Raw genomic sequence first — 72,089 nt, 5'->3', positions numbered from 1 at the left:
AATAAGCCTGTAGACGTTAGGCACATTTGAGAATTAGTTACTTTTTCAAGGAGTAAAAATGAATGCACCTTACCCAAAGCCTGGACAATTCTTGCTTTTGTCTTTAGATGAATTGAAATTATCTAAGGACAAAAGCAAGTTCAGGCATCAAGCCAGTTGCCTTCCTACTCCTCTCCTCCCAGCCAAAAAAAAAAAAAAAAAAACATAGCAGTTAGTAGAAATTTTGCTGCCTCTATACTACTCACAAAAGGAAACAAATGTTCCAGTACAAAGTCAGTAGGATGCATTTGATACCAGATTCATTCTCTTTTCTTTCATTGCACTTGGATTTATTCATAAACACACCCACACTTTTCAAGAAATGGTCCTTTAGGTTCTAAGTAAGGCCTTGTTAATAGGTAACCTAATAAGATGTTTTAAGCAAAATACAGAAAGATTCGTGTACTGTTCCTGAGCATCTTAAGAAGTAAAATGCTTAGAGGTTTGCTCTGTTTTATAAACTTGATATATGTGCTTTTAAGAGCTAGGTAAAAATGGGGCACATTTGTTTTAAAAAAAGACTTTTTTCTGCTTAACTTTTTTAATATCTCCTGATTTAATCTAGAGATGGCTATCAGCTAAACAAATACAATCCTGATTTATAGTACAAGTTCAGTATTTTTAAATGAATAAGTGATTGAACAAATGGAAGAATGAATGACTGTTCTAGCCTGCGATTGGGAATCTCTTCTTCATCCAAATGCTGTCCTGTACAATCTGGCTTAAAAAATGGGAACTGTTCACGCTTCAGGCCTGCCATGAGAAGTGGTTATGGGAATTCTTTCACCTGTGCAAGAAATTCTGCTCGTGCTTTTAGGGGAAGACTTCTAAGATGTCTCGAAGTGGCCTTTCAATGGGATATGTATAAATATAAATTCATGAAATTGTATTTCATTGTGGTTTGTGTCTATGTGTTTGCGTGTGTAGGTATATAATACATATTTATGCATATATGAGCATATTTATGTGTTTATATGATGTATAAGTGAAATTTATGTACACGTATATGAATTCATATATACTTATGTGAATTTGGTGGTAGCATCCTAAAACCCTCATCTGCATAGTCTTATCGGCCCCTACTTTGCCATGTAGTTAGAATCTTTGGGCTTATCCTAGGATGAGAGAGCAATAGACCCTTACACAGACATACTACCCACCCAACATTAAGTGCTGTGAAATGGCCATATTTGGGTAATAAGGTTTTGTCTCTAAAATGCTGCGCCATGCTTTGCTACCAGAGATTTGTGCCCTGACCTTCTAAAGAAGCTTCTGTTTTCAAACCAGCTTTCATTTTTTCTGAGGTTGTCACTTTTGCCATCTGGTGGATGTATCTTCTGGGAGAGAAGGAGCTGCATGCACAAAAACTTTCAAGGAAGCATTATTGCATAATTTGCTTGAGGTCCGAGCCAATATTCTGGAAGCTGGTTCATCATTTATTGTGATGTGGCAGATATTAGAGGACTTTATAAACACATTGTGCTTTTGAAGTGTATTCCCAAAAGATTGAAAGTGGCAGAATGTGGCAATTCATGTTTATGCCTCAAGGAGAATTATTAACCTGCCTAAAGTACAATGATAGACCAACGCTTTTTTGTCAGCTCTACTTACCCTTGGACTTCAGTGTCTGAAAGATATTTTAGGGAATCACAGAAGTAAACAGAAAATATCTTTTTGTTACCTGAATCATAAAAATAAAATTGATTTCCATTGAAAAATAGAAGAAAGTAAATACCCCATATTTCTGCTTCTACTTCTAAAAGGCTAAGTACAGAACCAAAGAGATTTTTTATATTCTACTTAAGTACCTTCTAAAAGAAATATATACCTCTCTGTTGCACTCCAATTTAGTTTATTTACTTTACCTTCAGATGTAGAAATAGTCTAGAGTTGATGCTGAGAATTAAATGCTTTATATTGTATTCTTAAATCCTTTGTCAAATATGTGCTCTTTAAAGAAAAATGATATAGGCAGAATTTCACTCCAGTAGATGAGAGAAGACTCTAAGAGGAATATAAAGTAGATTTCAAGCCTCATTTTCTTTTAAAGTCTGATTGGATTCTGCCTGTGATTAGGGAATTAAGGGGAAACCATAGAGGTGAATTAGTTCCTTCAGGCTTCTATTGGGCAAACTATTATTCTGTTGTACCTCTTGATACAGCAGGAGACTGAACGCGTTTCTTTTTTTTTTTTTTCTTCTTCAAAAGGTAAACTGCTTAGTTTTTGGTAACTGGTAGAAGCAAAAATAAATAGAAAGAAACAGATATTTAAATATAGTATTTTAAAGAATAACTAAGATAAAGCCCATAAAGTGCTTAACATAGTAATAATCAATAAAAGTAAAGTTCTCATTCATTCATTTATTCAACAGATACTTATTACAGATTTATGATGTGCCCAAAAGTAAAATTAACATGGTTTCTTCCCTATGAATACAACTTTTATAATGTAATCTGATAACTGTTGGCAGCAGAAGCAAGATCAGTGTACACTGGGAGCACAAAAGAAAGCCTATTTAAGCCCAACTAGTGAGTCACATAAGATTCGCAGGACAGATGATGCTTGAGCTGCGTTTAGATAAATGGGAGCGGGGGGAGTTGGCATGGAAATGGAAATGTCATGATTGTATTCAAGAGACTATAAGTAGGAGTGGAGAGGAGGAATGGAGGGAGATGGGATGGGACAGAATATGAAGGGCTTTTGTGGGCTGAGCAAAGGTTGAACAGTATCCAAAAGCTAAGAAGAGATGTGTTTAGCACACTGTGAGACAGGATCATGAAAGAAGAGTTAATTAAACATGGTCTTGATTCTCAAAAAGCTCTGATAGATTCCGTATATATGTGTTAGCATATGGGATTTGTTTTTCTCTTTCTGACTTACTTCACTCTGTATGACAGAGTATAGGTGCATCCACCTCACTACAAATAATTCAATTTCGTTTCTTTTTATGGCTGAGTAATATTCCATTGTATATACATGCCACATCTTCTTTATCCATTCATCTGTCAATGGATACTTGGGTTGATTCCATGTCCTGGTTATTGTAAATAGTGCTGCAATGAACATTGTGGTACATGACACTTTTTGAATTATGGTTTTCTTAGGGTATATGCCCAGTAGTGGGATTGCTGGGTCGTATGGTAGCCCTATTTGTAGTTTTTTAAGGAACCTCCATACTGTTCTCCATAGTGGCTGTATCAATTTACATTCCCACCAGCAGTTCAAGAGGGTTCCCTTTTCTCCACACCCTCTCCAGCATTTAATGTTTGTAGATTTTTTGATGATGGCCATTCTGACTGGTGTGAGGTGATACCTCATTGCAGTTTTGATTTACATTTGTGTAATGATTAGTGATGTTGAGCATCCTTTCATGTGTTTGTTGGCAATCTGTATATCTTCTTTGGAGAAATGTCTATCTAGGTCTTCTGCCCATTTTTGGATTACTCCACGTTAAGTGCTTTGTAAGAATTATCTCATAGACTGTTTATGACTGCATTTCTTAAACATTTTGGCCTCAGGACCCCTTTTCACTCAAAATTATTGAGAACTCCTATATTGTTTATATGTGTTTTATCTGTCAGTATATATTGTATTAAAGATTAAAACTGAGCACTTAAAAGTATTTATTCATTAATTTATAAGTAACAATAATAAATTCATTACATGCTAACATAAGTAACTTTTTATTAAAAATAACAATATTTTTCAAAGCAAAAAAAGATTAGCAAGAAGACTGGCATTATTTTATATTTTTCAAATCTCTTAACTCTGGCTTAATATAATCTGAATTCTCTTATCTTCATCTATATTTAATCTGTTGTGCAAGTTGTTTTAGTCAAAGTTAATGAGGAAAATGTGGTTACTTCACCAATATGAATGCAGAAAGGTGAAATGTTTCTATAATCTTTTCAGGTAACTGTGGGTGTTCTTTGATACTACATCAAAACTTGACAAATCATATTTTTTAAAGATTAGTTTCAAGGTAGAATCTGAAACCATATCAATGAACTTTTTGTACTATGTTATAAAAAATTATCTATCTTAAGCTTTAAATGGACCTTTTACTCGTGTGTGTGGGCTTGTAAAATCATGTATTAGTTAAATGGAAAATAATGGTTCACTGAATTATAGAGATCACTCAAATGTTGACTTATTTCATTATACAATACCAAAAAATCCTATTTGTCAGTATTATGACCCATCCCATCAGAAAAGTCTTCTGTGTCTTGGGAAGCTGTCATGCTCATGGTGGTGGATACGTGAAAACTCAAACTTTACAATTGACAAATACTATCAGCTGTTTCCTTGAAAAAACAAACTCACTTCATCAATTTTCCGGAAAGTTTTTGCCAAATACCCAAGACTGAATAATTGAAGTTTGTATTTCAGTCATTTTTTCTCAAGTAAAAATGACGATCAATGAAAATGTGGTTAGTTTAGCTTGCAACTCAAATGATTGCACTTTTCTTCCCTTGGGAAAACCATATGCAATATACAAAAGTACTTTAGGCATACCTCTCATTTCATCAAACAGAATACTATAATGTTATGGACTCGAAAGTAATGATTTTATAAAATTAATAATCTTCACTGCTTCATCAAAGATAATTCTTAAATAAAACTGACATTTCTTTGTTTTTGTTGTGAATATATGTTTAGTAAAGAATCCAATGATTACCAGTCCACTTTGGTACCACTGCCTTGTTTTATTCTAAGGCACCAACAGTTTTACCCACCATTGCTTTTGCACCATCAGTGCAAAGGTAAACATGGTAAGAAAGACAAATAATATCTTGTTATTATGAAAACACTTTTGATCTTGAAGACATTTTGAGTACTGCTAGTTTATAACCAACACAAAAGCTGTTATTATTCCTTTTTTTCAGATGAGGAAGCTATACTTCAGGGAACTTAAAAGAACTGTTGAGGATCACAAGCCAAGAAGTGGTAGAGCTAGGATCTGAACACAGCAGGAATGACTCTGGAGCTTGGTTTCTTAATCTGTTCCAAGAGAGTGGTGCCTAATAGGTTATAGCAAGTGCCCATCTCCATCCCTCTTGGCCTAGTCAAGATTGATAGAGATGGGGGTATGGGTTGAAGGCTTGTTAAATCAGAGCCACAGTTAGTTATTCCCAAGTTACCACTTCAAAGGAAAGTTACTTTTAAGGGACATAAGTTTTTAGTTGTAGGTTGTAACAAATAAGCACCTAGGGTACTGCCAAGGAGTAGTAAAAAGAAAGAACAAGTGTACACTGCCAGAAAAAGAAAAAAAAAAAACTCTAGGAATCAGCCTTTTTAAAAAATCCTCATGGTTCAGCAGAGAGTGAAAAGATTGTTTTGTTCAAAGGTTGGTGGTTTTCAAAGATTTGGGATAGAATACAGAAGAAGATCTAAATTGTTGATATGAGAGAAATTGGGAAAAATTATACTTTTGAAATACAGTAAATCAAAAGAAATGGTGTATAAAGTGACCATTCCCAGACACTGGGATTTTGCAGTATCCTGGGCAATAGGAAATGAGGAAATTAGCTAGGCTAGAGGAAGTGGGAATAGAAATAAGAGGATGAAAACAAGAGGTACTCAATAGATAGAATGAACAAAACTTAGCAAATGATGGAGGAGAAGGCCTAGGGAGAGGAAGAGCCAAAGATAAATTTGAACTGTCGTGCCACCCCCCACCCTGTTGCCATGTATATTGGCACATCTCCCCAACTAGATTTAAGCTCCTTCAGAAATAGAACGACGTCTTTTATTTTCTTTTGTTCACAGAATTTGATACAATGTTGAGCACATAGTAGGTACTCAAATACATAAATAGAGAATTAATTAGGTGATTTAACCTTTAGCCCTCTTATACTAAAATCAAGTAACCCCCCTTTAACTCCTTCACCTGACCTTTCCTTATTAGCTCATTCATACAAATTATTTAGAGTATTCTTCAGGGTTTTTAAAAACTTTTTATTGAAATACAGTTGATTTACAATGTTGTTTCAGGTGTACAGCAAAGTGATTCAGTTTTATATATATATATATATATATATATATTCTTTTTTCACATTCTCTTCCATTATAGGTTATTACAAGATATTTAGTATAGTTCCCTGTGCTATACAGTAGGTCCTTGTTGGTTATCTATTTTATATATAGTACCTTCAGTTTATTTTAACTCAGCAAACATTTACTGAACATTTGCTCTTACCAGGAATTGGATGGCAAATATAGTGTATCCCCTGTCCTCCAGATGCTAAGAATCTAGAGGAAGAGGGACACATATACAAATAACTTTGTGGTCTTAATCACATTATGAATGAAATTGTGTGGAATCACAGAAGAAAGGGCAATCATGTATGCCTGAGCAGTTGGAGAAAACATTGCAGATAGCATTTGAGGTAAATTTTGGTGTCTGAACAGGAATTCAACAAGAGAAGAAGTATTTCAGGCAGAAGAAGCCCTTCAATTTAGTTCATGCAAGAATGCATTCAGTTCTTTTCATGCATAGGTACTACATGATTCGGGCACAGAAAATGTATAACTCAGTTTTGATGCTTTGGATTGATGCTCACAATAGAATAGGGAAGATAAGCAAGTAAACAATACAATACAATGTGCTGCGTGTAATAGTAAAGTTGTGAACCAAGCGCAAAATAATATAGAGAAGAAAATGAAGGAGAAAGTGAGGATCTACTCTGGGTCAGGCATTTTTTCTTTACATGCTACCAAGGGGCATATAAAGCTACACAGAAGAAAATACAACTTAGTCAAATAGTGAGCAAGTTACAAAATACTGATGCTTAGATCATATCTCTGGCTTGGGGACATATTTTCTTTGGTCTTCACAATGTTGCACAATGTTGCAGTCATGGAATGTGCCTCTCATACTGCCAGTTTCAGGGAGCATAGTTGACTAAGAACATATATATATTTCAATTTAATAATTTTATAACATTTAAAATTGGTATTTTACTTAAGAAAATTTGATTCCTAACTTCCCTCAGCAGAGAAAAACAATCTCCCAACATTAGGCCCGCATTCTAGAGTGCCCACCATCCATAAGAGCTGAATGGTACCTCTTCCCTTTAGATGAGATATGTGCTCGATCCCCCCTCTTCCCTATTTTATTCCCAACATGAAGACCAGTTGCCATTTAACCACACTCTTGCTGTGTTGTTTTACCTCTCCTGGGTCCATTTTGCCATCCTATATGTCTTGTCTGCCTTCATTGTCATTTGAGTTTGATATCCGTTATTTTGATCACATTCTGCCATGAGAAGGATAGAGTGAAGTGACACAGGCCCGGAAGCCACAGGATCAATGAGGAGAACTAATGAAGTTCTAAGCCGAGCAGTGATAATTGAAATTGAGAGGAGCTGGTTGGATTTGAGGGATCTTTCAAAGAGAGAATTGACAAGTCATGATGTTTAATAAAATGCGGGGACTGGTAGGCAGGTAGGAGTCAAGGATGGCTATCAGATTCCTTGATGTGGTAACTGAGTATTTCATATGCTTCCCCATTTCTTTCTTATTTTCTATATATAAACTGTCCTAAACAGATATATGCTTTAATCCTTCATATGCCAGGAAGTTTTCAGAAAACACAAGAAGAGATGTCATTGGAAATAGAAGGCTTAATGGGCATGCAAGAGAGGGACTCCGTTGTTAACAGCTTACATTGAAAAAATGATCAAGACGTTAAGAGACTATGGAGGTAGCTGTTGAGAAGTATATATTAGCTTCTAGTGGCATTCAGTTAAATACTATGGCAGGGTACAAGATAGATGTTCCTTAAACGTTTTGCAGTTGGAGTGTCATTGACAATGTCCTAAATCAGATCTTAAGAACTCACAGCTCAAACACTACATTGGATCCCAAATTACTCTCCTTGCTTTCTGACTCAATCCATCAAGCCTATTCTTAATTCATCCTATACAAAGTCTTTGAATTAATTGTAGTAAAATGCCACATTTATCATGTCATGCCTTATGAAGAAAATCTAGTTTCTCCAGGAACCTATACTCCTAGGTCTGGTATTAGAAAACTTTCACGTACACCCTCAAGGAGATGTTATGGGGGCTTGGCACATCTTGTTTCTCTGCTTGGAACCCTTTCAACTGCCACACTGCCTCACATCCTAGTCGTTTTCTCATCTTTACCTTGGGTCTTTCCTCACTCTCACCAAACAATTTTGGCCCTTTTTTTTTCTTTTGTCTATTTTGTCTCTTTCTTTCTTCCAAGGAAACTTCAGTGTCGGCTACAACTGTGACTTGCCCATCACTTTAACACATTCACATGATTTGACATTTATGCACTCCCATGACTGTCAATGAGTGTTGCTCCGTCTCTGAAATCTTGAACCCTAAAATCCCATCGTGTCCACAGCTTGCCACCCTCTCTTCTGTTCCCAGTTCCCCATAAATCCATCATTTGACCTTGCTATGACCTCAGTCTATCTATCCAGTCTCTGAGCATCCTCCTTGCTTCTCTTCCTTTCCTATCCTTTGTGATTTATATACTCATTCCTTTGAGAGTCAACCACATTTGCTTTTCAAACCTCAGCCCTAAGGCAATCAAACCTTCCCTTTTTGCTGTTCAAGATTACTAAACTCTGGGAGAAAATCTCATAATCACGCTGACGATGTCCCACCTCAGTGCTGCTCACCAGACCCCTACCGATCCCAACATGTCTCTCTTGCCTCACAGCTGCAATTCCAACCCTTTACTGCTTTACTTAAGTCTCCACATTCATTCTAGACTTTTCCCTCTAATGTCCTGACATCTAAATATATAGAGCAAAGACATGTCATCAGTTAAGAACTCCTTCAGTTTCCTTCTCCTCTATGTTAAAAGGACCCTATCACTTCTTCCCCCTTAAAATAACACTATAATTTTATCTAAAGGGTGAGACAAAATGGACTTGGTAAAGAAGAAAAGGTATCCCCCTCCCAAGCCTAGGCTGAGTTATGCTGTCTTAAAGCAAAGTTTCCTTTGTTCTTTTGCTAGACAAGTTTTACAAATATAATGTGTGTGTGTTTATAATTTATAAGGAAAAATTAATGATGGACTTGTTCAAAATGACAAAAGAAAAAAAGGTCTATAATTCTGATGATATCTATGAGCAATATTAACATGTCAGTGAACATACTTCCAAATTTTTTCTATGCATATATATTACAAAGCGAGAGCAAAGTTTAAATCCTATACTGTTTTCTGTTTTCTTTATCTGAAGGTGTACTGTAAAGATCTTTTCATCTCATGATACCATTGTATTCCTTGGTATGGCTATAGCACATGTATTTAACCAGTGCCTATGGTAGGACTCAGAGAATCTGTACTCTAGACCCTCTTCTCACTCCTCCTTTGTCAGGATTTGTTTCCCACGCGCTCTCCTTGTCGCCTGTACCTTCAGTCTCCCTTTCCATGTGCTTCTTCCCCTTATGCCACAGACATGCTGAGTCCCCTCCCTGCCATCCTCTAAAATCTTTCTACTACCCTGCCCCCTTCTCATCAGATACTACCATGTATCCCCCCTAAGAACAGAACTCTTTCACAGAAGCAGGAATCTGCCTTCACTATGTCACCCATTTCCTTCTCATAAATTTTTTGGTCTACTGTAATCTGGCATTCTCTGTCCACCTGTTTTTGAAACTGCTTCCTCTCCGCCATCCCCTTAAAACACTTTCCCCTAAGCAGTTACCAGTCCCCGAATGCAGATCTCCTGATGGCTCCTCTACTCAGCAGCTTCCAGAAAAACACAGTTTAATAAAGCAAACTTTGGGACATCCTAAATGCAACTCCTAGAAGTTGTAACTGAGTGAAAACAGGCATCTCTTATTCCTGGGCTAAGACCTTTAGTCAAAGATACATGGATTGTTAGCATGTTAAGAAGAAAAAAAAAAAAAGGAAAATTTGAGGGGGAAAATTTTTTGTTGTTGTTTAATCGTAAGCAACAGTAGTTAGGAATGTCTGTGTTACATTCATATGTTTATACCCTAATAGGGGGCCTGGGGCCATTCATCTTTTAATATTGCAGTATGTTGTAGAAAATGGATGAGAGAAAGACTTTGAATGATTTTCAACAGGTAATAACTATGAAAAAGATATCTTTTTATTCTCTGTGACATTCTAGATTTACTGTCTAAAATAAAATTACTTTCAGGAAAATTTAGAAGATTATTTGCCAACTAATAGACCTTTCTATCCAGTGATGTTTTTATCCTGGCCTGTAGCCTACAGAATTCTTTAATTGCTATTATCTGTTTTAACTTTTTAAAAAATATCTTTATTCTACCTACTTATATTGGTCACCTTTCTATAGTATTTGTTGATCAATTGTCAAGTTGTGCACTAATAATGTTCAATCTCAGTGCATGTCAGAAATTTACAGATGGGAGGCTAAGGTATAATTATATACTTGAAAATAACATATATATTATTTTGTAGTATAAATTATAGTAAATAAAAATAAATGTCTTGCTGGAGCAGATATGCAGACAATAGGCTTGTTTGACAGTCTTGGCAGGGAGTGAAAAGAAAATATAGATCCTGCTGAAATGAGGGGAATGCACCAGAATCTTGGGGTTGGTAACAGGATATACAAAAATTCAGTGTATCAAAACAGGCCATAGGTGTTGAAAGTTTAAAAAATAGTGTTTGAGTCTTCCCTTATCTAGCTTTTATTTACCTAACAATTCTCAATACTACCTACCTAACCATCCCTTCTCCCATATTTAGAATGTGTAATTAAATTATCTTTACCAAGTGAAATAACATATATTAAAATTGTAGGTTAAAATTCATCAACAAATACTTGTTGAAGGTATGAATGAAAGAATACATTGTCTAACTTCTATTTGCCTTTATTGTCCTCATATTTGTAAGGACCCTTTTAACAGTGCTGTGTCAAACCAAAGGAAGTGAACTAACATTGACTGATCATCACCCATGTGCCAGGATCTATGCTCTGCTAGCACATATGTCATTTAATCTTTCTAACAATTCTGTGAAGTAGTTACTTACGTACATTTTACAGACAAGGAAACTAGACTCAAAGTTAAGAAAGGTACCTAGGGCTTCCCTGGTGGTGCAGTGGTTGAGAGTCCGCCTGCCGATGCAGGGGACACAGGTTCGTGCCCCGGTCCGGGAAGATCCCACGTGCCGCAGAGCGGCTGAGCCCGTGAGCCATGGCCGCTGAGCCTGCGTGTCCGAAGCCTGTGCTCCGCAACAGGAGAGGCCACAACAGTGAGACGCCCGTGTACCACCAAAAAAAAAAAAAAAGAAAAAGAAAGAAAGGTACCTAATGTCAAACATCTAGCAAGGGCAAAGCTGGCACTCAAACCCAGGTCTGAATGGTCCCAGTACCTGCTTTTCCATTACAAATTTTTTGAATATTTTTATGATACTGATAGGAGCGGTTTAGACTCTTTTCAAAAACAAAGTTTAATGGTTTATTATTGCTATTGTTTTTATTATTTCCTTACCATCAAATTATTTGTTTAATCCAGAAGAGGCAGTATGATGTAACAGGGAAAAAATTAGTATTTGGAGCCTAAAAAATCCTGTTTGAATCTGAATTCCACTATTTACTTACTTTCTGTCTTTATGTAAGTTACTTCACTCTTCTCAGCCTCAGGGTTTTTCTTTTCTTTTTATTTGTTTTTGTGTTTTGTTTTTTAATATATAAAAAGGGCAAAATACTGTCTACCAGATAGAGAATTGTAAGAAGCCTAGCTCAGTGTTCAGCATAAAAAGAAAAATGCAGTAAACGTTAGTTCCCTTGAGGACATTTTTAGTATTTTACTAAGAACTTTATAACTTAAAAAAAGTCTCCCTTTTAGGTAGTTTGAATTATTACTTAATATTATAATAATAGTAATTATTATAGTTTTACTATTACTAATTAGTAAGTAATAATGTTCTTACTAAAAACAAGTCATTTTTAATATTTTAGTGGTGATCATACTTTAATTAAAATTTCATACACTTTTTATTCCTCTCACATTTGTATAATGAACATTTTCTATTGTCATTAAATATCACTACAGTTTTAATGGCTCCAAAATGTTCCCACATTCAAATAGACATACCACAGTATTTTTAACCATTTCTCCATTGTTTGGATATTTCCGTTTACGAGTTGTTTTCTGTTTTGTTTTGTTTTTAGAAGAAGCATGATACTGCCACAAAGCTTTGAACATAAATCATTGTACACATCTTTGGTTATTTCTTTAGGATAAATTCCTAGAATTGAATTACCAGATTAAATAGTATTTTAAAGTAGGAATTTCTGACAGTCAAAGAAATTCTTTGTCAGTAGGACATTCTATAAATATATATGATTATGATATCACTTTATTTTCCTCTTCTTTTCTACAACCCCATTTTGGGGGTAATTTTCTGTTAGAGAATAATTTTTTAATGAAAGAGGAGTTTCTGAGGATATTGTATATATATTTGCAACCATCAGTTAAATGGTAAATTGTCTTTTCTTTTTGCTAATTATTTTTTTCTTTCTGAGAGGAGATAGAGTGTAGTACATGAAGGAGAAAGTACAACTTGGCTGGACAATAGGCTTGTGCTCCTGGGGGAGAGTCAGCCAATGTGGAGGACTGGGAACCAGGAGAAAGAATGGTCCCTGCCAGCCACATTCTCAGGCATGGAATCTGCCCAACAACGAAACAGCATCCTACCTGGAACTCTATACAGAGGCTGCCCTCACCAGCATGGCACCTTGCAGTTTCCATTGACTGTGTCAGGTACCAACACTCAGTTAATTAGTCACAATTTTCAGGATCTAAGGGTGTCAGCCAGGGGTCTGCCTGTTCACATGGAAAGATGGGTGCTCAGAGAGAGAGGTTCTGGGGTCTGCCCTTGCGGCTGGCTGGCTCTGGGATAGTTGTCAGGGGACTGGAGAGATTCAACCATGGAGAACAGCAGGCAGTAATTTCACTGCTGCTTTTTATCTCTCCCTCTCCGCTGAATGCTGCTGCTGGTAGCAAAGGCCTGAAAGGGACGGCTGGGAGAGAATAATAAGGGGAAGAAGGGAAAGCACTTTAAATAATTTCCTTAGCTGAATTCAGATGAGCCTCTTCTAAGGAACCATGGCGACTGGATAGGCCCAACTTGCAGACTGGTTTTAACTGAAATACAAAAGCTTTTGGGAATCTATGGGACTGGAAACACAGGTCCAGTTATACTCTGTCTCTACCTACCTCTTTTTTCTTTTTTTTTTTTTTTTGGCCGTGCTGCCTGGCTTGCAGGATCTTAGTTCCGCAACCAGGGTTTGAACCTTGGCCCCTGGCAGTGAAAGCACCAAGTCCTAACCACTGGGCTGCCAGAGAATTCTACCTACCTCTTTTTATTGTGGATTCTCTGATTTATCCATTCCTTTTTCATTCATTCCTTTCCTCAGAGTGGATTTGAGGGCAGGGGCATGTATGTTAGTAAATACCAGAGCCACCATATTCTCCATATGAGAGTCAATTCTAAAAACAATGGTTACATACTGCTAGGTTGTCATCAAAGCTGTTCAGAGGTCTGTGAATTCATACAATAAGTTTTAAAAAATACAGCAGTGACTTACATCCCCCTCTAAAGTTTCCTCTAGCATTCCCTTTTTTTCCTGCTGGCAAGAACCGTTTTCCTGCAAATCTAGCCAGAGATCCAGAAGAATCCTTTGAAGTCATCCAGTATAACCTCTCAGTAGATGTTTGGATCCCTCACGTTCAGTGTCTAGCCAGCTGCCCACTGAGTAAAGGATCCTCCCTCCCTTGCAAAGCAGCCTATTCCCAACTTGAACAGCTCTTGTCTCATCATTCATCCTTCAGCTAAGCCACAATTTGAATTTCTGAGCTTTCCATTTTTATTCTTGGAGCCACAAAGAACAAAATGGCTTCTACTTCTGTATTATATTCCTTAACACATTGTGGACTTTTGTTGGGCCCTTTCTGAGTCTTCCCTTTATAACTTGAATATTCTCAATAAATTGGTCTGTTCATTCATTCATCAAATATTTAATGAACAATACTATGTGCCACACAGGGCACCAAGAAACAAAGATGAATATTGTATAGTTCCTGCCTACTATAAGGTCAGTTTGAAGGAAAGATAGACTCATAAATATATAATGTCAAAATACCACAGTATATGACATAGCTAGGCAGAGAAATTTACAAAAACTCAAAAGAGGAGCGACTTATCCAATGAAGAGGAATTGTGGTGGTCATTTACTATTTCCTGGAGCAGATGCCATCTAAACCATCAAGGGGGAGGTGGGAGATTTCTTGTAGAGAATGCAGAATGAGTAAAGGCCAAGAGAGGAGCTATCATGTGTACTGTGCAGGAAAGAGACAGCAGTTCAGTTCAGTGTTCCTGGGGGCTAAAGTATGAAGCTAGAAATAAAGGAGACAGGGTTAAGAGCTAGATCATGAATATTTTCCTCAAATGACAAAGTATTCAGTGCCCTCTCCAAAATTTTTGATATTATCAGGAGAAATCATTGGGATATCTCCCAATCTCTGCTTGCCTCCTTCCCTACCCATATGAATAAAGAAATTGTTATCCCTGAGGTGTCAGCTCTGGTAAGACCAATATACTCTTGTTGATGTTTTTGGAGCTAACCCAAATTACATTGAAAATACTCACCTTCCCCTCATTTCCTTCTAAAACCCAAGATCTTATTCTATAATTTTCTACTGCCTCATAAGTCACCTAAATACTGTCTTGTTGGCTATAGACCTGACACTGTGGTTGAGGTTATACAGTGAAAATGTACTGATCACCAAACACCAAACTATCACTGTCTTTTCTGCTCTGCCTTGAATTCCATGGAGGCAGAGATCACCTGGTCTTAATCCCTAAAGCCTTAGCTTCAAGGCAGTCATGTAGAAGATATTCATATAACACCAATGCAGTCATCTGGTGTCAATAGGTAATTAAAACCAAAAATGGATTCACATACATTCTGCTCTGAAGAACCTAATGATCAAGGCACATCTCATCCAATTTTCCTTCTTGCTTTCTTCATTCTAGCCTCATCGTCTGTTTCTTGGACCTGGCATACCCGTTCTTACTTCAAGGGATTTTACATATGTTCTTCCCTCTGCCTGGAACATTCTGTTCTCCTCTCCAACTCCCACCTTGACCCACTTAAAAGTAACTAAGTGCTCATCACCTTCAGGAAGAGTCCCTATGTGTGGCTTTCCTGTTAGCCACTCTTACACTCTGCACTTGCCTTTCGTATGACTCATACGCTGTAGCTGTAGCTCCAGGGCTTAGTCCAGTGCCAGGCACAAAGCTGGTGTTTAATAAATATTAAATAAATTCATTATTTGACTACTGCTAAGTAATATCTCTGTTCAAAGAACACTGGAATTGTTCAAAGAAAACAGAATTAGAGAGAAGTCAGAAGTACAAAGACGAGATTTTAGTGGCTGTGGTTGAATTATTAACTTCAATCTTTCAACATATAATTGTGAAACCAACCCTCTGAAATTCAGTTTTATTAATTCAGTCAATAAAAATTGCTAAGCATTACCTTGACATTTGCAGTGGTGGTATAACTGTCAAGTTATACTTGATCTTATCTTAACATTGAACTTTTCTGACTGAGTGCCCTAATTAATTTTTCTGGATTAACTACTAAATTCTTATTCCTCATCTCTTTTTACCCAAGAGCAAAATTTAATCAAATGATCATAAATTTAGTAAGCTATATTTGTTGTAAGAGTATATAGAGAAATTAGATATCCAGTGACAAGGGACTGGTTAAACAAATGACCTGAGTGAAATATTATTTAGTCATTTAAATGGATAATTATAAAGACTATCTAGCTGTATGGAAATGGCTTAAAATATACTGTGAATTAGAAAAAAAATAGAATATAGTATGGAAACATAATGTAGCCATGGAGATGGAGATTTTAAAAGCATATGAAAATAAAAAATAAGACGGTTTGTGAATTTGGGAGAGATGTTTAATTATGTATTGCATACAAATTTTAGAGGGCTGTATGTACATTGGATGTCAATTACTATAGTCTACAGGAGTAAGTATGAAAGCTATATTAGAGTATAAACTATTCAAATTTACATGCTGCAACAATAATGCATTCCTTGTCTGTATCTACAGCAAATTAAAACCTGTTTATTACTGAAAAGTGTCTCACATTTGCTATGACTCTAGAAGAGGTCCCTGCCTTCTGAAGTCAAAGTTCCTTATTAATAGGAAAACACGTTTCTTTGCTGGATAAATAGTATTAGAGCAACAATACCAGAAATAGCAGAATGAAAACACCTAAATTTCACTACTCTATCAAATCAAATGTTTTTCACGTGACTCATTTCCTTCCATTCTTTTTCGTATGTGTGTATAATTTTTACAATGGACACTAATGATTTTTTACATTTTCTCATATTACACAGTTTGTAAGCATTTATTTCCTACTTCATAATGATCATTTTAATTGCTAATAAAGGAAGCGTTTCTTAGAAGCAAAAATATAAGGCCCTTGAATTGTTGCAATGCAGGGACAAACCTGAGTATTGTTCCTGACCTTCCTTTGTCTGCTGACAGTGCACTTTATAGCTTTGCATACAAGGCTGTTATCACCTGATTTCCATTTGAGTAGTAAGATGATAACGCAGAGTACAAGGGGAACTAGGTTTAGGTGACAGCCACATCATTTAATGTCTGCTTATTGTTTCTACAGGGGAATTCTGGCCTGGGATTCAGTATTGCTGGAGGGACAGATAATCCCCACATTGGAGATGACCCTGGCATATTTATTACGAAGATTATACCTGGAGGTGCTGCAGCAGAGGATGGCAGACTCAGGTAAAGATCTGAAATGTTAGAATTATTTGGAAAGTAAATCTGCCACATCAATGAGACGTACTTGTGCCTTTGCAGAGTAATAATTCTCCAAAAGTTCTGTACTTGAAAGAGAAGACTGTCAAAGCAAGCTTTCTGTAATGACTTTCCCGATCTCTTATTACTTATTGAATTTCAGCTAGTATTTAATTTGTGTTTGTTGATGGCTACCACATTCAACATTGAGCCAGGCAGTGTGAGGAAGGGATACAGATGTATCTTCTGTTCCATGAGGCCTTCAGTCTGATTGGAAAGAAGAATGCCGTGAGCTGATGAGCAAATAATAAAATGTGTAGAGAACAATATATTGTAACTATTGTAGTGTTAGCAGAGATATTCCATGTCATGCACCGTGTGTGTGTTCATGGATTTGGCAACCATTTCTAAGGGCTTTCTGTAGGAGTTTGGATGGAAAGAGTCTGAAAAGCTATTCTGTAAGAAGATTCCAGTCTGAGTCTGAAAAAAATAATTTATTAACCCCACAAACCTGAATGAGAGCACAGAGGGAGAAGAAGCAAGTGGTCCCAGGAAAGAAGGAAATCACGTGTCTTGGATGAAAAACACCAGGTGAGGTTCTGTAGCTGGAGTGGAGCCAGATCTTGCTCAGGATAGAATAGTGGTGGCTTGAGCCAGGGACCCTCTCTTTAAAGAACTAAAGATTATTTGACAAAATAAAAGAGTCACCCACATGGGGCTCTCGGTAAATAATATAAAATTCTATCAGAGATCAAAACAGTAGCTAGGGGCTTCCCTGGTGGCACAGTGGTTGAGAATCTGCCTGCCAACGCAGGGGACACAGAGTTGAGCCCTCGACCGGGAAGATCCCACATGCCGAGGCGCAACTAAGCCCATGCGCCACAACTACTGAGCCTGTGCTCTAGAACCTGCAAGCCACAACTACTGAGCCCACGTGCCACAACTACTGAAGCCCGCGCACCTAGAGTCCGTGCTCCACAACAAGAGAAGCCACCACATAAGTCCATGCACCGCAATGGAGAGTAGCCCCCCGCTCGCCGCAACTAGAGAAAGCCCGCGTGCAGCAACAAAGACCCAACACAGCCAAAAATAAATAAATAAAACACTAGCTAAAGGAATTGTAGATTGAACAATTAGGAGAGATTTCCTTGGGGAGAAAAGCATGTCCCAATGTTATTTTAGCACCTCTACTAGATTGTAAATCTCCTCAGGCCAAGCAGTTATATTATAGATGTGAATCCATAAATTCTTGCTGAATGAATGAGAGAGTTTTTGAATGAATGAATGAGTGAATAAAATGAGAAGAGAAAGGAAGGTAAATTAATGAGTGGGGAGAGAGGGTAGCACAGGCCAAGGCCTGTAGGTAAGAATGGTTTTAGCTTGCATGGAGCCGCACTGAAAACTGTGACCTAAGTGGCAGAAATGTAAGCTTTGTAGCCCTTCCTCAGTCTGCTTTTTTAAGCATAAAGAAGCTAGCTTACTGGTTTTGTATAAAGCAGCCAAGGACACTTTTTCCCTATCCAACTGTTCCGATGCAGTGATTACTTTGGACAGCTGCATCATTGCAGCTTGTGGAGGAAAATCACGCTTTTTTTTCAGGTACATCGGCATCCCCTATCAACAAGAAAAGAAATAAGTGACGTTCCCGCAGGAAACACATGCTTTTTGAATAGAATTTTCAGGCTGAATTGACTAAATTAATTTCTGGGTGAGGGAATGTCCATGCTGCAGAGTGAGAGATTAGAACTAGATGCTGTGTAATTCTAGGACTCACGGTGGGGATAGTGATTGCTAATACTGGACCCTGGAGAAGCTCCATTTTAAAAGTTTAGAAATAAAGTTGTTAAAGGAAACTTCAGAAAAGTGGGCCACAATCATTATTTCATAATGATTTCGCCTCAGCCAAACTTTGGCCCTAAGCTTCAGATAAAATAAACTTCATGTTATGTGCTTATTCTACAATTAAGAATGGAAAATGGCATCTCTTAGAGTACCACCACTCTTTGCTCATGCCTACGGAGATAAAAGGAGGTTCTGCTGTGTTGGGAGCATCATTCAATAGTTGTAAAGAGAATAATCATGATGACAGCTAACATTTTTTGAGCTTTCATCATGTGTGGAGCATTGGGCTAAGATAGATAGGTAGGTAGGTAGGTTGGTAGGTGGGTGGATGGTTGGATGGATGGATACATAGATTGATTGACAGATAGGTTGATAATATAAATAGAGATGTAGGTACACACAGACACACAATCTTCTATACACTTACCACAGCCATATGAGGCAGGTACAGTTATTATGGCCATAATAATACGGACTCAGGAAATTAAGAATTAAACATTTTAAGAAGATCGCCCATCTAACTTTGAATACATTCCAAAATCGAGTCCTGTATATCGCTTAAGTACTCTCTAAACTCTAATTCAATGGGAGAATCCCCTACCTCATGTGGTCCTGGCCTGAAAAGTCCCAAAGATAAAGTTTTTCACAATGGTAATGCGCAACTCTGAACAATTACAAAGTTTGCTATTTTTCTACTGAGCCACAGTTGCTTTTATTATGAACTCTACCCACTGGTCTTCGTTCTGGCTTCCTGGAGCCAGGGCCGTGGCCTATGACTGTATATGTGAATTTTGCCTGGTGAGGTTGTGCAGTGAATGACCTGAAAAGCTCTGAACAGTGGTCCTAACAGGAGCAACCCTATACCAACTCCCCAATCCACATCACAGCCTTGTGCCTCTGTGAAGACAGCTCTGGTGGGGGTCTCCAGTTCTTTGTGATAGATCCTTGCTACTACCACTGAGACTGTTTCCCACCTTACTCCTTCCTGCCATGAACTTGAATGGTTTGGGGACATCTAAGAGTTCAAGAATAATGCTCAGTTGAAAATCTGGCAGCGTGACATTAAGATAGATTTCAGAATTTAGCAATTTATCTGGTTCAAAGCCTACTTTTTACAGATGGGAAAGCTGAGGCTCAGACGAGTGATTTATCCTGAGGCATAAGTCATTTGGGAGGTCTGTTTTAACTAGACTCCAAATGTCTTTTTTTTTAACTTTTTATTTTATATTGGAGTATAGTTGATTAGCAATGCTGTGATAGTTTCACGTGGACCTCAAAGTGATTCAGTTATACATGTACATGTATTTTTCTTTTTCAAATTCTTTCCCATTTAGGTTGTTACAAAATATTGAGCAGAGTTCCCTATGCCATACAGTAGGTCCTTGTTGGTTATCCATTTTAAACATAGCAGTGTATACCTGTCAATCCCAAACTCCCTAAATATCCGTTCTCCTGACCCTTCCCACCTGGTAACCATAAGTTCGTTCTCTAAGTCTGTGAGTCTGTTTCTGTTTTGTAAATAAGTTCATTTGTATCATTTCTTTTTCGATTCCACATATAAGCGATACCATACAATACCAAATGATAGTTCTCTTTCTCTGTCTGACTTGCATCACTCAGTATGACAATCTCTAGGTCCGTCCATGTTGCTGCAAGCATTATTTCATTCTTTTTAGTGTCTGAGTAATATTGCACTGTATATATGTGCCACATCTTCTTTATCCATTCCTCTGTCGATGGACATTTAGGTTGCTTCCATGTCTTGGCTATTGTAAACAGTGCTGCAATGAACATTGGTGTGCATGTATCCTTTCGGACCCTTAGACTCCAAATGTCTTGACTCAAGTAATTAATGATCTAAGGTAGTGTTAAGTGGCAGTAACACCTAAGCCCACCTAAGTCTTTTCTCAGTGTAATGGGAACACTCTTTGAAGCTGGACTAACAATGTGTGAGGAGTGCTTTCTATTTCACCATTAGTCCTTGTGAACATGGAATCAGCAAATAACAATGAACTCTGGAAAGATGTAGGTTCTGATGCCTGTATACTAACATAGTTGATTTTGGAAAGATTAAACTCTTTTGGTTGCTGTTTTCTTATCTATAAAGTGATGACAATTATACCTTTTCTGAGGGTTCAGTGAGATAACCTAAGTCCCTAGCTATGCCAAGAATATAGTACATGCTCAGTAAATTTTAGTAATGTTTCCCCCTTTTCTTTACCAGCCCTCTCTACCTCTCAGTGGTCTTTCCTCTTCTATTGCTTCCATTCCTTCTTCTTTTTCTCTCCTCTCATCCCTTCCACCTTTCTTTCCGTTCACGTTCATCCTCTAGGGCCTTCCCTAAGATTCCTGTTCCTATCTTTTCACATGCCCTATTCTCTTGATCATAACATGAAATTAAAACCCATTTAGAAACAGGTATGGTACTAAAAAAGGTTCTGTGTTTCTATTCTCAAGTTTATAATACAGTCAACTGAATCTGCTATGTTTCCCTTACTTAAAAACTAAGCCCACAAACTAAACATAGTTTTGTTTTGTTTTGTTTTAACTTGACAAATTCTTTGGTGCTGTGAGTTAGGAAATTGTAAAAATTTTTCTGATGTATCCGTCACATTATAAATTATACTTTTGACAGTTAAATAATACTAAAATTGAAAGAGAAGCTGAGGCCCAGAAAAGTGAGGTGTTGGGTCTGCTCCAAGGAAAGTAGTAATCTGGACTTTTCAGTGGATATATAATAATCAGGTCAATAATAATAATAGCAAGGACAACATAGTACTTCAGTGTGCCAAGTACTTTTCTGACACATTAACTCATTTAAAGTGTATAACAACTTGACGAGACCTATACTTTTATTACTCCCTCTTTTCAGGTAAGAAAATCAAGGAACTGAGATAAGAGGTTAAGTAACTTAGCAAGATTGTACGGCTAGTAAATGTTAGAGCAGACTTTGAACATAGGCAGTCTGCGTCTAATGTCCATGTATTTATGTTCTAAGTTACACTGCAGGGGGAAAAAGAATGACATTTAAAAGACACATTGTGGTAAGCAGTATTCTAAAAATGCCACACCTCATGATTCCACACCCTAATCCATAGAACCTGTGACTTTAATGAGCTATCACTGATTTTGTTACAGTGCGTGGCATAGTTGACCTAAGATAGGGAGAATATTCAGGTGAGCCTGATCTAATCACATGAGCCCTAAAAGTAGAGAGCTTTCTCTGGCTGGTGGCGGAAGAGGAAGTCAAAGAGATTCCAAATCTGTGAAGTACTCGGCACCGTTCCTGGTTTGAAGATGGAGGAGGCCATGTGAAAAAGTACAAGGTTGGACTCTAGGAGCACACAGAGGCCTCTGGCTGATAGCTAACAAGGAAGCAGGGACCTCCATCTCACAACTGCAAGGACCTGTGTCTTACCACAACCTTATAAGCTGGGAAGAAGACCCACAGCTCCAGATGAGAATGTAGTTGGTTGACACTTGGATTTCAGCCTTGTGAGAACCTGAGCAGAGATTCCAGCCACACTGTGTCAGACTTCTGACTTATACAGCTAGTGAGCTAATAAATAGGTCTTGTTTTTGGTTTGGGTTTTTTTTTTTTAATTTATTTATTTTATTTATTTTTGGCTGTTTTTTAATTAATTTATTTTATTTATTATTTATTTTTGGCTGCATTGGGTCTTCATTGCTGCGCGCGAGCTCTCTCTAGTTGCGGTGAGCAGGGGCCACTCTTCGTTGCGGTGCGTGGGCTTCAGTAGTTGTGGCTCGCAGGCTCCAGAGCACAGGCTCGGTAGTTGTGGTGCACGGGCTTAGTTGCTCCGCGGCATGTGGGATCCTCCCGGACCAGGGCTCGAACCCGTGTCCGCTGCATTGGCAGGCGGACTCTCAACTACTGCACCACGAGGGGAGTCCCTAGGTCTTGTTTTAAGCTGCTAAATTTGTGGTAATTTTGTAAGGAGCAACAAAACATTAATATCTACATTATTCGAGGAGTTCTGAGTTCATTATGAAAAGTCTTCCTGTATGTGCTCCATCACACCCAATATAAAGCAAGTGTGTAGGTTTAAGACACAGATAAGGTGAGAGGTGACTTTCTCCTTAATTAGATCAGACTCCAAACTGAACTCAAGTCCCAGTGTTTGCCCCAGAAGAGAGATACAGGAGAAAGAACATACTATTTGGAGTAGAGGACCTGGGTTTCAAATTCTCCTTTCTAGCTAAGTGACCTTGGACCTCTTTTTTTTTTTTCCCCTTGGACCTCTTTTTAAGCTCTCTGTGCTCCAGTTCCCTTACTGGTAAATTGTAAGTAGGAGCATATATATCAGGAAGCTGTAATGCGTTGCTTTAAACTGCAACTGCTGTGGTAACTTGTCAGGGAGCAATAAAAAGCTAATATGGACTCTATGGCATTTTGGACCCTAATATTCACTTAGGCTGAGGTGCAGACTGGCTTGTCTCTGCCAGCACTACCACACTCTGATCTTCAGAAACACTGATCAGGCCTCATGGCTGGACTCAGGCCCTTCACACACCTGGAGGCAAGATGTGAAAAGCAATCAGAAACAAGGGGTGGATCAAGGTCGGAAATAGGGAAGAAACCAGTCCCTCAAGGTGAGGGACAGCAGATACAGAGATTAGCTGAAATACACTGTTTACATCTGACGGCTGGGGATGTTAGTCTGGGCTGGAGGGAGGGTGAGAGCCCGAAGCTATAAGGAAAATGTGAGATGAAGGCTAAGTTAAAAGGCAAGGCAAGGGCTTCCCTGGTGGCGCAGCGGTTGAGGGTCCACCTGCCGACGCGGGGGACACGGGTCCGTGCCCCGGTCTGGGAAGATCCCACATGCCGTGGAGCGGCTAGGCCCGTCATCCATGACCGCTGAGCCTGTGCGTCTGGAGCCTGTGCTCCGCAACGGGAGAGGCCACAACAGTGAGAGGCCCGCGTACCGCAAAAAAAAAAAAAAAAAAAAGGCAAGAGAACATATGAGGGTTTAAATGAATTCCTTTGGGTAGTGATCCTTTTCCTGTGCAACTTCTTTTTCCTGTGTATATATTTTTATAGATACGATCATTGTCCTTTGTGGAATATATATAAAATTCAGAAAAGTAGATAAAAATTAAACAAAACACAACACATTCATGTTTACACTAAATAGAGTCAATAAGTATTAACATTTTTGTACACTTATTTCTGGAAATTTTTTTGCTATTTTACTTATTTTCATTTAGTTTAGATCACACTGTATATAATATTTAGCATTTGTTTAATTTCACATAACTTTATTTCATAAACCTTTCCCCATATCATTTTTTTAAAAGCCTTATACATATTTTAATTGCTGTTTAATAATACATTTACTGTTTACATTGTTAAGAGTTTAGGTTGTTTTCAGTTTTCCCACATTTTAAATAACTGGCAGTCTATTGGAAGACATTGCTGACTCTCTCATAAATTCCTTAGGATATATTTGTAGCAGTAGAACTTCTGCACCAAAAGGTATGAACATTCTAAACAATTTGGATACATATTGCTAAATTTCCTTCCAGAAGGACTGTACCAAATTTTACTTCTACCACTGATGTTAGGGAGGGACTATTTTACAATATGTCATCAGCATTTCATGTGCCTGAATGCATATGATTTTAGGCTGTTTACCAAGGCAAACAATGGTATATTTCCTTGCTTTGCTTTGCATTTATTTGATTAACAGAAAGATTGAACGTTTAAAAAACTGTAACAAGTCATTTGTATTATTTCTTCTAGAAGTTGTCATTAAAATTTGATAACATTACCTATCTTTAAAGTTAGAACATTTTTGAAAGAACATTAGGTTTTCTTCCAGAACAAAATAGGTATATGTCCATGCTTTGAAGAATGGTTTCGATTTCGACTTTTGTATCTGAACCATAAAAATGCCCTCTGTGTGGCTTCAAGTCTCAGGATTGCTGAGGACCAATATTGATCTGTCATCCTGGGGAAGAGCTATCCCATGACAGCCTCCGCTTGGCAAAGCAGCAATGACATTTTACACAACAGTGCATTTATTAAACCCATCCACAGCACAAAAGCAGCATGTAGTGGCAGGCAGAAGAGATGGCTACTTGCCAATTTCCTGACAAGTGACACAATTTAATCTCTTAGCCCTCAGCACAATCATTTCTACTCCCAGACAAGATGGAAAAAAACCCCATAAAACAAGTTTTCTTTAAGTTCATTACTTCATTTGTTCCTTCTGTGTCTGTTTACAAGTAAGGTTGGCTTCGTCCTTATAAAAGCCATATATGTTGATTTCAAATAAGAATGCTATTGTTCATACTGAGGCTTGACTGTACTGACTGAAGTCGAGAGGTAAAGGACCAATGTTTCAAGAACACAACCTCTGTGTATAAATTACAACATCATCCTTTGGCTGTCATATGGCAATTCATCCTTTTGATTTTTCATTAATTCATACCCATTAACTCACTAGTAATTTTTAAATAATAACATGAGGAAAAGAGAGGCAAAGGGGAAGAACAGAGGGAGAAAAAGGAAAAGGAAGAAGAAGAAGAAACACTGGTGATCATCAGAAGGTGAAGACATCATATAACTTAGAAATGGAGAAGGCAAACCTAAATTAAAATTTTTTCTGTGCCAATGAGAAGCACTGAGCAGTGGAAGGGGAGCAACTTTCAAGCATCACAGTCTGAAACTTACTCCCAAGACTCACTTTCAGACTGTTTAAGGAAATAGAAGATTTCCAGTAAGTGAAACAGCATAAGAGATTGCTAATTCCATAGAATACCCCTCCACATTGAACTTGCATTAGTTTGGATGGTGGGAAACAAAAACCTTGAGTTACCAAGTCCAACACGTCAACTTCCCCCAAATGTGTGACTCTTGCACCAAATGACTACAATAATGCTAAATTTTTCATTCAAAGGCAAAGACTCTCAATGTCTTCAAAGCCGTGTGAACTTTTCTCTCATTATCGTTTTGAGGCAAAAGCAGCACAAAAGCCCAACCATTGCCCTGAACAAGAACATTTTCATGAGAAGGGAGATTTCATTATGCAGTGCAAATTATACCAGCACTCTCCTTAGAAAAAAAGTATGATTGGGATCTCAGTGGACTCATAGATTATTTCCTTCCATCTCTGCCCACAGAATGAAAAGGGGTACGAAGGAACAGTCCTCTGTCCTTTGATTTCCTCTATCAATATTATCAGCCCAAAAGAAAAAAAAAGAAAAAAAATTATCAGCCCTAAATATGCTGACAACCTGTTTAGACAAGAAAAAAATCAATTAGCAAGTAGTTCCATAGTGACTGGTAATAACAAGTCCTCGACAATTTAGAACTACACAGGAAAATTTCTAAACAATAATAATTTCAGCTACATATCTGGTAGTATGCCAAGTATACAGGTGCAGTCTTTCACAGCTAGAAAGGCATATCCAACAGTTTTCTGATTTTCGTCAACTGTTACATAATCTAATAAAATAAATCTCTCTATGGGTTAAATGAAATAGCTTTTTAGCAAACATGCCCCCTCTTTTTTAACAAATTGTGCCAAGACTCCTGAATATCCACACTCAAAAGAATTAAGTTGGGCTTTACCTCATACCATACACAAAAATTAACTAAATATGAATCATAGACCTAAATGTAAGAGCTAAACTTACAAACTCTTAGAAGAAAATATAGGAGTAATTCTTCATGACCTTGGATTAAGCAGTGCTTTCTTATCATAACATTAAAAGCAACAACAGGGGGCTTCCCTGGTGGCGCAGTGGTTGAGAGTCCGCCTGCCGATGCAGGGGACACGGGTTCGTGCCCCGGTCTGGGAAGGTCCCACATGCCGTGGAGCGGCTGGGCCCGTGAGCCATGGCCGCTGAGCCTGCGCGTCTGGAGCCCGTGCTCCACAACGGGAGAGGCCACAACAGTGAGAGGCCCGCGTACTGCAAAAAAAAAAAGATAAATTAGACTTCATCAAAATTAAAAGCTTTTCTGCTTCAAAGGCCACCATTAAGGAAGTTATAAAACAACCCACAGAATGGGAGAAAATATTTGCAATAATATATCTGATAAAGGACTTGTATTCAGAATATGTAAAGAACTTTTACAGCTCAACAATAAAAAGACAACCTAATTAAAAAATTGGCAAAGGACTTGCAGTCATTTCCTATTGATACTGTAACACATTGTAAAAAGCTTGGTGGCTTAAAATAACACAAATTTATTATCTTGTAGTTCTGGACGTCAGGAATCCAAAATCAGACTCATTGAAATAAACTCAAGATGTTCATAGGGCAGCTCCAGAGAATCTATGGGACAATCTATTTCCTTGCCTTTTCCCAGCTTCTTGAGGCCACCTGAATTCCTTGACTCATAACCTTCTTTTCCATCTTCAAAGAGCATCAGTTCAACCTTTGCTTCTGTCAAATCTCTCCTCTGACTATAACTCGACTGCCTCCTTCTTTAAACTCCTGTGATTATATTTAACTCATCCACATAATTTAGGATAATCTCCCTATCTCAAAATTCTTAATTTAACCACATCTGTGAAGTCTCTTTGGCTTATAACATATTCACAGGTCAGAAATGAGGACTTGGACTTTTTAAAAGGACATTATTCAGCCTACCACATATTTGAATAAATATTTCTTTAAAGAAGATATAGAAATGGCCAGTAGCGCATAAAAAGATGTTCAACATTATTTATTAGGGAACTGTAAATCGAAACTACAAAATGATACTACTTCACACCCAGTAGGATGGCTATAATCAAAAAGATAGATAATAAATGTTAGCCAGGATGTGGAGAAATCATCACCTGCCATGCACTGCTGGTGAGAAGGTAAAATGGTGCAGCCACTTTGGAAAACAGTCTGGCAATTTCTCAAAAGTTAAAAGAGTTATTGCATGAACAATTCTGCTCCTAAGTATATACCCAAAGAGAATTGAAAACATGTATTCGTATAAAAAACTTGTACATGAACTTCATAGTAACATTATTTATAATAGCCATAAAGTAGAACCAATCCAAATGTCCATCAACAGATGAATGGTTAAATTGTGATGTATTCATACAATGGAATATTATTCTGCCATGAAAAGGAATGAACTTCTTATGCATGCTACATCATCGGTAAACCTTGAAACAATATTCTAAATGAAAGAAGCCAGATACAAAAGCCTACATATTGTACAATTTTTTTTCTATGAGATTCCAGAATAGGGAAAACCGTAGAGATAAAAAAGTAAATTCATGGTTGAAAGGGGCTGGTAATGAGTATGGAATTTCTTTTGGACACAGTGAAAGTGTTCTAAAATTAGATAGAGCTAATCATTGCACAAGCCTGTGAATACACTAAAAATCACTAAATTGTACACTTTGAAAGGGCACATTTTAAAGTACATGAATTGTATCTCAATACATCCGCTATAAAAAATATCCAGTTGGGCTTCCCTGGTGGTGCAGTGGTTGAGAGTCCGCCTGCCGATGCAGGGGACGTGGGTTCGTGCCCCGGTCCGGGAAGATCCCACATGCCGCGGAGCAGCTAGGCCCGTGAGCCATGGCCAATGAGCCTGTGTGTCCGGAGCCTGTGCTCCGCAACGGGAGAGGCCATAACAGCGAGAGGCCCACGTACCGAAAAAAAAAAAAAAAAAAAAAATCCAGTCATTCTTTTCTTGCGTAAAATATTCACTCTTATTTACAAATCTTTCTAGTTTCAGAAAGCTCATGACTTCTTCATATTGCTGTCAAGTTATAGATTTAATTCATCTGAAGTTCCATCATTTAGGAAAGTTCTTGAATCTGTTCACCAAGTAGAGAGTACCTTTGGTTTGGGCTCCATGCCTGTATGGTCTAAGTAATCTTTAAAGTAGGCAAATATCATACAGTGCTCCTATTTCCTAGATAAACTAGCAGAGATTTGACCTTGTGTGCTAGCTGCTAAAGTATCAATAATTAACAAAAATGATCTGATAAGTAAAGTTTATATTTTCAAAAGCCAAAAACAAATCAGTGAAGTGCATTAAAATTTAGGAGAATTGATTCAGAGTTTTTCAAGGTCCAGTTATCCAAATATACTTAAGGAAGAAAAGAACATATCGATTTTTCACAAAGGAACCATAGGATTATTGAAACATAGATGTGGTGATTCATACCCCTTAAGATTGATTCCATGAGGCTCTAAATATTCTGATTTAACTCTAGTCCCTGCTTTGTGTATAGGGAGCAATTTCTGACATTATTTGTAGGTCTAGACCCAAACTTCTAGTTCACACTGAAAGTTAACAAGATGCACTGCTCTAGTGAAGGTAAGAGAGATACCTGAGCACCTCTGCCGCTAACTAGCTCTGAGACCTTGAGAAGGTTCCACAGCCTTCTTAACCTTAGCATCTTTCTCCATAAAATGAGTATAATAGAGGAGCTTTGGGAATTTTTAGTTTCAAAATCAAATTTTGATCACTTATTTGACTTTCATTGACAGTCTGAGACATTCAGAATACTATTATCATGGCCAGGAGATCAATCCTTTGTTTTGATTAAATCTGTAACTCTGAGAAGATGTAATCTTCATCACATTCCTATAGCAAAGAGCTGATCACAACTTTAAGTGCTGAGAAGGCATTTGTTATTATTTATTTCTAATAGTTTCCCAGAAGGAATGTTGTTATTCTAATATTCTAAAACTGTATTTGATATTGATGTTAGCAAATAGCTCCTCGGGATCTTTACCAAAAACGAAATGGTTTGGGGGAAGGAGGGAAAGACACGCAAATTATCTCCTGGTTTCTAGTTCAATGGTAATCCCAATTATTTTCAAGAATGGTTTTTCTGAACAGTTATAAATTATGTCATTATTTAGAAAGGCCCAATAATGTGGTAAGCTCTGTGCAAGCATCGTGTCGTTGCAAATTGGCTTAACAGATGCCAAAATCATAAATGTATTATATATATATTAGAGCTACTTTCTATTCATTCAGTTTCTACACAGTGGGTGTGGCCACAGCAAAATGGAGACTTACATACCATCTTCCACCTCCCAAGTGAGGTTTCTCTTTACACTGCCCAGTCCAAGCCAGGCAACCTTTGCTCACAAGATACCCCTCCACCCTCCCACATCCCCTTCCCACCCACCTCTGTACATTGCACTTTAGTTTCCTAGAGGAAGCTGAGACTGGAAAACCTGGTTAGAACTTAGAATTGTTAGAGTCGTGCACTGGAAATTTCAGCACAGGGAGAGCAGGCCTCAGTCCCCAGCTTGCAGTCCCTCCCCGCACTTCCCTTCCTAGTTCCAGCTCCTCCCAGCACTGTGAGGGCCCTGGGGGCATGCCTGTGACTCTCAAGGTTGCACACCCAAGCTTCATCCACATCCTCCATGAATAGCTGTTCTTTGACCTCTTTGAGCCTCTGGCTGTGCCTAAAGCCTGCACCATCAACCCTTAGGAACTTGAACTTGGGAAAGAGGTCCATACAGCCACTAAAGTGGGCTGCAGTCAGGGAATTCCAGAATATGTCTGTAGTGGGAGAGGGGAGGTAGACCCCATATATTTGCCTCCCCTGGGCTTTGTAGATTCCTATGAAGTGATCATTAGTGAACATTAATCCCTTAAAGGTTAATTGGCAGGTACAATCAGGGATATTACATTCACTGAGTTTTAGGGCCTAGTAAAAATAAAATGAACAGGGTATGTATGTTATTGGTAGAGTTCTTGGCTTTTAGGATTTCTCATATTAAGTTTTGTTGCCTTCATCCCAATTTATAGAGAATAAGTCTTCCTTTGCCTTCGTGATAACTTATTTATTTGCTTTAGATGACTTATTTTCTTGACTACTATATCTGAAGAGAGGGAACATGGGAATCTCTAAGCCCTCTTAATATGCCACCATTCTGTGGGTCTGAAATCTCATGTTATTTATTCTTTATTCTATTTCCTATGACATCCCTGTCCCTTACTAGCACTGTCCCTTACAATAGACACTTGGAAAATACGAGCTGCCACCTATTAAGCTTACTTCCATAAGCTTATGGAGGCTCAAAGAGGTTAAGCTATAAGCGGCTGAGCCAAAATTCTAATCGAGTCTGTTTGATTCCAAAATGCATGTTCTTCCCACCACAGCACATGGCTGCAATTAACTGCAGATGAATAACTGAACATATACTTAAGAATCTATAAACACAGATCCCTGCCAACCTCCCATGTCATAGTGTTAAAAATTGAAAACACAGACACACCTAAGTGACACCCAAATTTTTGGTTCTTCAGGAAATGACTGATTGGCATGATCTGGAGGTCTAGGCAACTTTATATGAAAGGAAGATAATAAAGATCAAATAATATTGGTTTTGAAGATGATGTAGTTCTCTGATGAGAAAGTAATGAATGTTCGTTATATAAAATATGGGAAATATAGATATTTATAAAGTAAATTAGAATTGCTCACAATCCCATCACCAAAATGATCTGTTTATTATGTTCCTTCATATTCAGTGCATGGTTTTATATAGTTGAACTCTTCATTCTATCTTTTTCATTTAATATCACAACATAGACATTTTCTTACCCTAAAAAAGTACGGGGCTTCCCTGGTGGCACAGTGGTTGAGAGTCCACCTGCCGATGCAGGTGACATGGGTTCGTGCCCCGGTCCGGGAAGATCCCACATGCCGCGGAGTGGTTAGGGCCGTGAGCCATGGCCACTGAGCCTGTGTGTCCGGAGCCTGTGCTCCGCAATGGGAGAGGCCACAATAGTGAGAGGCCCGCGTACCGCCAAAAAAAAAAGTACGTTTTTCTTACATTAAACTGTAAACAGTTTAAATAGCTGCATAATTTCATGTTATATGAGTATAACATTATTTAAATTTTACCCTACTTTGTTTATTACATTACAATGAATATCTTTGTGGAAGGGATTTAAAAATTTGATAGCTATTAGAGAAAGCCAGGTTAACTTATCCCTAGATCAGTTGTTACACATTTCTTGGTTTAAAATGCTTGAAAATGGGCTCCAGTGCTCCTTATTACAAACTTTTTTCTTTTTTTTAAATTATAAATCAGAAGTTTTCTTTTACATTCCAGTGGACTGAATTAAGAACAACAGTTTTTACCAAGCACCTGGAGAGGTGTTAACATTCAGTATCACTGTTACTCCACACCCTGAGTTAAGATAATTTACAAGTCAGCCTCAGGCAAGTGACCTAGAATTTGTCTGTAAAGACCCAGGTGTTATCTGAATTCAGCCCAAATCATTTTTAGTTATGCAGGTTAGTCCTGTATTTCAGGACCACAATTTAAATTACCATCCCCTGCTACTAATTAAAATGTTGGTCTAATTTCCCTTCTACTCCTACCCTCCATTAACTCCTTTGAATATTACACTCTAATTTTCTAGTAAATTACTAAAGAGAAAAGCAGAAGATTAAGGGGAAAGAAAGCAATGCTTCCTTGCAGAAAACAATGAATTAAAGAATGAATTAGTAGCTGCTTTCTTTGTTCATGTCTGTATTAAAGCATGAATGAACTCTTTAATATTCATTATCCCAGATATATATTATTGTAAAAATACTTTTATTTTAGAGCTTCATTTAAAGGCATTCTACTGCCTAACAATTGTGCTGGGTGTGAGAGCGCCAGAGCTGCCTTATGTACCATGAACTCATCTCCCCTGTATTTCCCCTTCTCTGACATTCAGACTGGGGCATCAAACATGCAAATCTGAGTTAGAAAAAGGAATGGGCAGAGCCACTTTTGTATGAGTGTGGGGAGTGAGAGGAGGAGTTTCAGAGTTTTCAATGTAGTGGGGTAAAAAATCTCGAGTGGGCTGAGGTCACTGTCATATCTGCTCCTGTGGCAAGTCACTGAAGTTGAGAAATCTAGTGAAGTGACAAGCAAGAAGTAATGCAAGTATTTATTAAACTGACACTGAGTCTTCCATTTTACTCCCAGACTTTTGTTACCCATTAGTCCTATAAATATTTACTGAGTGTTCTGCTATTGATCAGACAGTTGGAGCTGGGAACAGAGCAGGAAACAAGCAAACAAAAAAAACAGAATCTGTGCTCTGGTGAAGCGTTCAGTCCAGTGTAGTAATAAACAAATTTAGAGTTGAAATGAAAGGAAAGTACATAAGCTGTGAAAAGCTGTAATAGCATGACCTGATCTCATCTGGGGATCCAAGGGAAGCCTTGTAGGGAGGCGGTATTTAAGCTGAAACATAAAGGGTAAGCATTAGCCAAGTGTCAAGGGCTGGAGGAATCTTCAGACAGAGAAAACATGTCCAAAGGCCAGAGGAGAAATAAGGAAGAGGTCCCCAGGACTAGAATTAGTGAGAAAGGGATAACAGGGACAAGATGAGAATGCAGAGGTGGACGTGAGAAATCATGCAGAGCCTTAGATGTCACAGTGAGTTATTTGTTCTTTATCCTTCTAAAAGCAACACGAAACTTTGGATTTTCAATGAAAAAATGGCTGAACCAAATTGTTATCTATAAAGATCACTCTGATGGCTGTGGGAGTCTGGCTTGGCTGACAAGAATACATGCGGGGAGAGCAGCTTAAGAAGCTGTTGCGGTAATTCAGGTGATAAATGATGGAAGCTGGGACTAAGATGCTGATGAAAAGACTGAGAGAAGTGGATACATTTTGAAATATACTTAAGGGGTAAACTTGAGGAGGCTTAATGACTGATGGGAGTGGGGTGTGAGAAGTAGTATTCCTTCAAATAAAGCATCAGTGCCTTCTCTGCCCTGGGCCCCATGGCAGGTGCTAAGTATACAATATCCTTGACTTCATAGAGTTTGCCATCTAGTAGAATTATCAGAGGATGACTTTGAGCTATGGATCAGAACAATTGACAAAGACTGGTGGAGAGGCAGTTGGAAGATAAGTTCCAATTTGGACAATGTTAAGTTTAAGGTCCTGATGAGGAATTCAAGTGGAGATATCAAATAGGCAAGTGAACATACAGATTCGGAACGCTGAGAGATCTGTCTAGGGACAAAATTGTGAATGTTTAAAGCCAAGAAAGTTAAGAGATTGCTTTGAAAATGTATACAATAAAAAGAGAAAAGGACCTAGGACTGTCCTGAATTATTCTAAACTTTTTGATGTAAATTAGACCAGAGATTTTTAATCTGAAAAATGCATACCCCTAGGAGTATCTTTATGTGACTCAATTTCCGGATCTTTAATTTGATCTGCCCACCAAGTAGGCTGCAGCTTCATACTGGTTCTTTTTTCTCACTTTTCCATTTATCATTGCTCTTCTCGCATTTTACAAATGAAAGCTATATGACCTACCCATCCCAAATCCTGCTGTGGCTCTGTTTACCACTTACTATTATTTACTATTTAGGACTATTTTACTACTTACTTAACAGTACAATTTTACCACTAGGTGAAAATAACAATCTGAAACATTGTTGCCCAGGATGAGCTAGTCAGTGTCTCTAGTGATTGAGTAGTTAATCCTTTTCTAAAGTCATGTGGTTTCCCATTCTTTGCTTTAGCAAAATTAGAAAGCAATTGTCATCTGATAGATAATTAAAATAATTTTTTATGATAGGTCACAGGATTTGGGGCATTTAACTTGGAAGGAATTCAAAGTTCTCTTCCCATTCCCATCTCCTTGTTTATGTGAACAAAGTTATCTTAGCACTTAAACATTTGTAGAAATGAAAAATAGGAATTCTGAATCTTGTCTTACTCTACCCTTAATTCATATTCATCCATGGAAACGTGAGCTAATTTTAAAAAGCTCTACTTTCCCCATTGAGAAACAAATCCCCAATACAATTACATTTTCATTGTTTTAGATTTATACATTGAAATTCATAGTTTATTTAGGTTATTTTGATCAATGTATAATATTAATAATCATCATGATAACTCAGTCCAGAATAACTTTTTTTTTTAACATTGGAGTCTTATATTGCAGGAAATTTTTTTTTTAATTCGTAGGATTTATATGTGTACATACATTTCTGATTCAAATAAGTATATTACAGTGATCCATATAAGATGTTCTACAATAAAATATATTAGGATAAAACTCTGTGGAAGTAAAATGAAAACATAAATTCAAGGAGAAAAAAAATGTAAAATGTCCAACTGCTCAAAAAATGTTAATTTATATCTTAAATTGGTGATCATGGATTTCAAATTGGTATATACTTGCATTGCGCTATATACATTTGAAATAATGATGTGACAGTTAAAGAATAAAAGTTTACAATTCACAACAGGCCAGAAATTATATCCTTTGTTACTATTTAAACCTATGAGGAAAACATTAGATGTCAACTTGAAGCATACAAAACAAAGGGTAGTTTTGTTTTGCTTTGTTTTTTCTTGCTTCTGTTTTGTAAGCATGAAGATCAATAAATTGGAGAACAACTAAAATGAGAATTTCAAAAGGAGTGACCAGAGTGGTAGGAAGAAAAGCAGAAGGGTCACAGAAGCCAAGAGAAAAGTGCTTCACGGAGGAAGTGAGCAATTGGCCTTAACATTATCGTGAGATCAACTAAGATGAGGACTAAATAGATGGCATTAGATTTGGCCAAACCTAGATTTGTGGTGAATTTATTTATTTATTATTTTTTTTAAGTCTTTATTGAATTTGTTACAATATCGCTCCTGTTTTATGTTTTGTTTTTTTGGCCACAAGGCATGTGGGATCATAGCTCCCTGACCAGGGATGGAACCTGCACTCCCTGCATTGGAAGGTGAAGTCTTAACCACTGGACTGCCAGGGAAGTCCCTAGTGGTGAATTTAGTAGGAACATTTTCTGTGTTTTTCTTGGTAGGGGCATTGTGAGGGGAACTCTGATTACAATGGGATAAAGAGAGATTAGGGAGGAAGAAATGAAAGTTATGTGTAAACAGCTCTTTATAACTTGGTCTGTAAAAAGGAAAAAGATAGGACAAGGGGAGATACCAGGTCAATGGAAGGCTTTTCAAGTGATGGGAGATACCAGAGTATGTTTGAATGTTCAGAGAATGAGTTAACTAGAGAGACTGAGTTTGAGGATGCAGGATGTTAAGAGATTAAATGATTAAGTGAGGTCTTTAAGAAAATGTGAATGGACGGACCTTGGTGTCAGAAGAGACACTTCCTCCACTGTAATAGGAAGAGAGAGAACAGCGTGGCTTTGCACATAGTCAGGTAGGTATGTGCTGGAAGTGATGTAGGAAAGGGGTTTGGAGACTGTCATTGCAGAAGAAAGGATAGCAAACTGACCAGGGTGTTTGGAGATCATGAATTTACAGGGACACCCACTATTCGTGGGTTTTCTCCAGCCCTTCAGTGTTCAGCTGCTCTGGAAGAAGCAATGAGAAAGATGGAGAGCTGGGTTCAATCAGGATTGAAGTTTTGCAGACAATTGTAACAGAAGGACTAAGTGACAACAGCATAAACAGGAGTGATAAATGGCAAGGAGACAGGACCAGGAGCTGTTAAGACTCATGTATAATTTTTATTTCTCTCTCTTCCCTGCTGTGTGAATTTGAGTAAGTTATTTAACTTGTCTAATCCTCAGTTTTTCCATTTAAAAAGGTAGAGTATCTGCCCAGCATATTTTTAGGCTTTAAGAACGAAACAAAATATTGTTGGGGTGTTATATAAACACTTACTGTTCCCAAAGGTTACTACCTTTGCTGTGACAGGAGTCCTAGGAAATGTGTGGTTTTACTTTGGGGTCTCTTTCTGATCTCCTTTATCTTCTGAAAGCTGCTTTCCTCTCTCCCCTGGTGCCTATGGCTTCTTCTAATAAGTTCTTCAATGAAATTGCCCCTCGAAGAGTCCCCTGATCTACCCACGCTGTAAAATGAAGTCCCATAGCCCATATGGACAATTATGTATAATATGGGGATGGTTGACACCAATGGGTTTCTCTGTATTTTGAAAGAGAAATTTATTAATTCAGATAAAACCGATTTATTGAAAGCAAGAAGGTATTTTTGAGCAAAGGTGCCCTTCATGGTGCCTAATCCTCCTGGCTACCATCCCCAGGCCTCTGAAATTTATCTCCACAGCTGAGAACAACTGTAAGGGACTGAGCCTACCACCGCAAACACCAGTTCAACCACTAAATCAGGGAGCTCCAGTTCTGGTTTTATGAAATCACAAAATATCCCCAGTAATTTCAAAATATGTCATGAGTTTTCAACACAAAATTTATTTGAATTTATTTTATGAAATGTGATTTAACTTAGGAAAAAATAAGGAGTGTAGATATTATGAAATCACATAAACAATAACAGCTGATTATGGTAGCTCAGAAAAAGGTCAGGAAACAGCATCACTAATCATCTACCCTCGAAAATTAGTATCTCCAGGCAATTTAGCATTTTCTGCTATATAGAGAATTGTTCACAGTTTTTGTCAATGCTAAGTAATTCCAATAATTATGGGTTTGGATTTAAGAAGGTCTTCAAGCTAGAGCTATCAGAATTCAAATTTGGGCAGCAAGACTGTATATACTTTGTAGTTGACAAACCCACTTCAAATTAGGTAGAACTACAATTCATTCATCCCTTCATTCATTCATTAATTTGATATTCAACTATTTATTGAGTTTCTGCTATGGACTTGGCACTGTCCGAGGCACTAAGCATAAAATGGTCAACAAGACAGGCAAGTTTCCTGCTCTAAGGAAATTACATTTTTGTCTACTGGGCAGAAGATAAACAAGCATACAAAATATCATCAGTAATAAAAGCTATGGAGAAAATGAAGCAGAGAGATGTAGATGAGTGGCTGGTTCTACTCTTATACTGAGTGATCAAGGAAGGCTTCTCTAATGAAGTGGCAGTTAAGGCAAGATCTCAATGACTAAAAGAAGCTGGCCAAACAGAGGTAAGGGAAAAGACTTACAAAGCTGAGGGAACAGTAAGTACAAGTGCCCTAAAGCAGGAGTGAGCTAGGCACATACTAGAATTAAAAGTAGGGCCAATGCAGCTGGCATGAAGGGGACAAAGGGAAGAGTGGTAGAAGATGACAGCATGGGAAGAAGTGGGAGCCAGGGCTTTGTGAGGTGGGCGGAGGGGCTTGGGTTTTATTTTACATAATGTAGGAAGAGCTTGGACGGCTTAAGCAAGGGGTAAGTGTCGGCATCTGATTTAAATTTTAAAATTATGTACTCTGGCTTAGAGTAGAGAATATAGAGAATGTATTGTAGAGAACAGGAGAAGAACCAGTGAGCCAATGTGTCCAGGTAGAAGTGGTGGTGACTTGGACTGCATGGTGGTACCAGAAATGGAATGAAATTGATGGATTGGGATACATTATGGAGTTAGAAGTAATTGATGTGGCTAATGGCATGGATATGGAGGGTGAGGAACGTAAAGGAATATGGAAAATTGGGTGGATGGTGGTACTTTATTGCATGAAGAGCTATGCTAACCACTGGTGATAAAACAGAGAAAATTAGAGGTAAGATTTCTTCGTTCGCAGAGCTCCATTCTAGTGGGGAGAGATGTAATAAATAAGAAAACAAATAAATCGAGTTATACTGGTATCTTATTTGTTATTGAACTGTACAAATGTTGAAAATTGTTTCCCTGTAACAACCAATGAATTTACTCACCATGAGATTAAACATTTATAATTTTAAGAATTTTAAAGGTGTTGAAAATTTTCTCTTAAATATTTTATACATCTCATAAACTGTTGAAATCACTTACCATCAAATAATCTGTATTTGCTCTGCGTAAGTAAAAGCACACAGAATATCAGTTGGCTCATAAGATAGTGCACACTTCCCATGGTGGGGGGCACTGAGGCAAACCTCTTATATCAATACGTGGTAAGTGAAGAGCAATTCAAAATAAGGGAAAAGATTACAAGCATCTTGCCACATGGTATACTTGAATTCTTGCTTATGGTTCAGTTCTCTCTTTCTATGAAAATTGAGCTCCAAGAATTAAAATAATCATATGACTAATAAAAACTTGAAATTAATACCTAAACTCTTAAGGTTAAAAGGTGTGCTAAAACTAGAATTAGTCTTGTATGTAAGTAATAAAGGCTGCTGTCCTTATGATGTGATTTGGGATCTTCTTGTAAATCTCTTCCTCCCCACGTCTCGCATCTGGGGCCATCAGTATCTTTCTCATTCACCACTGTGTCCTCGGTGCCTACACAATACCTGGCACTATATAGTACATGCTCAATAAATATTGGTTGAATATGTGTGTGTGTAATTATATCTTTCAACTAATATTTGATATCTTATCATTGGTGATCAATTTTGTTTAGACCTTGCCTTCTTACTGGTGTTCTGTTTTTTTTTTTTTTAATACAAATATGCCTGTGAATGACAGGCTGTTTCTTAGGTTGATTAAATTTGAATTGATTATATTTATTGCAGGAGAAATGAGAGGACATGGGAAGACACAGAATTCTCATGGGACAAGATCACTGGAAAGGATGAGGGAAAAGTATGGATACTGACAGCAGAGGTGTCATTATCAACTTCCCCACTTCTAAAATTCACTGGTTTATTTATCAAACATATATTAAGTGCCAACTCTTCCTGGCACCATAGTAGGCAGTAAAGATACAAAAATGAGTAAGATAGGATTTCTCCCCTCAAGTGATTCATGATTTGTAGATAGAAATAAACATGTAAACAAAATATTTCCTCCTTTTCCTCACTTTCCACAACCAATCCATCGGTATATCTAGTAGATTCTAATTAGCCCTTTCATCTGTCCCTTTCTCTTTATCCTGATTGCCACTGCCACTAGTCTAATCCAGGCCACCATGCCTTTTATCAAGATTATGTAATAGCCTCTAACAATAATCCTTGCTTGCTTTTTTCCAGACTCCCCTGCACCCCAAATCTATCCATGTCTGCACATCTCTACACTGTACCTTGAGAACTCTTTCTAAAACATTATTCTAGTTTTGAATACTACAATGGCTTTCCGTTGTCTTTAGGTTCAAGTCCAATTCCTTAACATGCCTTGCAAGGGCCTTCAATCAAGGCTTGATCTCCACTCCTCGCCTCACCAGCAGTTAAACTGTTCCTGGAACACTTCTCCCTCTCTTTATTCACCTGGCTACCTTCTATTTGACCTTCAGATCTCAGCTACCTCAGTTGCTCCAAGTTTTCCTCAGCCTCCCTAGTCCCAACATGATTCTCCCATTATATACTGCTGCAACACCCTATATTTCACTTGCCATAGGACTTACTATACTGAATTTTACTAGTTTGTTTTACTATCTCCCCCCGTTAAACTGTAAAGCTACCTCAGAATGGACATTAGTCTTAAAAAATGGGTAAGGCACTCAGACAAATGTGACATCTGGAGGTGGCTATTGCAGGCAGGGAGAGAGGCCTGAGTCATGAACTTGCATGGGGTTTGAAGAAACTATAATGTTATAGCAAGAGAAACGGCTGGGGAGGTGAATAACAACCAGTTGTGGAAAGACTTATATGTTATGTGAAAGTCTTTGAGCTTTATCATAAAAGGCAAGTGGACTCAATCTGTGTTCCATAGAACCCTGTGAATAGTGCTACCACTAGACCACAGAAGCCTTTATGTGATTTTAATGTGATTTAGAAAAAGATACTTCAGCAGACACTGGTCAATGCCAGGGCACTTGGCCTGGAGAAAGGGCATGCCCTGGATTTCTTTCAGTAATCACTGGCCCCTGCTCAGTTATATACGATGCCCTGACTCTGGATTCCTCAGAGCCCTCTGTGGAGTCACAAACAAGGGCCTTCCAACAGGCTCTGCTGTGATTCCCTTCCCTCCCCACTGCAGAAATCACAGAAAGTCTGCCTTTGTTATATACAGACAATTATAAATGTACATTATGTAGCTTCTGAGTAAGATTTCATTTGAAGAAAGGGTTTCTTCACTTATACTTTTTTTTTATTTTTTAACATCTTTATTAGAGTATAATTGCTTTACAATGGTGTGTCAGTTTCTGCTTCATAACAAAGTGAATCAGTTATACATATACATATGTCCCCATATCTCTTCCCTCTTGCATCTCCCTCCCACCTTCCCTATCCCACCCCTCTAGGTGGTCACAAAGCACCAAGCTGATCTCCCTGTGCTATGTGGCTGCTTCCCACTAGCTATCTATTCTACGTTTAGTAGTGTATATATGTCCATGCCACTCTCTCACTTTGTCCCAGCTTACCCTTCCCCCTCCCCCAATGTCCTCAAGTCCATTTTCTACATCTGCATCTTTATTCCTGTCCTGCCCCTAGGTTCTTTAGAACCTTTTTTTTTTAGATTCCATATATATGTGTTAGCATATGGTATTTGTTTTCCTCTTTCTGACTTACTTCACTCTGTATGACAGTCTCCAGGTCCATCCACCTCACTACAAATAACTCAATTTTGTTTCTTTTTGTGGCTGAGTAATATTCCATTGTATATATGTGCCACATCTTCTTTATCCAATCATCTGTTGATGGACACTTAGGTCGCTTCCATGTCCTGGCTATTGTAAATAGAGCTGCAATGAACATTTTGGTGCATGACTCTTTGAATTATGGTTTTCTCAGGGTATATGCCCAGTAGTGGGATTGCTGGGTCATATGGTAGCCCTATTTGTAGTTTTTTAAGGAACCTCCATACTGTTCTCCACAGTGGCTGTATCAATTTACATTCCCACCAACAGGGCAGGAGGGTTCCCTTTTCTCCACACCCTCTCCAGCACTTATTGTTTCTAGATTTTTTGATGATGGCCATTCTGACTGGTGTGAGGTGATACCTCATTGTGGTTTTGATTTGCATTTCTCTAATGATTAGTGATGTTGATCATCCTTTCATGTGTTTGTTGGCAACCTGTATATCTTCTTTGGAGAAATGTCTATTTAGGACTTCTGCCCATTTTTGGATTGGGTTGTTTGGTTTTCTTGATATTGAGCTGCATGAGTTGCTTGTATGTTTTGGAGATTATTCCTTTGTCAGTTGCTTCATTGGCAAATATTTTCTCCCATTCTGAGGGTTGTCTTTTCATCTTGTTTATGGTTTCCTTTGCTGTGCAAAACCTTTTAAGTTTCATTAGGTCCCATTTGTTTATTTTTGTTTTTATTTCCATTTCTCTAGGAGGTGGGTCAAAAAGGATCTTGCTATGATTTATGTCATAGAGTGTTCTGCCTATGTTTTCCTCTAAGAGTTTGATGGTGTCTGGCCTTACATTTAGGTCTTTAGTCCATTTTGAGTTTATTTTTGCGTATGGTGTTAGGGAGTGTTCTAATTTCATTATTTTACATGTAGCTGTCCAGTTTTCCCAGCACCACTTATTGAAGAGGCTGTCTTTTCTCCACTGTACATTCTTGCCTCCTTTATCAAAGATAAGGTGACCATATGTGCGTAGGTTTATCTCTGGGCTTTCTATCCTGTTCCATTGATCTATGTTTGTTTTTGTGCCAGTACCATACTGTCTTGATTACTGTAGCTTTGTAGTATAGTCTGAAGTCAGGGAGCCTGATTCCTCCAGCTCCGTTTTTCTTTCTCAAGATTGCTTTGGCTATTCGGGGTCTTTTGCGTTTCCATACAAATTGTGAGATTTTTTGTTCTAGTTCTGTGAAAAATGCCATTGGTGGTTTGATAGGGATTGCACTGAATCTGTCGATTGCTTTGGGTAGTAGAGTCATTTTCACAATGTTGATTATTCCAATCCAAGAACATGGTATATCTCTCCCTCTATTTGTATCATCTTTAATTTCTTTCATCAGTGTCTTATAATTTTCTACATACAGATCTTTTTTCTCCTTAGGTAGCTTTATTCCTAGATATTTTATTCTTTTTGTTACAATGATAAATGGGAGTGTTTTCTTAATTTCACTTTCAGATTTTTCATCAGTAGTGTATGGGAATGCAGGAGATTTCTGTGCATTAATTTTGTATCCTGCTACTTTACCAAATTCATTGATTAGCTCTAGTAGTTTTCTGGTAGCATCTTTAGGATTCTCTATGTAGAGTATCATGTCATCTGCAAGCAGTGACTGCTTTACTTCTTCTTTTCCAGTTTGGGTTCTTTTTATTTCTTTTTCTTCTCTGATTGCTGTGGCTAAAACTTCCAAAACTATATTGAATAAGAGTGGTGAGAGTGGGCAACCTTGTCTTGTTCCTGATCTTAGTGGAAATGGTTTCAGTTTTTCACTGTTGAGGACGATGTTGGCTGTGGATTTGTCATATATGGACTTTATTATGTTGAGGTAGTTTCCCTCTATGCCCACTTTCTGGAGAAATTTTATCATAAATGTGTGTTGAATTTTGTCAAAAGCTTTCTCTGCATCTATTGAGATGACCATATGGTTCTTCTCCTTCAATTTGTTAATATGGTGTATCACATTGATTGATTTGCATATATTGAAGGATCCTTGCATTCCTGGGATAAACCCCACTTGATCATACTGTATGATCCTTTTAATGTACTGTTGGATTTGCTAGTATTTTGTTGAGGATTTTTGCATCTATGTTCATCAGTGATATTGGCCTGTAGTTTTCTTTCTTTGTGACATATTTGTCTGGTTTTGGTATCAGAGTGATGGCTTATGTTTTTTAAATGTTTGAAAATCTGCTGTAGGCAGTGAAAAGCAGTCAAAGACTATTAAATAGGGGAATAAAGCAATCAGGTGTATTTTCAATAACCCCATTCTGGCAATAAATTGGAAGATGGATTGTAAAGGACAAAACTAGAAACAAGGAGACTGGTTACAAATTTTTTTCCAGAATCTGGGTGATTGACAATAAGAGCCACAGTAGGATAAATGAGCATAAAGAAAAGTTTAAATCTAAAAAACTGTGTGACAGATTGAACGTGTGTCTGAGAGAGAAGGAGAACTCCCCATTTTTGGAGATGGAATGATTTACTTTGATAGAGAATAAAAAGTAAAGTACATAGTTGTCCATGGAGAGAGAATAAGCATAATTTGGCATTCTGCTGCATTTGAAGTACATTCCAGACTTCCAGGTGGAGCTAGGTGGCAGGCTGAGTTAGCCTTGAATTTAGATTTATAGAACACCAGAGTTAGAAAAGAATTGTAAAATCATTGAACTCAATTTAAACAGAGACAAGAAAAAAAATGCCTTACTTAAATGGAAAGTGTGAGGATTAGAATTCCAATCTGGTTTATAACTCACTGTTCTTCCCACCATACCATGCTCCTTGTGCTTCTCAACTTTTCACTAAAATGTTCATGGATATCACATAGTCAAATCAAATTAGAATCAGAAAATGTAAAATTATCGATTTCACATATGCTGATCCATATCAATTTCTGGGATTGGAGTAAATCTTAGTAGAGGAAAATAGAAAATCAAATCCAACATTTGAAAATGCATTTCTTAATGTATAGTACTTAATTATAGGTTCTGCAGGGGTACCAGATCAATCTGTAGCTTTTTCATGAGAATCTACCATGCATTTGCATTTCAGGCATCATAGGCAATGAGGACTTGTGTGATTAGGAAACATTTCATGAGGCTGGAGAGTGTGAGCTTGCCTTTAAATGAGGCTGGTTTGAACTAGGCATTTGGGAGGCAGAAAGCACCATGAAATAAAATGTAGAAACAGGAATGAGCTTGTTATATTTTCAGGACAATGAGGATGTGGATTGACTGAAGCAGGAGTTTGAGAGGTATAAGAAGAGGCTAGAGTTAGAGACCCTTCAATGACACTCATTCATTCTTAAGTGACAACTGTATAGCAGACACTAGGAATACCAGGATAAATTAACCCCAGCTTTGATTTTATATAGGTTAAGTGACTCGACGAATTTTGAGGGAGAGGAAATTATGATAGGGTTGCTTTAGGAAATTGTAGCTGAGCTGGGCTTGCCTGTGGGATGACGTAAAGAGGGACTAGGTAACCTGGCATCAGGAAAACTAGCTAGAAAGCTACTTCATTAATCCAGATGGGAGGTACCGGGACCTCGTTTCTTGAAAGTTGGTATGTAGTCCTGTCTGTGGACAGAGTATTGGACTGAGTGGACTAAGTAATCTCCAGTCCTATGATCCTTTCCCTTTGAAGTCCCTAGTTAGTGCCTCTTTTCCGTGTTGCATTCACCGAGTTACCTGGCCTGAGATTTGTTACTGGAGTCTCTCCTTTTCCGGGAAAGTGCCGAAAGACCAATCACTGACTCTAAAATAGCAATTTCTTCCCCCATCGTGGGAAAGCTGTGATTTTTCCCAGATGACAGCTGCAGAGAATCCTGGAAGGGTTTTATATATGGGAAATGAAGTGGCAAATGGAGAGAGAAAAACAGTATATTCACTGTAGGAGACGGCTTCTACGGACCATAAACTCCAGTTACTCTCACCCAGAGTCAGAGACGAGAGCAGGAGCCCTATTTTTAAAATGTAGAATGGAGTGGCTATCTGTTGGCCTTTGCTGTAGGAAAACAGTAGGGAAAAGAGTCTCATATAAAATGAGTGCTGGAAAATGGCTCTCACACACAATTTCACGTGGTATGGCAGCTGTGGTCTCCTGGTCCATATTCCCTTAGAGACTTCATTCCAAATAATGAAGAGCTGCAACATTGAAGGGATTGGGTTCAGAGTCAGAGCTCAGAAATTCCAGCACAGTCACCTGGGTCTACATAAGACTGAGTAGTCCTGTTCATTTTAGAATGAACCACACACTAGCCAAGTAGAGTGACCCTTCAGAACCTTGAGCAGTGGTTTTCAGAGGATGTCCCAGACCAACACCACCAGCATTATCTAGAAACTTGTTAGAGAAGTGAATCCTCTTTCCTGCTCCAGACGTACTGAATCAGAAACTCTATGGCAGTGGAGCCCAGCAATCTATGACTTAAATCCTTCAAGTAACTCTAATGCACGCTAAAGTTTGAGAACCCTTTCTAAATCTAGTTTTAAAGTATAGAAATCTGATTCTAAAGTTGAGAACTAGATTTTCTTTAAGAAAAAAATTTAGGTTTTGCTATTTGGCTCGACTTTACCACTTTCTAGTATGATCCTTAATCCTACTGATGGTTAGCAGTTGAGATTGGTCCTTAATTATGTCCCCAAATTATTTTTAACAAACTAGAGATATGGATGGTGCAGTGCATAAGCTTTGAGATTACCTAGACAACACTTACTGTCATTATAGACTTCTTTTAGCTTCAGTTTTTGTTGTAAAATGAAAGAAGCAATATCTACCTTTCAAGGTTTCTGTTTAGGTTAAACAGATTAAAGAATATATACGTAGTACATAGTGTAAATATCTCCCGTTATGTACCAAGGATTATACCGTTTGAATAAACCAGAGACCACAGTTCAGTATAATAAGCACAGTTTAGTGCTTTTATAAATACTGTACTTTTATAAACACAGTATGTACGCCTAATTAAATTTGAATAGCAGATAAACACAAGAAATTTTTGAGTATGTCCCAAACATGGTACAGAACATACTTACACTAAAAAGTGTTTATCTGAATAATAATTAGTATTGTTTTTATCTGAAATCCAAATTTAACTGAATGTCCTATACTTTGATTTGCTAGGTCTGGTAACTTCATTAATATTTTGTACTGGCTACCTAGTAGAGGGACACTGGACCAGCCAGTTGAGCCAAGGATGACTTCCCAGAAGACAAGATAAACTTGAATTAAGAATTAAAAGGAAAATAGGAATGAGGTAAGGGATATAGGGCATGCAAAGTGCCGGTCACAAAGTCTGACTGTATTAGTTAGAAATTTTTGTTGATGAGTAACAAAGATCCACCTGAGCTTACTTAATCAAAAAGGGGAATGAATTAGAAGGACACTTGGAATATCTTCTGAAATTCAGGGCTGGATTGGACAACCATGGACTGAAGCCCATACTTCTTTCCAAAAATTTGCTTTATTCCCATCTTCTTGCAAATAAGCTTTTGCTACTTTTCAGTCAGTGTGGAAGAAAAAGGCCCCGATATGAAGCTTTCAAACTTCTATTTCTTCTGTTTAGATAGAACCTCTGAATCTCATCGTTTCGATTCCAGATTCCCCAAAACAGGGACTGTCAAACTTGGCAAGTGATCCATGATAAGCTGTATGAACTGTCACTCTTCCTGCAACCCTGTGAATGTTTGGTAGAGAAAAAGTCCTAGTAGATATTACTACATCAACTCATATCTGATGCTTCCAAAACATCAGTCCTTTACCTTTCCTAGAAAACTGTTAAATTGTGCTGATTTTTATTATTTTATTCTCAATTTTAATGGACTAATAGCACCTAGTGAGGTCAACGAAATAAATGGTTTTTTAAGGTGAGAAGTTTCGATAAGGAGGAACCTTAGCTGGTGGAACTTTAAATATACCCGGTGAACCCACATGTGCTTCATGAGAGGATACTGGAAGACAGCAGACAGACACAATTAAGTAGATTTAGAAAAGGTCATAATGATTTGAAGCCATTTGGATCAATCTGTGTGTGTGTGTGTGTGTGTGTGTGTGTGTGTGTGTGTGTGTTGTGTTTTTTCCTTTTCTCTGGTAACGTAAAGCATCTGTCTTTTCTTAAATAAACTTTTGAGTGTCTATTATTTGTTCTTAACCTACCTTTAGTGACTCTAAGAATAAAAGAAAAGTAAGGCATTTTTGCAACCTTAACCTTGAGAGCCTTTCTGGTATCCTTATAGTTCACATAAAATCCATGCAATTATTCTTTTTAAACAGATTCTGATTGTGATAAATCATTGATCTCTTTAAGCACAGACAGTGTAATTCCCAGCCAGTGTTTTCCATTTGATAATGTAGTATTGCATTTCATCCAGCACATTAAACATTGATCAGCTTTCTCCGTGATGTGGCCCTTTGGTCTGTAATTAATTCATCTATTTGACCAAAGAGAGTAGGACTGAGTGGAGACAATAAAGAACAAGCCAATCAAGACACCAACCCACCCCATCTTAATAACCATTAAGTTTCAAAATTAAGCTTCAGACCTGTGACCTAAAGCCTCCTTTTGAATCAAGCCTTGAGCAGTCTGAGTGACTGGATGTGTTTACAGGTGTGGAGTGGGGCAAGGACAGAGTAGTCACGAGCTGGTGGGAATTCTGCCAAGTGAGCTGATCTTTAGAAGCTTTCTCTATGGCTACCATAAAGCTATAGTTTATATTAGAACTGACTATTTTCTTGATGGTAGGGGAGAGGGAAGATGAAAGGGGAATAAAGCTATACTCCACAAAACAAGACTTACTTAAAAGCCTTATTTTTACATTTTTCTTCCCCCAAGTCCCATTCATTGCATCTCTTTCTCTCTTCTCCATATAAAATTTCAAAAATACTTTCAGTACCTGATGGTAGCCCTCTCTTCCTTTCTGTCCCTTTAGAATTTTTTTCCCCTCCACTATAGTCTTTTCACATCCTTTCTCATGCAAAATTGTTCTTGTTTTTTTTATGACTATAATAGCTTACCATTTTTCAGGCACTGTGCTAAATATTTCACATATATTATTTAATCCGTACAGCAATCTTATTATCCCTATTTTCACATGCAAAAGCTGAAGCTTTGAGATGTCAAAGGACTTGCCCAAAGTCACACAGCTCCTGAGTTCTAGAGCTGGGACAAGATCCCAGTCGTGTCTCGGTGTGGCCAAGGCTCCCAGGCCCATGTTCTTAGGTTCTCTGCGATGATGTATGTCCATTATAGAACTTTTGGAAGAAACAAATATCGAAATATGCTTTTTAAAACATCCGAATAGGCACATTGCGCTTGTGCATGGAGGGCCGGAAGTCAAGTCGGAGGCGGAGGTGACTCTGCTTCCGTTTCTGGTTTTGCTCAAACGTTTTGGTTTTCTTCGTGGCCACCCAAGATGAACCGATTCTTCGGGAAAGCGAAACCCAAGGCTCCGCCGCCCAGCTTGACTGACTGACTGCATTGGCACGGAGGACAGCAGGGCAGAATCCATTGACAAGAAGATTTCTCGTCTGGATGCTGAACTAGTGAAGTATAAGGATCAGATCAAGACGATGAGAGAGGGTCCTGGAAAGGTATGAGCAGCATGGGACAGTCTTGCCCAACAGTCATTTAACATGGAACAAGCCAATTACATCATCCAGTCATTGAAGGACACCAAGACCACGGTTGATGCTATGAAACTGGGTGTAAAGGAAATGAAGAACGCATACAGGCAAGTAAAAATTGACCAGGCTGAGGATGTACAAGACCAGCTAGAGGATATGATGGAAGATGCAAATGAAATCCAAGAAACACTGAGTCGTAGTTACGGCACCCCAGAATTAGATGAAGATGACCTAGAAGCAGAGTTGGATGCACTGGGCGATGAGCTTCTGGCTGATAAAGACAGTTATTTGGATGAAGCAGCAGCTGCCCTGCAATTCCAGAAGGTGTTCCCACTGACACAAAGAATAAGGATGGAGTCCTGGTGGGTGAATTTGGATTGCCACAGATCCCTGCTTCATAGACTTGCATCATTCAAGTACATCATGTAAAATAAACACATATTCTGGGACTAGGAAATATTTATCTTTCCAAGTTTGCCATAACAGATTTAGGTTTCTTTCCTTTCTGTGGAGGAAAAGTTAATTACATTGCTTTCATTTTTTTTTTCCATTAAGAGATTCATTGCTTGAAGGAAGCTTTCTTCATACTAAATTTTTATTCCTTTTCTTTTATCAAAGACTATCTTACTTAAAATTATCATTGGGTATGTATAACTTCATTCCTTAATAGTAATTTTGAAATAAAACCAAGGAAATGGGAATCTTTAAGTTCTATGACAGCATATCTCCACAATCTCAAATTGACCTGATAAATTGATGACAAAGATGAGATTAGTGGGACTGTCCATATTATGATTCAAAACCATTTTCTCTTGTGGTATTATAGGTTGGTTAAAGTGATGGCATTGTTTGGTGAGTTTTGTTGTGTCTTGTGAGTAAATCATTACTGTGTCCAATACTGGAATGGAATTATCACTACTGTATCATGGGTGGCTATTTTGATTCTGTGGTTCCTTCAGTGTTACAGCAGACTTGTAATCAATAATGAATATTTCTTGATATTTAATGTATAGGACATTTATTTATACTCAATAAATATTTTTCAAAAGGAAAAAAAGGAAATCCATAATCTCCACATCCACAAAGAACCAGAGCTGAAACTTTATCTTTCCTCCCACTATTTTTTAATACATAATAAACAGGTTTTTTTAAAAAAATTAATACAGGCATTTAGTGATTATTTTTAATGAATTAACATCCTTACAAATGTATAAAATCACAAACCTTGTTTTACAATAGAACATACTTTAATACCTATGAATGAGAGTAGACATTACACGTTATTTTAGCTATCTTCAGAGTAGAACAAATAATTTTTAAGTATTAGTTGACTTTTCAGTGATATTATATCATATTCCAGAATATTTGTTTAGTGCAAATTTTTTCTTTTGGCCGCATCACACGGCTTGCAGAATCTTAATTCCCTGACCAGGTGTTGAACCCGTGCCTTCAGCAGTGAACACGCTGAGTCCTAACCACTGGACAGCCAGGGAATTCCCTGCTTAGTGCAAATTTTAGATGTGATTCTGTGGACATGTTAGTGATGAAATGTACTTTTTGTTTCAAAGATATTTTCTGCAAGGAAATGTACCAAAATGTCCAAAGGAACTGAGACTAGGAAGATTAAAATTAACCTTTTAATTTCATGGACAATACTGGTCCACAAAAAGGATATTGTAGACTTATATCCAAAACAGCAAGCCCTGAAAGAGTGAAACCATCAACTTAATTATGTGGGTACAGTAGGGAGAAAGTTTGTATGTAAATGGCTTTCTAATGCAATGTCTCAGAAATACGATAAAGACTTCACTTTTCACTGAAACAGTGTTATTTGAGTTTGAAGCTAGTGGTATATTTATATGTTTCAGAATGAATTCCAGTGCTGCCTTTACTCATGGAGATTATTTACTGGTAGAGAAAGCAAATTAATTCTAAATAGCCATGACCCTCTCGCCAAATGCTATTTCAAGTGATTGGGAGGAAGGAAAGTTGAGTTCCCTAGTTTGGCTTGATATCCTTTCTTTTCTGTTTTAAGAATTTGAATATAAACTTCTCCCCTCACATTCCCTTTTTTTTTTTTTAAACAATCAACTCTGAGTAACTTTGTATCGGCATAGGCTCCACGAAAGGACAAAACTAGATTGGAATCGTGTTGCTGCCCTCACCAACACGGTGACCTTGTCAGTAAAATTTCGTTGTCTGTAAAATAAGAATCTGTGTTTTATAAATGGTTTGATTTAAACACGAGCAAATAAATGAAGTCACCAAAATGATATCTGGCACATAGTAGACCCTTTAAAAATTTCAATTTCCATCCTATTTACCTTTCAACAAATTCTGAGCACAGCACCTTTGATTCACCTATCAATAGCTGCAACTCTCTCATATATGGTACGTTACAGTTTACGCATACCTCCATTATTTATCTGTCTGGTTACTCCTGTCATTAACTGTAGGCATGCTTACTCTCTTTTCATGGGAAACTGAAGTTCAAAAAGATGAAGTGACTCGACCATGGTCGCACAGCTGATACACAGCTGGGACTCAAATCCAAACCTCCTGACTGCTAGTCCGGTGGGTTTTTTTTAGTGCACTAAAGCTGCCTACTTTGTCCACATGTTCAGGAAAAAAACATCTGATTTAGGCTGTGATTTCCTCACCCCAGCATTTGACAATTAAGGATTCCAGTGTATACAAAAGGAAAAAATTTAGTAGAGTTTGAATAGATAGAGCATCCAGAATTTTCTCTTTAATGTCAGCCACTCCCTCCTATGGAAAGCAGTGTTTTAATATATGATTAGTATGCTGAGCATAGGGTGATGGTAAACATTATGTTTTTGCATTATCATGAGATGACAAAATTACCCACTCTCAAAGGACCAGCTGCTGCAGGGCGGCTGGCACCCGTGATGCCTACATTCTCAAAACTATTTTAATTGGTAGTTTTCCATGATTTTTTTTAGTCAGTCAGAGAGGAAATGTCTGTATAAACCTATTAAAGCCATAGCATCTGTGATGATGAAATGACACCACTGAATCTTTGTAAGTGAAATTGTTCTAGCTCAAGAATTTGAAGCTAATCAGGGTTCTCATTGAGCCAAGAGTTCCTATCACTCAGTTCCGCAAATACATATAGAAAAGTTATGAACAAAAAAGATAGGAAAATTCTTCCCATACTTTTTATATATTTCCACTACCGTGTTACAATTTTAAATTGATGCGCACAACATACATGAAACTATTCATCACGTTAGACGTATGTGTCCTAAGAGGAAAGAACAAATTTTGAAATAAGACCTAGGATCATATCCAATCTCTAATCAAATTGCTGACAGCTTTAGACAAAGAACTTAACCACTTGGAACAACTCTTATCTGTGTAATATGGGTAATAGATCCTATTCCACTAGACTATGGAAGGAATCCAATAGTTAAGAATATTGCAAATCAACAAATTGTGCACTGCTACCAATAACAACCATTTATTAGGTGCTTATTACATACTGGGGTCTGTGCTAAGGACTTATATGGACATTACCACATTTAAACTTCCCCAAAGTCCCCCTTTATCGTAGGCATTAATATTATATCTATTTTATAGATGAGACTGTGGAGGCTTAGAGAAGTTAAAAAAATTATCAATGTTTACAAACTTAGGAAATAGAGGGCCCAATAATTGAACTTAGACTTGCTCTTTCGTTCATTTAACAAAAATTTGCTGAAGAATAGATCACCTGAACAAAATCAGGCACTGTTTGGAAGAAGGAAGTGGGGAATGGAATGGAAGGGGGTTAAGCAACCAACCATGTCCACTTTATCCTGGGCACTGTGGAGAATGAGTTGGAAGGTGACAAGAGAGGATCGGAGAGACTAGGTAGGAGGCTGTGGAAGTAGTTCAGGTGAGAGATGATGTTGACTTCAGCCAACGGGGTAGCACTGGAGATGAGGAACCTGGATGGACTGTAGATGTACTTTGCAGGTGGAGCCGAATGGGTGGTGGGAGGAGGGGTGAAGCAGGGGTAGCCCCTTATTTCTTACTCCGAACAACACAGCGAACTGGGATGGGGAACACGAGAATGGATCTGTGGAGTGAGGGGAAGAACTCCTTCTAATCTTAAGTCTGACACCCTTAACCATTATTAATATTCTCACTAATTATTATTGTGAATATAAAAGAGATTTACAGTTCATGGCCACTATGAACTATAAAGTATCTAGAAAGCTTAATGGAAAAGTCAGCTTGTTCCTTCCCATGAAAAAAAATGGCAAAAAGGAAAAGTCTAATGTAGGCCGTGTCATAATTCTTAGTTTTTAAAGAAAGTACCTAGGGCAAGGATTGAGATTTTATTTGAATTTTGTGAGATCTGGACTTTAATCCCTATAATATCGTGAAATGAATTTGAGGGGAAAAAAAAAAAACACTGGAAGATAATTTGCCAGAAAGCTAACATTATTTCAGATGATTGAATCATATATATATTTTTTTCTTTCTGCATGTTATATTTTTCAGATTTTCTAAAATGATTATATATTACTTTTATAGCTAGTAAATTAAAAATTCAAGAAAAACTAATTTATAAAGTTACATTTGCTATGTCTATATAGTCTGTGGGAGTAAGTTCTGAGAACCACTCAAATTGTAACCCTCAGTCAAGGCAATTAAAACCCATCAAAATGCTGATGTGACTGACAGAGACCTTAAAATATGTGTCCTTCTAACTGCCCCCTATGTGATGCAGTCCCAGTCAGAGTGGACTGGAGTTCAGTATGGGACCTGACCAGTAGGGTGGTCAATGTTGGGAAAACTGTGAAGGCTGAGGAGTTCAAGGTTTTCTCGATTTCCTTCATTTGAAGTATTTCTTCCAAGTATAAATATTTTTAAATTGCCTATACCTTTTGCCTCCCCACATCTTAAGGTTAGATACTCATACGATTCTTTCAGAAATTCTCTTAGCCACTCCTGACCTTTGCCTCTTTTCCTTTCTTTCAGGGTCAATGATTGTATCTTACGGGTGAACGAGGTGGATGTGTCAGAGGTTTCCCACAGTAAAGCAGTGGAAGCGCTCAAAGAAGCAGGGTCTATCGTTCGGCTGTACGTGCGTAGAAGACGACCCATTTTGGAGACTGTTGTGGAAATCAAGCTGTTCAAAGGGCCTAAAGGTAATAGACACATAAATAACTCACAGTAGAACACCAGTGACAACCTATTTGGCTAAAGATTATGCCATAACCCATCTATGTAGTCCGTTCTTCTATTGTCTGATATTCAGCGCTTACCATGAGTTTTGAAATCCTATGATAATGGTAGGTTTTTATGTAGAGTAAAAGAAACCACTACTGTAAATATGAACTCAGAGAAGGAAAGGATAGATTTCTGAGGAAATTTTCTTATAAACAATAACAACAACAACCATCTACATTTTTCTATAAATTTTTAATCTTACCGGATCATCATGACTTAGCCGGCATGTTAATACTTTCTAACTTTTCAAATGTAAATGGTAACCTCCCTCCTTTAGTAAAATAGTAATGTGAAAAATAATAATTGAAATAGCCTATCCTGAAATAACAATTATTATATTTTTATGACACTTGTGATTCGTTTTGATTTTATAATACTCTTATCTGTTGTATTCAAGTACTACATAGCATTTTATACTTGCAAGAGTCAAAATAAGTTAAAATTTATTTTTCTGAAATGTTCACAAATCTCTTGAGGTAATTGCAGTTACCCTGGGGAATCACATAAACAGTAAGATGAATCATTATATTAATTTTTAAGAATAGTCCTTTGAGCTCTGCTCTTCAGAATGATGACAGTTAATATTAACAGTATTTCAAATGTTTTAGAAAAATCAAATAATTGGCTTGAGTATTTTAAATATTTTAAAAGATTTTGAATACAGAGTCACTATACTCTTTTAGTAAATTATTTCTCTTTCCCTTAAAATCTATGTAATCTCTAATACTATATGTGATTTACAAATAAGCACACCACCTTCTCTGCAAGGTAGTGGTGGGTGGTATTTAAGATCTCAGACCCAAGACTCAGGCGGGACTGAGTTTAAAAGCCTGGTTCAGCCACTTACAAGCAGAGTGACGTTGGTTAGACCAACCCCCTTATTAAATGGGGATCATAATGGTAGCATCCCATTGGGCTTATGAGAATTAAACATTTAACTAATAGCTGGCAAGTGGTGAGCAGAAAAGCTTTCTGGTTGAGTGCAGACTCCAGAGCCAAAGTGCCTAAGTTGGAATCCTAGCTCTGCAGCTCACTAGCTGTTTGACCTTGGGCAAATTGCTTAACCTCTCTGAGCCTTAATTTTCTTATCTACAAAATGCAGGTAATAATAGCACTTGCTCCTAGAAATCTTGTGAGGATCAGACGAGTCAATATACATAAGGTGATTAGAATAATGGCTGGCACAAATTGACAACAAGTATTAACTATATAGTATATACATGTTATTTGTAGTTTGCTCCATATACTTTGAGCCTCTGCTACAGTTGTTTGGTAATCTAATAAAGTTATCAAGGATCCCTCGTGAGTTAAATTCAAATGCATTAAAATCACATAATTAATTCTGGGGGAGGTAGGCGGAAAGAAAAGAAGTAAAGCATTTCCATACCACAATGTCTGGTGATATGAAAGAAAAGACCTTCTATCCTACACATGTACTAAAATCATATTTGCCATGTGCTTTAAAGTTAAACCAAATGAGCATCCCACGACTTTGATTAAAAAGATATACTATATATAAATAACGTAGATATTTCTACAATTCAATTAACAGCAATTATTCAGCACAGCCTTAAGGCACGTACTAGTTGAAAGCACTCAGCAAAGCATTTCCATCCATTAGGAGGTCATCGAGTGCTGAGTCACTCGATGACCTCCAGCTGCTCAGCAGAGCACTTAAAGGTTCTAGGGAATCGAGAGTCAAAACTCCTTAATTTTATCAGGAACACATTTTTGGGGATCTCTATCTTTGGTATTAGGGCCCTAGCTGGTTTACTTCTGTCTGAACTATATTCTCCTTGGAGCCAGGAGTGGGGCAGGAATTTCCCTGGGACAAAGAGAGTGAGACGTGGGGACCGGTGAGCATTAATCGACCAGGAATACCCAGGCAATAACCCAATGAAAGTATGCAGCATATGGGTGACGGGCTTTTCTTTTGGTTTATTTATTTATTTTTTAACATCTTTATTGGAGTATAATTGCTTTACGATGATGTGTTAGTTTCTGCTTTATAACAAAGTGAGTCAGTTATACATACACATATGTTCCCTTATCTCTTCCCTCTTACGTCTCCCTCCCTCCCACTCTCCCTATACCACCCTTCTAGGTGGTCACAAAGCACCGAGCTGATGGGTGATGGGCTTTTTCTACTGGGGAAAGGAGAACCAGGAAACTGGTAGAGTTAATTTTACATCCCTGAAAGCAGGCTCCTGCCAAATTCCTCTAGAGGGCTGTGGGCCTGTTGGTCCTGTTGGGTTTATGTTGAGTCAGTCATACTTTTTTGTACTGTCACCATACAAAGATCACTGATGGGGATTTGTTTCTCTATATAGAGCTTACTGACTTACAGAGAAAGAAACTGTTTTAGTCATTGTTTAAATCCTTGATGCCTTTCCCTGTGCCTTGAACTCAGGACGTGATGAATCAGAGTAAATTGGATTCTACACTAAATCTGATGATACCTTGCAGTCTTAACCTCCCTTGGCACCTTTATTCTTTATTTTTGAATGATGATATATTTTTTTTTAATTTCTGTCAATGTTTAACTCATGCCATGGAAACTGTTATGCAGTGGAGACAATGAAGATGAATCAGATGTGCTTCTAATGGGAGAATCGGAAAGTTCTAATGGGAGAGAGAGACATAAAGCCAACTCACTTTAATGCTAGACAGAATGAAATCAGCTCTGTGGTTGAACTTGAGCCATGATTCCAATTGAACAAAGAGGAAGATGTGATTCATCTTAATCAGGAGATCCAAAATGCTCCAGAGAATTTAAAATTTAATATGTGCTTTCAGACCCTTATCTTCCCTTCACTGAGCATTTGGGCATTCTCAATAGTAAATATCAACACTCTCGCCAACTGGGCTAACTAGCCTCAATTATGAGTATATAATACAGAGCTAACTGAATGTGGTCATTAATTTAGTTCTTCAGTGATTCAGCAAATATTTATGAAGTATTTATTGTGGACTTGACACAGACCCAGACAATGAGGATTCACAAAGAAAACAGAGAGAATTCTCGCTCAAGAAGATTATGGTCTGATGTAGAAAACACCTATAATCTAAATTGGGAAACATGCTATCAATGAGCATAAATGATTAAGGAGGCACGAATTAAATAGTGGGTCAAAGAAGACTTCCCTGAGGAAGTGCCACTTAAGCTAAACTTTGAAATACAAATAAAATTAGAAGTTAGCTGGACAAAGGGTGGAGGAGAGTATCCAGACAGAAGTAAAAAGCATGTGAGTATGAAGGCCCCAGTGTAGGAAAGATCTTCGTACCTTCCAGGAACTGAAAGATGTCAGTTGTGATTGAAGTTTAATGACAAGATAGTGAATGACACGAAATGATATTGTCAAGGTGAGCAGGGGCCAGATCATGTACAGCTTCGTTGACCGTATTTACAGATTTGTTATTTTATTTCAAATGCAATGGGAAGTTCTTGAAACATGTTCAGCATGTGATATGGTCAAATTTGTTGTTTTTAGAAGATCACTCAGCTGCTGTAAAGAAAATGCATTGAAGGGGGGCAAGAGTGGGAACAGAGATCAGTTAGGGGACACTTGGAGAAGGTAGAGAAAAATGGATGGTGAAGATGTAAGTGATGCCACTTATTGGTAATCTAGATGTGGGGTATGTCCAAGGTTGAGGCCCTTGGACATACTCTAATTGGTCCTTCTACTAGAGCAATCTAATGGATTGGGGTGCCATTTGTGAGATGGGGAAGGCTGTGGAGGAACCCGTATGGGGACTCTACTGGACATGTTGAGAAGACTGTGCAGATTCTGAAAAGGAGGCAGAACTGGAAGACATCTGTCTGAAAACCCTGTTAATACTCTGAATTTTTCCCATTTTTTATCAAATATCTGGAGTTGGGGAAATACCTGAATGATTGACTTTCTCACTTTTACCAATAGTCTTTAATATAAAAATCATGAATATGGCTACTTTAGCTATTTTGAACAGTTATAAACATTTAGTAGATCTATTTGATAGACATTCTTAATGCCCCAGGCCATTTTTGTTTGGGGATTATTTTTGGTTCTGTTTATTTGTTTTTACATGGGACAGAAGGTAAACAGTGTTATTCCTTTTTGTTATACAGATGCAATGTTAAGGGATTCCTTGAAAAAATCATTTGTGGTAGAATTAAATTTACAGTTTTCCAATTTACACCCTTATGTTTATTCCACCTATTGTACAAATCACGAATTCTGAGATGATCTTTGATGTATGTGATTCGTCTGTATAGCAGTACTAGCCTTCCCAATATTCAATTAGAATCATCTGGCTAATGGTTTATAGCCATGTATTTCAGTAAGGGATATTTGGGTAATATGCACTACTGATTTAAAATGTCTCTTCTTAACAATATATAAAAATTTCCCTAACCTCACAGTTACAGATTTGGTCATTGCAAGCAGCTGGGGTGTCTGTGTGCAGGCAGTCAGTTGAGAAAAAAATGGCTAATCATGTATAGGAAGTTGTGATTAGGCAAATCCATTTAGACTTGCCAAACAACCAAAAATATGCGAGGAAGAGAATCTGAAGTGTGCATGTGGTTTCCCAGGAAATAGGTTTATAATAAAAGTCTTTCTAGTGACTTTCCCAAGGACACTCTAAGTCATAATTTCTCAGGAACTAGATAAGTAAACACTTGTAGACTGTTGGTTTCTGTGGCCTAAGCCAAAGAAGCCTAAACCTATATAAGAAATGAGATGCCTTCTAAGATGTTCTTGCTGCTTACAGATAATATAGCTAGTTGAAGGCCAGGTTCTAGAATGGAAATATTAAGGCCATAACATTGTTAAATCCAAAGGTAGACTTTATTTAACCACCTTATTTTTAATTTTATTTTATTTATTTATTTATTTATTTATGTTTGCGGTACGCGGGCCTCTCCCGTTGTGGAGCACAGGCTCCGGACACGCAGGCTCAGCGGCCATGGCTCAGGGGCCCAGCCGCTCCGCGGCATGTGGGATCTTCCCGGACCGGGGCACGAACCCGTGTCCCCTGCGTCGGCAGGTGGACCCTCAACCACTGCGCCACCAGGAAAGCCCTAACCACCTTATTTTTTAATAAAAACTCAAAGAGTGGTAAATTTTGTCTAGCAAAAAATTTCACCAATTCTACATTATTTTTGAAAATGTTTTTAAACATCTTCAGTTTTAATTTCTTCATAGTTATATACATTTTTTCAGTTATAAAAGTCTGTAACAGTGCAAGTCTGAACTGCAAATGCAGTGAAGAATGCTCTCAGCTTTGCACAAGAAGTAAAAATAACTATAAAACACACTGACTGTAAAAGTCACTATACTAATGGCCATTTATAATGTGTATAATTCAACCACTAGAGAAGCCACATATGTAGCGATGAAGTTCCTGGACGTCTCTCTAAGTAGGTATGAAAACTAGAGTAAGTGTCTTAACCTCGTTGTGCCTCACCTTCCTTGTTTGCAAAATAGATGTAATTTGAGTATCTAATTCATAAGGTTATTTTCAGGATAATAATTGTAAATTCTCAATACGTATTTAATTATTTTTACTCTTTTTATTATCATAATTGACTAAAAGTTGAATAAAGAAAAGCAGCAAAGCACATACTCATTCTGGTGCTTTAAAGTGCTTCCCATAGTATTTTACACAATCTAGTCCTTTAGTAAGTATTAATATTTCTTGGATTAAAGACTCGAAAGTTAATTAAAAGTTTTTACTATTAAGCAATTTCAGATGAAGCCAATATATATTTTCATGCATTGACTCAGATTTCTGCATGTATATACACACACACATATATTTTTAATATATTGGTGCTGGCATCTGTATGTGCACATAAATAGTATGTTCAGCTGTGTTGTTCTCTCTAGCTCTATATAAATTTGTTTCTAACAGGTCTGAGTTATGTGATATATGAATCTATGTTTTATGAAAATGTGCATATATGTCTGTTTGTATTTTTCCTTAGTTTTCCTAGTTTGGGCATAGATTTCAGTAGCCTCCATGTGCAGAAGTATCTCCAAGCATATTGAAAACTGACCTCATGATGTCTCCTCAGGGTCAGCGTCCACCGCCTGTCCTCCACCAGTACAATCTGCTCTTCCTTCTGTCCTCTCCATTTATGTTAAAGATTGTCCCACTCATCCAAATTAAAAAGTTCAAAGTCCTTTTCTTTTCATTCTTCTTTCTTCTTTGCCACCTTTATTAAATCAGGCATCATGTCCTTTGGAAACTACCTCCAACATAACTATTCTTCTCTTTAAAATCTCCACCGCCATTACTATGGTGTTCATATCTTCATTATGTCTTGTCTGATCTACTGTAATAGAATCCATTGCCAATCCCTCCCTTCCATTCCCACATACTTCTAGATCAATCTTCCAAACATCGCAGCTCTGTTAATTGTTCTGCCCAGCTCAAAAGTCTCTAGTGGTTCTTCCCTGGCGCTAGGTAAAAATCTAAATTTCTTGTTACTGTATTTCACACCCTCTATGATCTCCCTCTCCAGCAACAGAATTTGATTTCAGCCTCTTCTTCTCTCTTCTCTCATTCATCTGTCTTCTTATCCAGGTAAGCTGGACTATGCACAATTTCTTAAACACATGCTATACTTTCCTGCCTCTAAGGCTTTGTTTGTCCTGTTCCCACCTTTGGAATGCATTTCCTTACCACTGTGATCACTACCTTTTGGCATCATATCCATCCCCAAGAGCCAAGCCAGTTCAATTCTATCTCCTCCACAAAGCTATTACTAATCAATCCAATCAGAAGCAGCCTTTCACTTCTAAGAGCTTCTAAAATACTTCATTTCTTCCTCTTCTGTTCATTTTCTTGTTACCAGACCATCCAAGTAACCTTAGCACATAGAAAAGATAGATATCAACAGCCCAAATTAAGGAGATAAACAAGCTGCAAAGTCTAACACTTAAGACACTGAGTTTATGATCTCTACCCTGGCCTGTGCTAAATTTGAAGCATTTAATGAACACTTAAAAGGGAAGTACAAGCCCTAGGTTTAGTCTGCAACCAAACTCTGTGTCGCAAGTGGGAGGAATTGGGGTGGAGAGATGGAGTAGAGTCCAAGACAGATCATGCTCATCACTCATCAGCTCATACTCATCAGTATGGCAGGAGGAAAAAGCAAGGGCCAAGATGGAAGCTGAATGATTTTACTGCCAAGAGGAGTTCCTTATGAGGCAAACCCTTGCATGGACCCCTTACAGAAACTATCCATTCACAAGATTGGGATAAACAGTATTTGAAGCATCTAGCACTTTGCTTAACAGGCCAAGTAATCAAAAACCAACTTCTAAATTATTGAGGATTTTTATTTTATTTTTTCTTAATAGCCTACATAACAGATTTATTGTCCAGCCTGGTTAAATATCAACTTAGCATGCCTCTGATATTACAGACAATTTCTCAAATATCTAACTGGAATGAAGTTTACGACTTGTCTCAATATCTGCATACTCAACTCTTTTCTCTCATCTGTCCTTCTTCTTCCATCTGTTCTGGTCTTTTTTTCTCTCTGACACTAACGTGGCCAGAGTAAACTTTCTCAGAGTTGATATGAGAAACTCAACTGGCAGTTTTCAGAGATGGTCATTTGGTAAATTAACCATTTCACAACTTGATTTTTGGTATATAGACCTAGAGCTACAGGTATTGAGTATATAACAAGTGCTCGATCAACATTTGAATGAGCTAAGATTTTAATTGAAAATTGAGTGTACCATCCTTACAGCATAGTACAGAGACTGCCTGCACTGAAATTCTTCTTTTTATCCCATCTGTCCATGGATAATTTTGCTGGCGGCATTCTATAACAGGTTGTACAACTACCACCTGACCATGATAACTTGGGAATGTTTAGGTTAGCAAAGTTTTCAGTTGTCCAGAATTCAGCTCTTCATACCCAAATGGATCACCAGACCACTGGGTAAAAACTGAACACAACAGTTATGCAGTGATTTTGATTGCTGGCATCCAACCATTTACTGCATCAAGGGACGCCATACGTTTCCCCTTTCTTGCCATGGGGTATATTCATTTTTCAATGCACATATAAATGTGTCTCTGAATGCAAGGCACTGTTTACTCTTTATTCAGTCCCCTGTCCCAGGCTCTGAGTTCTACGTGGTAGGTAGACCTCTTTGTGGTGAAGGGCCTTTCTGAATAATGGTTTGACACTTTTTCTTTTCTTTTTTAAACCAGAGGGAGTTTTATTTTTTATTTATTTATTTATTTTTGGCTGCACTGGGTCTTCACTGCTGTGCGCTGGGCTTTCTCTAGTTGCCGCAAGTGGGGACTACTCTCCTTGCAGTGCATGGCCTTCTCATTGCAGTGGCTTCTCTCATTGCGGAGCACAGGCTCTAGGCGCGCGGGCTTCAGTGGTTGTGGCTCACGGGCTCAGTTGTGGCGCACGGGCCCAGTTGCTCTGCAGCATGTGGGATCCTCCTGGACCAGGGATTGAACCCGTGTGCCCTGCATCAGCAGACGGATTCTTAACCACTGTGCCACCAGGGAAGTCCCAATGATTCTTAATAAGCACAAATAGCAATTCAGCTGTTTGGCATGAGATCTCAAAATACTACATTTTCCTTTTAGTGATAAATTTTTTTCAGTCCTTTTGAATTACCCAAATTGTTCTCTTGGAGGAAACAGGGATATGCTTGAGTGCATGTGTAGTGCAACGTTTTACTGAAATATAATATTCAGAGTCTAAAAGAAAATGCCTAACTACGTGTTAAGCCAGGGAAATAGTCTTCTTGGAAATAAATTGTGACTAAATCACCACTCTCTGATCTCCCAAAGAACAAATACTTTTTTTTTAATAATTGGACAAAGGACAACATATTTGATGAGTTCACCTTGTTCCCAGGCACTTTCTGTAGAATTTCTTTAATATGTACATGGTTAGTTTCTGATCATTTCTGGATAAATGATATGTACTTGTGGGTTGGGAGGCTCTTTCTCTAAGCTGATATTTAGTCTGTCTTTGTAATGACATCTGTAAAAAAAAAAAAAAAACCTCTCTCCTGAGCCTTGTAGCAAGTGCTTTATTCATGAAGAAACAAACTACAAATATTTCTACTATCGTCCCCACTGTTCTGTACATTATAACATCATAGGAGTGTAAAAACAACTAATTATATTTACTAAATCATTTTGGAAATTAAGGAATGATGCCCCACCTCTCATTTGCCCTTTGAGGTTAACACTTGGCCATTGTTTCTTTTCTTACTTCTTTTTTTGTTTAAAGCTAGTTCAGGAATTTTAACAGAATTTATGATCAATGGCTTTTGGAAAGTCAAAATTATTTTTTACCATGAAAACTTCAGATATAAAAAAATGCCTTGTACTAGATGTAGTTTGGTTTATTGACATTCAAAAGTTTTATAATTCGCATAGAAAACACTGTTTACCTAGCTGTGAATATTTGCTCAGGTAAATACTTACTTGTATAGCATTTTTTTCAATTTTTTTTATTAAAGTATACTTGACTTATAATATTTTGTTAGATTCAGGTATACAGCAAAGTGATTCAGTTACTTTTTTCTGATTATATTCCATTATAGGTTATTACACAATATTGAATATAATTCCCAGGGCTATACAGTAAATCTTTGTTGCTTGTCTATTTTATAATATCTGTTTATCCCATACTCCTAATTTATCCCCCTTCCGCCTCCCCTTTGGAAACCATAAATTTGTTTTCTATGTCTGTGAGACTGTTTCTGTTTTGTATGTAGATGCATTTGTATGTATACTATTTTTAAAAGTTTTAAAAGCAAATGTGTTGCTGTGGTAAATACTATGACTATAAATCTTTCCAATTTAGGATCAGCAACAAAGCAATTCCATGAAAAGATTTTAGGATATGGACAGCATCTAAGTGTTTCAACCCTTGTTTTACCTAACTGTTAAATGGGCATATTAAGTAGCCTTGGTTATTGTGAGCATTTAATGAGATACCTGGTACATCTCAGTGCCCAATAATTTTAAAGTGTTCTCCTTCCTTGTTTATATTTTTAAGAAGCAAATATGTGCAGAGAATAATCCTCCATTCACTCAAGAAATATTTTATTTCAAAAACATGTATTAAACCAGGCATTCTAAGTGCTAAATCAAAGGAGTGACAATAAATAAAGATTTTTGGCTTTTCTCTCAAGTACCTTCCTAGAAAACTGTCATTCACCTAGACTGAAATAATGCAGTCCTTTTCTGCTAGCTGGCACTGACTTCATGCTAAATTCATCACGGTCCCCTAACTAAATCCATTTTGGTTCCCAAGCTCATCAACCAGTGTACATTAAATTCTTCTTCTTCTCTGGAACATTGAGATCCAATAAAACTAAAGATTGCAGTATTTTTTATTCATGGACCATGACTCTGAATGCCATTACCTGTCAGTCAGAAGTCTTGTACTACTACATGGACTTTGTCTCTGAGCGTAATTCAATTGCAGCGAGATCGACACATCATCCCTTACAGAAAAGTTAATAGGAAAGATTAAAAAAAAAAAAAAAGCTCCGCTTTTAATACCCATAGAGAAAGCCAACTTAGGAATTTTTAAACATGGAATATGCTATGGGCTAGCCAATTATGAGATCCCACCAAAAATCCACTGTAAGTAGGAAATTTTCATAATAAAGATGATATTAGGAAAGGTTGAGAATTTTCAGTCAAGGCTAAACAGAGAGCAGATGAAAAGACAACGCTCAGAATGGGAGAAAATATTTGCAAATGAAGCAACTGACAAAGGATTAATCTCCAAAATTTACAAGCAGCTCAATATCAAAAAAACAAACAACCCAATCCAAAAATGGGCAGAAGACCTAAATAGACATTTCTCCAAAGAAGATATACAGATTGCCAACAAACACATGAAAGGATGCTCAACATCACTAATTATTAGAGAAATGCAAATCAAAACTACAATGAGGTATCACCTCATACCAGTCAGAATGGCCATCATCAAAAAAATCTTTAAACAATAAATGCTGGAGAGGGTGTGGAGAAAAGGGAACCCTCTTCCACTGTTGGTGGGAATGTAAATTGATACAGCCACTATGGAGAACAGCATGGAAGTTCCTTAAAAAACTAAAAATAGAACTACCATATGACCCAGCAATCCCACTACTGGCCATATACCCTGAGAAAACCATAATTCAAAAAGTGTCATGTACCACAATGTTCATTGCAGCTCTATTTGCAATAGCCAGGACATGGAAGCAACCTAAGTGTCCATCAACAGATGAATGGATAAAGAAGATGTGGCACATATATACAATGGAATATTACTCAGCCACAAAAAGAAACAAAATTGAGTTATTTGTAGTGAGGTGGATGGACCTGGAGACTGTCATACAGAGTGAAGTAAGTCAGAAAGAGGAAAACAAATACCGTATGCTAACACATATATATGGAATCTAAAAAAAAATAAAAGGTTCTGATGAACCTAGGGGCAGGACAGGAATAAAGATGCAGACGTAGAGAATGGACTTGAGGACATTGGGGGAGGGGGAAGGGTAAGCTGGGATGAAGTGAGAGAGTGGCATGGACATATATACACTACCAAATGTACAATAGATAGCTAGTGGGAAGCAGCCACATAGCACAGGGAGATCAGTTCGGTGCTTTGTGACCACCTAGAAGGGTGGGATAGGGAGGGTGGGAGGGAGACGCAAGAGGGAGGAGATATGGGGATATATGTATATGTATAGCTGTTTCACTTTGTTGTACAGCAGAAACTGATACACCATTGTAAAGCAATTATACTCCAATAAAGATGTTAAATAATAATAATAAATAAATAAAAAGAGAGCAGTTACAAAGAGGGAAGAGTAAAAATAACAAAGGAAACAAACGAGGCACATTTTTCTAGGCGAGTCAGTGCCTTACAGTCCTGAATGAAGACATACATAGTTTGTTCAGTCTAGCACATTAGTCTTAGGAAGAAAGAGTTCAACAGTTGCTTCCTAGGAACCTAAAATATTCATTGAATATTCATGAGTAGTTGAATCATATGGGAAAATTTAGCCTTCACAGATCAATTCATTTGAATAAACTGTGGTACCAGTTTTTAAAAATCATGATAATTTTGATGTCCAAGCATTCCTATTTATCAAATATTCTAATCTCTCAAAATACACACATTCACTCATGTGTTTAGTAAAATATTAATTGACTACCTCCTGACTGTGGGACTAAAAGTTGGAGATAGAGACCCAGTGTGCCCTTGAGGGAGACAGTGGTCCCAGCCTAGTGTGTGAAATGTACATATACATAGATAATAACAAATACCATCTGATAATTATATATATAGGCTTTTGTGAGGAAGTCTTGACGAAGACTTCAACTTCTACTTTAATGCTCTGGGAAGAAATAGCTTTTTAGCACTGGTGATAGCTAGTCACTTGGGAGACTGCCCCAATCATTGGATTTTTTTCCCTATAATTGAGCTGAAAGTTGGAGTTTTTTGAAATTGTCCATCAGTTTTATTTCTGCCCTTTCCAGCTATGATGACAACTCTTCATAGAAGAGCCCTTCATACATTTGTAGGCTACTGTCAATTCTCCTTTTAGGCCTCTCTCCTTTAGACTAAGGAATCCCAGTTTATTAACCATTCTGGATACAGTGTGATTTTCAGACTCTTTATTTTACTGTTTGCATACTATTAATTTTTTCAAGTTTGGCAATATCCTACCCAAATAACAATACACAGAGTTACGTAGAGAGATCCATTGATATGCTTGTAAGTGCAGACCATGGTGAATAGAGTTCTTTATGTGAACTCCATACTCTGATTATTTAATGTAATATAAAATTGTGTTCACGTTGCTTTTAAGACTCTTTTTGTTGGTTCATATCAAGATTATAGACAGTTAAATATTTCATATGAACCACTGGCTATCAAATATATTACACTCTATTTTAGAATAACTGACTTTTAATGTAAATTTATAAATTGATATTTATCTCTGTTAAATATGATATTGTTAAACTGAGCTTAACATCCAGAGCTATTGATATCATTCTTTTTTTTTTATTAAGAACATTCACATTGTGGTTTTTTTTATTTTTCTTCTTTTAATTTATTTTTGGCTGTGTTGGGTCTTCGTTCCTGCACGCAGGCTTTCTCTAGTTGCTGCAAGGGGGGGGGGGTTACTCTTCATTGCGGTGCACGAGCTTCTCATTGTGGTGGCTTCTCTTCTTGTGGAGCATGGGCTTCTAGGCACAGGCTTCAGTAGTTGTGGCACATGGGCTCAGTAGTTGTGGCTCGCAGGCTGTAGAGCGCAGTCTCAGTAGTTGTGGCGCACGGGCCTAGTTGCTCTATGGCATGTGGGATCTTCCCGGACCAGGGCTCGAACCCGTGTACCGTGCATTGGCAGACAGATTCCTAACCACTGTGCCACCAGGGAAGTCCCGATATCATTCTTAATAGTAATTCAACCGTTCCTCATATTAGCCACCCTTTCCTCATTTGTGTCGATTACAGATGACCTGAAGGTAAACAGGTGGAATTCTTAGAAACAGGATTTGGCAGGGATGCATGTTGCCCAGCACACATAGATATGAAATGAATCCCACAGTTATAAGGAAAGACTAAATACTGAACCAATAGAAAGATGAAGATAAAAATAGTGCTTATAGGCAGAGTTTTCCACCAAGCAGACTATATGCTACTAAAGAACTGGTTTCCAGGTTATGAGAGCAGATTAATCTTATCTGCTTATAGGAATTCTCTCCTTCAATAACTCACAAAATAAACATAAGGAAAATCAGTAACAGCAACAAAAGTATGCTAACAGTGATGAAAGAAGGCATGAAGCACAACTCAATGCAATATACTCAAAAACTGTGATGAAGGAAAGAAACAGTAGCAGAGAGGTTTAGAAAGGCTCAGGTGCTACCCCACTCCCATTCCCCTCCTGAAACTGTGTTGGTAATTGGCAAAATCCTGAGACTTCTTTCTCACTGATACCACTAAATCTTGGAAAAGAGGACACTGAGCTGGTAGTCTTACCTTTTTCAGAGTAGTTGAACTCGCTGTTGGGAGAATCCAACATGGAGAAAGTAAGCAGCAGTGTTGATCTTCTCTAATGGAAATTAAGGCTCTGTAGCTGCATCTTGAATTAGAGAAATTACCCAACTAGATGCATCTTGATTTAGGACATTAAACAAGATTCTCAAAAGACAGCAGAATTTGGGTGTTCTAAGAAAAATGGCACACTTGACTACAGCCTCTACTGACCTCTCCCCCAACTCATTCCTCAGCTATTGCCTCAGGTGCAGAAAGTCATTAGAATACAAAATACCCAGACCCCCATATTATAACTTAAAGGAAAAGCAAAATGAGTATATGTACAAAGGAAAAGAGTAAACTAGTCACGGGTACTATATCAGAGCAAAGTGTCTGATTGAGCTGCCCAAGATGAGCAGGATGAAAAAACTTCAGTAACCTCTAAACATACCACAATCAAATAGTTTTAAATCATATAGTTTTAAGCCAAAGGAAGTCATCCAAAAATTATTTCAAGCAATAAAAGAATTGAGAAAGGTAGCTAGGTATAAAATTAATATATAGAAATCAATAGCATAATGAATATATATGCACGTATATGAACACAGTAACCAATTAAAATATATAATAAAAGAAAGTATATCATTTATAGTAGCAATAAAAATGATAAACACTTAAGAATAAATGAGAGAGATTTATATAAAAGTAACTAAAAGACCATTAAAGGGCATACAAGAAGGGAACTCTATAATATGTCATTGGAAAGAAAGATGTGGCATCAAAAATTGTCAATTTTCACTTTTTCACTAAAGATTTAAAACAAAACTACCACTGGAAAAAAATTTAAGCAAGAAAAGTTTATTCTAAAGTTTATATGGAAAAAATTAATAAGCGAGAATAGCCAAGAAAATTCAGAAAAATAATGTAAATGAGATAGGTCTTAGCCTATCAGACATTAAAATATTAGGAAGCTATAATGAAAAAGTGAAAAGATATATCAAAGTAAAGGACTAAAAAAATCATAAATAGACAAGAAACAGAGAAATTTAGCATATGATAAAGATGGCATTTTGAATAAGTGGGAAAAGATAAATGGTTTAATAAGTCATATGTGGAAATTTGTGCATCTATCTATCTTAAAAAAGTCTCTACATAACCTAAACCCAAATAAGTTAACAATCAAATTTGTATTTTATTTTGTTTAAGAAATAAAAATATACAGCTATAAAGATAGAGATGGGTAAATTGAACTATATTAAAATTCAGAACTTTTGTTCATTAAAAGAGAATAGAAAAGGAAGCCGTAGAGTGGAGATGTTCCCAATGAATCTATCAGACAGTTGTATAATGCTTTACCTTACTCATAATGAAAGACTGCAAATTGAAAGTACAAGATACATTTTTCACCTATCAGATTGTCCACATTCAAAAAATGTGACAATGCACTGTGTTGGCAAGTGTGGTTAAAAAGGCTTCCTCATATATTGCTCCTTTATATTGGAGAGCAATGTTAAAATACCTCTAACTTTTTAAATGCTCAAACTATATTGATTCTAGTTCAAATGCCACTATCGTGATTCTACTTCTAGGAATTCAACCTGTAAATGAACTTGCATAGGTGTGAAATAAAGTTAATTGCATAAATGTGTCTAGAATTTTTAAAAAATGACAAAGGAAGAATGGCTACAGAAATTTCAGTATATCCATGTAATACTATTCCACTGTTAAAAAAAATAATAATAAGGAGTTCTATATGTACTAATAGGGAACAAAATCTCATATATGTTGTAAAACCATATACATGATGCAGACAATATACATAATGTTTTATCATTTGTTTAAAGGAGAGATGAATATAAATAATATGCTTGTATACACAAAAATCATTTCTAGAAAAACAACTGGTAACAGTGGTTGCTCCAGAGAGAAAAACTGTGTGAGAGGAAAACTTATTTTTTTACTGTGTATTCTTTGTACCTTTCGGATTTCCTGTCATATACATATAGCATATTTTTAAATAACCAAAAAAAAAGTTTTTTAAGAAAACACAGAAAGTTGAGAAATGGAAGGATGAGCAAAAATACAAAAAGGAAAATAGGTTTGGCAATATTAATACCAGCAAAATAGAATTCACACTTTAGAAAGTGCACATTTTTCTGGTTATAAAAAGTAAATAATACTCTGTACAATGAAATGATAACCAGTCATAAAAATAACTTAATATTAACATTTATAAATCCAGAAGTGTTAAAATGCATCAAGAAATGGAAAGAAACACCACTTGATATATACCGTGAAAGATGCTTGACTAGGAAGAGAAATGCTGAGTAGATTTAGCTCAATTCATTCAACGAACATCTAATTTAATATCTCTCACCATGGACCACGGAATGTAGAAAGGTGTAAGACTTTCCTCTCTCCTTCAATTTCTATGATATAATTATTAGAGCCTTTAAAAGTACAATCCTTCAGTCAGAACCGTCTTGAACTGAGTTTTTCCACATTTAAATCAGTATGCCAAATAAACAATCTGAACATCTCACTTGAACCAGGGTGGATCAAAACTATTGTTTTCCCTGTCTGTCAAACCTACTCTTTTCTCATAAAAAGAAAGTAGGCTTTTTTTTTTTATGGAACTTGTCTTCAGAAGCTTCAACTGTTTTTTCTTTGACATTCCATTTTTTCCCAGGTGTTTGCACTTTGATTTTCTAATGAATTGAAGCAGCGTGCGGCTCTTTGTTTAAGGAGAGAGATGTTAGAACAAAAGGTGCATCATTTTCAGAAGTTTCTTTCCCCTATGCCTAAATTTAAAATCAAATTGGTATTTTTCTTTTTTGCTGAAGAGGAAGCTAACCCTTTGAGACTCTGCACTGACATTAACTAATAAAAGAATCTTTTAGGTCTACTATCACATGGATTTCCTCACTGCTCTAAATAGCACAGCAGTGTATTCGTTTGCTTGATCATCTGTCACATACATTTCCATCCTAGATTGTCACTGGCAGCAAGCATTTTAGATGGCCCCAGCAAGACTGGTAGTGATCATTTCCTCATGGTTCCATTACAGCTGGCTTCAGAAGGGTTATACTTTGGATGAGTGCTTGCAAAACAAAATATGACAGTTGAGTGTTTGGCAACTCACCAACTGGTTGATGAAATTGAATTGCTCCCTTCTACATTTTTCCTTCGGCACTTGGAAATTTGTCTCTATTCATTCACAGAAGGAGCTGTGACCTTCACAATGAGGAATCATGCCTGGTTGCTTTGCTCATTGACTTAGTTGATACAGTTCCTCATTGTTGTAACTCACGACTTTTAAAAATTAGCTGGGACTTTCTTTTGGAACTTTTCTCAAGAAAACTCTTGCAATTTAAGAAAACTTAAGAAAAAACAAAAATTATTCTAGAGATTAATTATAAATTCAATATAATTTCTCAGGAATAAAACCCAACTGTTAAGAAGAGTACCAGGGAAGATGGAATAGTAAATTGTGAAAGCTTCAGCTTTTCTCCTGCCATTTGTATTCATAATGGCTTTGAGTTAATATCAGTAACAGGATTAGATGGGACGTCTGTTAGAGTGGAACATTTGAGCCATTAGACAATGTTTTAAAAACTAATTTGAGGTTTCTGGCTTATTTTTTCTACCTTGGTTCTCAAATCCTAGCAATAATATTTCATTTTCATGAGGGATATCAGATATTTTCCCAGGAAGAAGCTACTTTGGTTTTCCAATAATATCTTCTCAAAATGTATCTGTGAAGATATATAAGTTTAGGGAAGGAAATTATAGAGGTTTTCAAACCTTTTCTTTCTTTAACCTCTAAAGCCTAAAGTTCCCTACGACTCAGTGCTGACACCTCCTTGGTGGTCCAGCAACCTGTCCTCCTAGGTTTTCTCATCTGGTCTTATGACTTTAAGTTTCATCCCTATACTATATATGTAATATAGTTATCCTCATGCTATACATCTAATAGGTATTTCAAGATTGACATATATAAAACACAACTCTTTATTTTCAAAGCTAGCTCTTCCTAGAGTCTTCCCTAGCTTATTAAACGGCACTCAGTTGCTTACAAAAATGTAGGAATTATCCTTGATTTCTCTTTCTTCCTCATACCCTACACCTCATT

The 72,089-nt window shown here is 37.4% G+C and overlaps 1 pseudogene; it reads left to right on the top strand.

Moving 5' to 3' along the window:
• Positions 1 to 48,476: 48,476 nt before the first annotated feature.
• LOC113607838 (charged multivesicular body protein 5 pseudogene) lies at positions 48,477 to 49,174 on the top strand (annotated as a pseudogene).
• Positions 49,175 to 72,089: the final 22,915 nt, after the last annotated feature.

The sequence above is a fragment of the Aethalodelphis obliquidens genome, unplaced genomic scaffold (genome assembly GCF_003676395.1).
Source record: "Aethalodelphis obliquidens isolate GAN/ISIS:26980383/991018 unplaced genomic scaffold, ASM367639v1 scaffold50, whole genome shotgun sequence".
In the NCBI taxonomy this organism is placed as follows: Eukaryota; Metazoa; Chordata; class Mammalia; order Artiodactyla; family Delphinidae; genus Aethalodelphis; species Aethalodelphis obliquidens.
This window is presented reverse-complemented; position numbering and strand designations above follow the sequence as displayed.